Source organism: Hippopotamus amphibius, chromosome 15, assembly GCF_030028045.1.
Source record: "Hippopotamus amphibius kiboko isolate mHipAmp2 chromosome 15, mHipAmp2.hap2, whole genome shotgun sequence".
Taxonomy (NCBI): domain Eukaryota; kingdom Metazoa; phylum Chordata; class Mammalia; order Artiodactyla; family Hippopotamidae; genus Hippopotamus; species Hippopotamus amphibius.
The window spans coordinates 64,936,423-65,008,092 of NC_080200.1; the positions used below are offsets into that span (position 1 = coordinate 64,936,423).

Sequence of the window (71,670 nt, forward strand, 5' to 3'; positions counted from 1 at the left end):
GGGCCGGATGGGGCCCCTGAGCCCAGCCAGGACCACACAGGGAGGTGCAGACGTCTGCGGGAACGTTTAGAGACACCCAAACACCTGACGGCACAGCTTATGTCTGTCGGATCCCATAAGTAACCACCTGAGCGTTCCCTTTGTATATTTATATCCAGGATTTTGCTTTTTCACTTTCATGTTTCCACTAGTTCATTTTTATTGTATTTTACATGACTATTGATAAATGGCTCACCGGATATTAACAAATGAACAAGTCAGACCATTTGAGGGGCAAGTGTTCAGAGGGCACTGGAAAGGGTGGCATTCTCTTCAGAAGGGATGCCCGGGCCCCTGCAGGGGAGCCAGCGTGGTCCTACCACCCAGCCACAACTGTCCAGGGCTTCAAGGCGCAGGTGGAGCTCTAAGCTACCCTTATGCGGGGCTGTGTTGAAGCCAGCACCCCCAGTGCCCGGGCTGGCCAGTGTCCCTTAACAGAGGATGAGGAGGCAGATGGGGAATGACAGGTGACCAGCTTCCTCCCTGCTCCTCTCTGGACCACGTGCATTTGGGGTGAAGAACCCCAGGAAGCTCCCGATTCCGGGCACAGGACACTGCTCAGGCCAGCCCTGCAGCACTTGTACGACCTGCAAGTCTCAGCCCCGAACCACTTAAGAGGCGATATCTTTTCCTTTTTAAGTAAGTGGATCTGATTGTTAAAAAAGGAGGTAAGTAACAATTCAGGCAGCGCACACAGAGAGGGAAAACTGGGAAGGAAATAATGTAATGCCTGATGTTGGGGAAAGCCGTCCTGAGGACCCCACAGAGACATCCTGGGAGCAGAGACGGTGTTGAGGTTGTGTTTGAAAGATCAGCAGTGGTGCTCCATGCAGGGAGGGTTAGAGAATGGACTAAACACTGACCAGGAGGTGGTCTGGGTCCAGGAGAGACGAGGATGAGGGTGGGCCCCAGGGCGTGGTGTCCGGGAGAGGGGCAAGGGTTAGGGTGGGCCTGGGCATGGCGCCTGGGAGAGGGCAGGGATGAGGCAGGTAGGGTGGGCTCAGGCAAGGAGGGACGGGACAGAGCTAGTTCCTGAGAAGGTGCAGGTAGCAGATTCAGAGGCTGATGGATGCCCAACGAATAAGACAGGATGTTCAAGGAAGGCTGAGAGCAGTCCCCATCCACGGAAGCGGGTGAGGACGCAAGGGGGAGGGGGCCAGTGTGGCCAGGGCTTGTTGAGGTCAGGGGCCTGGGAGATGCTTGTGGGGTAATCCAGCCAGGGCACAAGTAGAGACAGGAAAATGCAGAGAAAATGATGTCAAGGAGGCCCCGGAGGTGAGGGCGTCCTGGAGGCCAAGCCCAAGAGAAGCAGGGCTGAGGCTGACCCAAGGTTTCACAGCACTGCAGGGATGCTGCCCAGAGGGGAGGCAGAGGGTGGAGAGAACCCTGATGGTTCCTGAGGAGGCGAGGAGCCTCCAGGGAAGGAGGAGATGGTGTGTGTGGGGGGGGCGGGGGGACCTGGAGGATTTGGAGGCTGGTGGGAGACAGAAGCAGGGGTCTGAGACAGAGCACAGGACCAGTGGAACACAGCAAAGGCCGGGCAGCGCAGGGCAAGTGCCGCAAGCACCCTGGGGCCCCACGCTTGCTTTCTGACCCGGGAAGCAAGGCCATGTCTCAGAGGGGAGGGAGGGGAGCAGGCAGGAGGGGTGTGAATTTGAGCTGAGTTGGGGGGTTGAGACCCTCTTCGCTGGGAACGGGGGAGGCAGCACCTGAGCCCTGAGGGCACGGTGAGCTGGGGCCCCTCTCACTCCACACCTGTTAAATGACCTTGGCCGAGTTCCTTAACCTCTGTGCCTCCCCTTATCATCTGGAAGTGGACGACACCTGTGCCCGGGATGGAGATGTCCAAAGCCACAGTGCTGACGGTGTCACGTGAACGTCAGCCTTAGCTGACTCCACAGTGTCCCTTATCCTACAAGCAGGGCCGAGGGACCGGCAGGGGCATGGATCTCCGGCGGGGGTCTTGCCAGAATGCAATTGAGGGACAATGGTGAGAGCCCCCCATGGAGCCATGAAAGCACAGTAAGGTAACCTCTTCTTGAGTCTATCTTAAACAGTGGGAATTAGCCCCAAGTGTGGGGTGTTTGGGGTTCTGTGTTTCATGGTAGCCACTATCCATTCTAATCAGCTTCCTGTGGTCATCTAAGTTGCCTGAAGATTGGCAGGAACTTTGCAAGTTCTAAAGCGTTAGGGTAAACATCACACCCTCCTCAAAGTTTCACCAAATCATCACAGAAAGAAAATACCCAATATTTCACAGTAACTTTAAATGGAGTATAAACTATAACAATATTGAAATATTATGTTGTAACCTGAAATATTTTAAGTCAACTCTACTTCAACAGAATAAAAAATAAATTTAAAAAATCATCACAGGGTGATTGAAACAAAAATGTGTACACGTCTGGATTACCAATGTCACGCGACCCCCCCGTGCGTACAGGCTTCTTGGGGCCCAGCTACCTCGAATGGGAAAAAGACAGGACACTTGACATCCTGCAGCAACTCAAAGAGGAAATCCTGGAGGGAGTTCCCTGGCAGTCCAGCAGTTAGGGCTCCAGGCTTTCACTGCTGAGGGCCCAGGTGCCATCCCTGCTCAGGGAACTAAGATCCCGCAAGCTACACATCTTGGCCAAAAAAAAAAAAAAAATGGAAATCCTGGAGATGCGGCCGTGAAGGGTTTATCAGGAAGCCTGGGGGTCAGGGCTGATGGGCCCTGAGACAGGTGAAGGTGCAGGTGGTCACACCAACTGAGGCAGAGCTGCAGCGGGCCCCTGCCGACAGCTGACGCCGGCTCGCCGTGTCCTGGGAGGACGCAGGGCCCCACTGGGACAGCACAGGCACTGCCTCCCCTCGCATTGTCCCTGAGGCCCTGCTTACACTTCAGGTGCCCGCAGTCTCCACACACCGCCCCCCACCCTGCCACCAGCTCCAGGCTCACAGCACAGCTCGCCTGTTCAGCCCGTCCCCCAAGCTCGCGCACAGAGAGCTCTGGGCAGAAACCTGGAGATGGCCAGCGGCGGCTCCCCTCCCACCACCCCACCCACCAGGCGGCTGTGCCAGCTCCACCTCCAGACTGACCCCATCGCAGCCTGTCCAGCGCCCCCAGGCAGCCGTCGTCTCTCACCTGGACCACTCCGACACCCTCCCGCAGCCCATCCTCCAGAGGTGGTCACAGTGGCATAGAGACCCTCCCACCTCCCCTCCGGGCTTCCAGGAGCTGCCCCCGCCCGCCGCCTGCTCCTGCACCCCGCCTCGGCCATCGGACCTCCTGCTGTGCTCCCCTGGACCACTCGGGTCCCGGCCCAAGGCCGCCCCCGGAGGTCCCGTCCAGAAAAACGCACCTACCACTCTTCACCTCCAGCCAGGGCATCCTGGCTTCTCCACTGAGGTCACGTAGCATCAGCGGCTCTCGGAGGCTTCCTGTGACCTCACTGGAACACGGGTTCCCAAGAGCAGGCCTGGCGTTTCCAGGCAGCACGGCTCAGAGCACCTGCGGAAGGAAGCCTTTTGTGGAAGGACAGGAAGGAGCGCAGGACCCACGACCCAGAAGCCCACAGCACGCCGCGCTCTCCTGATGGCGGTTCCAGAACGTCACCTCGCAGGGGCCATGCAGCCCGAGACAAGCAGCCCAGTCACTCACTGGTGTCAGAAGTGTTATCAGTTTCCTTATAAATGCTCATCATAAGCTACATTTTAAGCCACGTTATGATCTTGGTGGTTTAAAATGCGTATTTTGAAGGAATATAACGTTGACCTAAGAGAGATGTGGAAGGCACAGATGATTTGTCGGGAAGTTAAGTACATGCTGTCACATCAGCGTGTCAGAAGCCGCACACAAAGAGCATCATTTAAACGGCTCTGGTGCCTCCTGCCAGCCTAGCCTGTGACAGGTCTGATTCTCCTGCGCCCGCCTGCAACCTCACCAGGTTCTGAGATCACTGACCCGATGAGAACACCATCGTTCACCATCCTCACTCAGAACTAAGTCCAGAAGGGAAACTCCAGGCGACACCCCCCCATCCCAAAAGGAAAGACACGCTCAAACACAACCAGCACCTGGTTTCCAAAGTTTATTAAAAATCAAAGAATAGAAAAACTTTACATAAAAATATGTCAATTTTAGCTTCCACATTGTTGTCCACACACAAAAAAAATCGAAACATGATATCTTGTCGTCAGGCCTGCGGCGCTTGGCCACGGGGGGCCAGGCCAATTCATCGGTTCGCTGTGGCGGGCTGGAGCCTGGCGCCTGGGCGGAGACTGGGCGCCCAGAGACGCACCCCTGCACAGGCGCTCCCACCGGGCCAGCAGCGTTTCCTTAGAGGAGGGCTACCATCGATATTGCTAACGCGTAGAGATTAGTACAGGCCTACGTATCAGTTTTTATAAATATTTATCAACAGGTTCAACAATTTAAATACCTTTAAATATTTTTTATAACCTTCGATCATCAAGAACCGCAGACAAAGTGTGCTACTCGGCTCGGACACCGCCCAGGGAGCCTGCAGGCGCGGCCGGCAGCTCTCAACGCACAGGGGCCAGACCTGCTTCCCGGGGGCCGCAGGCACGGTGAGGCTTGTCACGCTCTGACCCCACTCGAGAATGCCCCGCTCCTGCACGTCGCTGGGGTCATGGCAGTAAACTTCCCGTCCTGACCTTCTCTGCTAGTGGACTTCAAAAACCATCCCACCTGTAGTGTCAGCAGGGCCAGGACCCCTGTTTTAAAAATGGGTGCCGGATGACCCAGGAGAGGCCCCTAACTCCCAGGACACCTGTGGTGCTCCGAAAACTCAGGGTGAGGCAGGATGGGTATCGTAGTGTTCAAAATGGGTAACAAAGACAGTGGTTGTCATGGCAGGAGACACTTGCATAGTATACCTGTATGCTTCTCCCGTCGGGTGCCGGCCGCCCTGGGCTCGACGCTGGGCTGTGCTCGCCTGCGATGTGTTACAGATCCCCCCCCGGCGCGCTGAGCAGCTCAAGTACTTCTCCTATATTTGCTCTTAACAGAACGAATGCATACTGCTACAGATTCCACAATGGAATCAACATAATTCCTTTCTCCACATTCCTAAAACTGGGTACCACTGTCCGTGACGATACGCCCCACACCCATCATGACAGGCTGTGTTACTAAAACTGAAGCGTTTCAAAGTTCACATTTGTTTAAGATTTTATAACGTGACAACCTTTTCTCCTCATAGAAAGTTATACTCTGGCACTTTAAATGCTGGGTCTGTTGTGTAGGTTAAAAGAACCAAACCCAAAACATTAAAACTCCGTGGTCAGAGCAAGACAACAGACAGGCCGGACGGCAGAGCCCGCGGGCAGCTGGTCAGGAGGCTTTGGAGCTGAACCCCTTCGGAAACCTGCTGGGGGTACTCAGCTCCTTCACCACGATCTGAGAGGCCTCACGTCTGACCCAAAAAAGGAAGATAAAAATAAACCCAGGCCCCTCGCCCACGGTGTCCGCCACGATGCTCAGACAGCCAGCCGACAGGATGAACCCAACTCAGAAAATGCAACTCGGGAAAGGATCTAAGCGTGTTTAAAAAATTCCCTCCTCCCTTAAATATAACTTATGTGAAAATATGAAATTAAATAAAAAATATCTGAGTTATTGCACAAATCATAAGTTTTCAATATTTACATAGAAAAACAGTTCTGAAATCGGAAACAAAAAGTGAAGGCAGTAAAACAATGACGACCTCCCAACGGATAACAGGGTTCGATCTCCGTTGCTCTGACAACGTGAAACGAAAGTACCCCACGCAAAGGACAGACGTGGTGCCGAGAAACGCCAAGGCCCCGTCCGTCCCCGCAGTTCCCGGTCCAGACCTGCTCCGGCACTGAAGGGAGAGTCCTGGGAAGGCAGGAGACAGCATCCACGTCTAGTAAGGCTTCACAGATGGGCACAAGGAGCTGTTCTTTACGATGGACGCGACCACCACACAAGGAACATGCAGAGTGAGCAGCGGCAGGCGGTGGGGCCCGGCTGACGTGCTGGATGCTGGTCTCAGGTCCGGGGGCGCCAAGGCCACCCCGCTTCAGTCTGGACGTGGGGCCGAGCGGCGCCACCGGCAGCATTATCTGCTGAGACTGACGGGCAGGCTGTCCCTCGTGTGCGTGTGTTTCTTCCTCCTCCAGCCGGTGCGGTTGTACTGGTGGTGCCCCCGGTTGCCCGCGGGAGGCCGCACGCCTCCGCTGCCCACCGCGCTGTAGCTGCCACCCTGGCCGTGGCTGTGGGAGCCCTTCAGGGACAGTTTCATGCCGCTGTGCTGCTGAGGAGACCCAGAGGGACACGGGGCTGGAGGGAGGCCTGGACAGACATCCCCACCCCCGCACAGAGGCCCGCCTCCCCGCCCCCGCCCCCCAACCCCGTGGGCTGGGGGCCTGAGTGAGCAGGAGCCACGACCCCACCAGGGGGCGCGCAGGGCACACGACACCAGACGTGGAGGAGCCGACAGCGCGCCACCCGCTGCCGTCCCCCAGGGACTCCTATCCGTCCACCCAGACACCGAGAACGGGCCCCTCCAGCGACTCGGGCAACGTTACAACTGGGGCCTGTTTCAAACCACCTCGAATCGCACGGCTAACGGGTCCCACGTGTCCACAGGAATAAGAGGGTGCCTCGCGTTTTCTCCCGATGATACTCGGGACACACACGAGTGGGGTCCACGTCAGTGGGTGCGTGCGGGGCGCCCCTCCCAGGCCGCCAAGCCCCAGGCAGAGCAGGTGGGGGGCAACACGGCTGGTCTCGGGAAGGTTTCGGAGCAAAACCAGCAGGAGGGGGTTGAGAAGGAAAGTCAAAATGCTATTAAGGAAGAGTGCTTTTGCGCTCTGCCATCATGATTTCATCCTGAGTATTCCTAACGGGTCAGCAGAGCGGCCCAGGTACGTGTCAGATACATCGAACGTCCAGGAAGGAACGTCCTACTCCTGAAATCTACATAAAAACGATAAGCAGGACTCAGTGACATAGGTCCAAAGACCCAACCCTCAGGGACCAACACTTACTGGGTGATGGGATCAGAGAAGCGACAGAGCGCTGGCTGGAGCCGACGCGGACCAGCGCCGCCCGCCTGGGCACACGGCCTTCGGACCCGGCACCCCGACCCCCACCGACGCAGCCGTGGTTCTCCCCAACATCCCGGCGCCTTAGCAACAACCTGTTTTCCTGACACCGGGTTTCTAACACACGGGATCTGGACTCAGAAGAGCCACAGGGCAATGGACAAGTGTATTCACAGGGCCCCGGGGCTAGGAAGCCAGTCACACGCAGACCCTGCCCAGCGCGCCCTCGGCAAAGAACGGGGAGGGGGTGAACCGGTAGGAAGACCACACTGCGGCCGGGTGTTACCATTCCTGGTCTCATCGTCTGCTTCTTAAAAACCAAAGTTCTTAGCGTGCAAAGTAATCTAACAGAGAAATGGGAAATCAAAATAATCTTCACTTCAAACTTAATTTTTATGCTAACAAATTTAAAAAATGCATGATGCATTAAACTATACGAAATTTTAAAATAATTTCTTAACGTGTGAAGTTTTGTTTGTTACAAAGGAAAGCACACGTGAAGCTGAATGATCAGAGAACCAATGCCCTTTAAAGAAAAAAAGAAAAAAAGAAAAAAAAATAATCTTTGTGGAATTCCCTCTTTGGTGGAGAAAGTTTTAAGCGCTGGCCTATCACAAACCTGCCTGGTGGGAACCCAGGGCCTGGGCGGACAGGACCCGTACCTTGTGATACAGGTGAGGGCTGGAGAGCAGGTTGGGGGACGCAGACGGGATGGCTGGGGAAGACACGTGGTGGACGGCTTTCAGTGCTGGAGCTCCTTCGATGACAGCTTGTCTACAGGGCACGGGGGCCACCCCTAGCGTTGGTGGAGGTATAGTAAACCTGGTCTGGGAGAGAATGGCCAGAGACATCCATAAGGCACCAACGCTACACAGGTTAACCGTTCCGTTCTCACCATGGGTGCTGACAAGGGCGCCACTTGCAAACAGGCTCCTTAGTTTGTGCGCGACTGTGACCTCACAACATTGTTTTGAATCGGACATATTTTATATTCTGAAAGCTGTGACCACGTGAAGTATGTCCAGTCACCCCAGTCGTAAGCTCTGCATAGTCGCTGAAGACCAAACAATTCAGAAAAATGACAGTCATGAAAACATCTGTCCCTCAGGTCTCCGGAAAGAGCCCTGGCAAGGCAGGATGAGAGGCGCGAGACTGGCCCGAGCGGAGGCCTGCAGACGGCAGGCCCACCCTCCCCTCCCCGCTCCCTCCAGTCCCCGACTCCGCTGGTTCCCATCAGCGGCCCATGGGGCAGAGGTGCTGGCGGGAGCCCCTCTCCTCACCTTCGAGAACCTCACTGCTCTCGTCTTAGAATCTTATGTGTTTGCCCCAAAGACCCCTGGAGAGTGAGCGTGGCCTCAGGGGCAGTGGCTGCAGCGGGAGCTGGGGCCTCAGGAACGTGGTCTAGGGCTGCGGCGCACACGCCCCTTCCTCACACGTCCTCCCGCTGCCAGGGCCGGAGCGCAGCCACGGCCTCTCCTCAGTGGGGACGCCGCGCCACCCAGGGGCACGGGGCACGGGGAAGAGCCCACTCCGGGGGTCTCTGAAAGCTTCGTGCCCCCAGCTCTCAGTCCCCACTGCATCCCAAGGGGGCTCAGGAGGTGTCTGGAAATAAAATGGGAAAGTGGGCTTTGAGACCTGTCTTTACCCTTGGATGACCTTAGCTTTCGCCCCACGCACTGTCAGCGCGGGTGACGGGTGGGAGCAGGCGCAGCATGTGGTCCTGACCACACCCCCGACGTGCCCGGCGTCCCGGAGGAACAGCACAGGCAGCATCGGCACGCGGCTCTTGAGGGAGCTGAGCCCGAGGGAAGGTTAAAGCCAAGTTCGTCTGTGGCAGAGTTTACTTTCTTGCAGTGCAGGCAACTGCCTCCGCGTTTCATGCTTACGCAGCAATTACAGGTTTCTGGGGAGCTGTGCTGAGGGCCACCAGCACCCCGCGCCCCGGGCCTGCGGCTCTCAGGTCCCCGCGGCCGGAGTGTGTCCTGAGGACGCCCCGCCAGACGGAGAACCGAGGCAGAGAAACACGGTGACACGTTCCCACGTGTCTGCGCGGCTTTACACCGCAGACCACAGCCCACACCGCAGGGCTGGCTCTACTTTAGAAGTAAATGAATGTGATGGGCTTTATATACATGTAATTGAGGTATATTTGGGAAGTAGATACAAATTTAAAATTTGTACAAATATTTTAAATTACCTTCATAACAGGAAAAAATAAAATGAAATTACCTTTTAGACTCTAATTTTGTCTAAATGTTTAAAAAGAGAACATATTCGAACAGAAAGAACCCTATAAATACTGCCTAACAAATAATGTGGAGGAGTCAAAGTTTATATCAAAACTTAGTAAGAGTGTTAAACACTGACAATCTGCGGGGAAAACAAGGACAAGGTCCGTCTCTGCCCAGGGGCAGCATCAAAGCCCCTCTCTCGGCACGACCCCAGGACAACGGTCTCACGCTGGGTGTCGACATAATTTGCAGAAAGACAATGTGAACCTTGTCAAAAGCCACCTCAGGATGGAAGATGCCTTAGAGGACTGGGGCGGGGAGGGTGGGGGGGACTCGAGGCGGGGGCGTCAAGGAAGGGAGGGAATACGGGGATATGTGTATAAAAACAATGATTGAACCTGGTGTACCCCCCCAAAAAATAAAAAATTAAAAAATTAAAAAAAAAAAAAAGCCACCTCAGGACCCAGGACCCAGGAGTCCCCTCAGTGCAGCACAGGACATGGTGGACGTCCACAGCACAGACGTCCACAGAGCGACAGGAATCACATCCTGTCAACCCAGAGATGAGGATTTCCTACAAGATGGAAATACACCTTCCAAAGATTTTTAAAGTCCTTTCTCTAACTCTAGCGCATCAGCTGGTCCTACGGTGCGCGCAGCCTCTGGAACCTGTCCCAGGACCGTCACCGGGCCGCGTACCTGGGCGTTACTTGTCATGACCAACGTTCTGGACGTGGCGGACTGAGGTTTGCCACTTGGTATGGGCAGGGCGGCCGGCAGGCTGGCCAGCAGAGGGGTTGGCACCTGGAGGCTGAACTGGTACACGCTGGGTGTCGTGCAGGGCGGCGTGTCCGAATCCTGGGGGGACAAGAGGAGGGCTGCACCCGAGGCCCGCGCCCCTCAGAGCAACAGGAGCGGCCACGGGCGTGCCCCCGGGGGCCCTGGGACGCAGCAGCCCCAACCTGCCAGGCTCAGGGGTCAGCAAAACTGAAATGCAGACGAGACACCCAAACTGCAAGGTCTTATCTCCGAGTAAGTTTGCAAAACAGCTCCACGGCAGCCCCACTGTGCAGGCACCACTGCTCCCCAGGGGCCAGGGACCCATCACCTGAGGCTCGTGCCGCAGTGGGGACGGTCGGGCGCCCACTCAGGGTGGCCTCACGCATACAGAGCAAGTGATACAACGAGGGGGGCAGAGCTTAAACTCACTGCTGCGGGTGTTTTACACACACGCGCGCACCCCCAGCAGACACACTCACGATGTCGCTTCCGGAAAGCGAGGACACGGAGGAGGCGGACGAGCCGGAGGACAGGAGCTGGGGGCTGGGCAGGGACAGGGTCAGGCGCGGGCCGTAGGGCGACTCGGGCTCCCGGCGCGCAGGCTGCTCCCCCTCACACGCGCCCATCCGCTCGGTGATCTTGACCCTGTTGTCTGCGAAGGGAAGACCGGGCCGTCACGCACCTCCACGCAAGGGCCCCACCACGCCTTAAGTGCTCTCCTGAGCCTGGCGAACTGGATTTCTAATTTACTTAATTACAATTAATTTACTTTTTTAAATTACATTTCAGTTATTGGAAAGCATTTAAATGTGTTTGGAACAAAACTGTGAATTGCACAAACCCTGATCACAACGTGGTCTAGGTATAAACACACACTGGATCTCGAGGACACAGTACCAAAAAAAAATCTCAATAACTTCGTATATTGACTCTCTGTTCAAATGTTAATATTTTGAATACTAAGTTGAATAAAATGTATTATTAAAATTAATTTCACCTGCTTCTTTCCACACTTGTAATGCAGTTACTAGAAACCTGAGAACTGCATGTGTGACATGCCCTGTATTTCTACCGGACAGCACCAGCCTGACCCGTACAGTTTTAAATGAAACTCTTGGAGAAAACAAGGTACCTTCTTAGTTTGAGCAGTTTACCACTAAGGGACAAAGGGACACTCCTGCATCAACGTGGCAGGACGTGCTGGTCTCTCACCAGGGTCTGGCGCCGGGGGGGCCCTGCCGCCCCACTTCTCCTTGATCCACGTCCGGTAGTCGATCACCTCCTGAGTCACCTTGATGATCCTGCCTAAGGTGCTGCAGGAGGACACGGGGTCAGCGCAGCACACGGGGACCGTGGAGCCAACAATCCTTCCCAGTAGCTACTTCATATTTTAACATACAGCTTTGCTAAGTGAAAGGTGGGGGAAAAGCTAAAATAATTTTATGAAATCTGTATGACGTCTGATGTTTGAACCCAAACATACTTTGAAATCACAGTATAGAAAAAGTGGGTGCATTTACGCAGAAGTCCTCAAACCTACATCTACCTATGAATACAAAAGACCACTGCAGTCCAGCGCCAAGTACGGAAGCCCACCCTCCCCAGCGCCAGTGATCACATGGGTCTGACGTTCCGTTTTCCACTGCCCGGGTGAGACACCGAGCACCCAGCACAGGCCCAAAGCTCTGCCTGAAGACAATGAGTGGATGGAGGCCACCAGCCCTGTGCCACCACCACTGGCGCCAGGCCTCAGAGACCACTTCCTCCATCGCCTACTGAGGATGGAGGTCACAGTCCTGTCTCAGTGGGCACTTGAGACGACATCTCATTCTCCCTTTCAACTTCCTCTCATCTCCCTCCCTACATGCCCAGCCCCCCACTTCCACCACAGCAGCATAACCTGAGGTCAGAAAGAAATACTTCTCATCACCAAGAAAAGCATACACCACAAAGAGAGCACTCAAAACGGGGAATGAGGGAAAACATGCAGGAAGGGGGCCAGGGGTCGGCTTCCCTCAGGGCCGAACACCCACATTTTGAAGGCGGCCCGAGAAAAAGCATCACATTTCACAGCTTTGAAAGCCAGATATGACCTCCCCAACACGAATACCCTGAGAACATATTAATTAAATCCCTAAATAAAAAGTGTTCAACCCCTGAGCATGGTGACCATCCCCAATTTCTGAAAGGCCTTCCTTCACCAGTATTTCCAAGTTCTCCTAAAACAGGGCAGTACATCTACCAACACACCCCAAGGAAGCAAACGACAGACGCCAGGGCACCAGCACGGCAGAGGCTGCAGCAGCCGGCACACAGTTACCTTTCGGAGTCCCTGTTGGGATAGGACCTGGCGAGCGGCGACACGGCGTGGCTGAGCACGATGTAGGCGTAGTCGAACACCTGCTTCACCTGCATGGCCCCGTAGGAGCTCCGGCCCACGTCGTTCCCTGAAACAGAGGGGCCGCCGTGAGGGCCGCTACCCAGCCACGAGATCCTCTCCCATGAGCCTCTCCCACACGGGCCCCCAGCCCTGCCACGCTCCGGAGCCGCCAGCACAGCCGATGGGGCGCTGGCAAGCACACCGCCCCTCCGCGTGGGCAGCTCACGGCCATCAGACCAGGATCCACCTCCGTGAGAAGAGATGTCGTTCACAGAGATGGAGGGACAGCGCGCAGGATGGGTGGGCGCCACCAGATGGCAGAAACCTCAGTGGGGCCAAAACACAACCTGAGCAGACTGCCACGCTGACCAGAGGGACAGGCCAGCCCGAGGCCCGCGTGTGGCAGCACCGGGGCACCTGCAGGAGCAAACCCTCAAGAGGGTGCCAGGCTGAGCTCCGGGCTGTTGAGAACTGCGTGGACAGCACATAAAACGCAGCCTCCACTGAAGCCGCCAAGTCACCAGCTCCACAGGCAAGAGCTGACGTTTGCTAAGAACAGCGGAGTTTCTGATTTTCATTTACATGTACCTTGTTCTTCACAAGTCAGGTAGGATTTTTTTTAGGAGACATATTCTTAAGTACTGGAATTTTCTCTTCTCCAAGTTTAATAACATAACCCAGTGACTGTGTGGGTTTTCATTTTTCAATTACATTTTGGCAAATACTGAAGACAAAGGGAATTGCCTGCCATGTAACTGACCCAACACAGACAAACCAGCGATGGAACCCTGTCCTGCTGGGCTGAGGGATAAGCACTGCTGAGAAAGCCCTGCAGGGACCACGGTATTTACAGACCACAGAGGAGAGTCTCTCAAATGATTTTTAAGAAATAAGTTCCATACCCCAGACGCCACAAAACAAGTAAAAAAATTCAAAAATTTGAGGACACTGAGAAACATATACAGGAGCAAAACAATAAAAAACACCAAACAGACAAAAAACACCAGACAAAAGTACATCATGTCAACAAAGAAAGGTCTCCCTTACCCACAGAGGACCTTACGAAGTCAGTGAGGACAGTCCAGCAGACAGACAGACAAACACATGAGCTCACACAAAACGAAACACAAAGGGAAGTGTACCTGGAGCTGACCATCTCCACCACCTTTTCTGTCACCTGTCCGTCACTGATTTTATCACCAACAGTAAGAACAGTGTGTCACCTAATAAATGCTTGATAAACATTTGTGGAATTGATAAATAATCGTGTTTAATCTCACTTATCATTAAAGAACTGTAAAATAAGTGAAAATGTATACTGCACGGTCTTATCAGATTGGCAAAGATTTAAAAGATTGTCACCAAAGGTGTGGGTGTAAGAGCACCTTAACCTGCTCCGGGCTCTTCAAGGAGGCAGTCCTTACAACGAACATTCTCTATGCATATAGGAAAGGGGCCTGGGGTATGCTAAGTAAAATGACAAGCTGCAAATCCTTTTGTATTATGCGATGCCATCCAATTAAGGAAGGAGGCAGTAATCAATGTTTATATCCACACGCGGAAAACTGGAGGAAAACACATCAAAAGGGAGGGGATTACAAAATATTGCACTTTTCTATGTGACAAACTTCTGGAAAACGGATGATTTATGATGGGTACATAATATTTTACTATTCAGAAAAAATAAATTTTTTTCTTAATTCTCACTTTCTACGTTTTTCTGATTACAGAAAGTAAACAAAGTTGCACCTTTACAATTAGAAACATTAACAAGGAATTAGGAACGGGCCACCATTAACTGGGTTAGTACAGTAGGACCCTGCACCTGATCACATGACTGCCCTTGGCCGGGGGTGGGGGGGCGCTGTGGTGGACATACCCGCCCCCTCCCGGCTGGCCAGCCAGCGCGCCATGCCTCCAGGCATGGCGAGTGCAAAGAGAGGGTTCTTACCAGGCAGCAGGGGGTCCTCAATGCACAGCATCGACGGTCGATACCCGCTGGTCATGGCTTTCATGATCTCCTCTTTGGCGATATAGGCACCTCCTTCTTTGATTCTAATACCAGTTTTCAAGTAATTAAAATTTCTTCCGTAGAGTTCAAAAAATTCTACGAGAAGCATTCCAAGGTTTTCATCAGCTCTCCGGGCATCAATTCTTGGATGCAGCTGTAAAAGCAAGGCATCCACAGTTTGTGTGGATTCCCATCACTCTCCGCAGACACCTGCCTGCGGTGGCGGCAGCCAGCCAGCCAAGGACGCACAGCCGGCGGCCCTCGCTCGCTCACCAGTGCCGTGAGGACGCTCCCAGACGCAGCCAGGAGGTACCAACAGAGCCTGGATAGCTTTTGTCCATCAAGAGTGTTCAAAAAAAATAAAACCTTCTCATCTGAATTTTTGAATCATACTTTAATTCTTTGAAAGTTGTAACCCATGTAGCCACTTCCTACATACATATCTGATGAACCTCAAATTCCCAAATACTGATAAAGAAGGGCACCATATTCTGCACAACTTAGACTCACCTAAATGGGAGGTAATTTTACACATTCTAATCTCAATTCCACTGTTCTGAAATACGACCAACAGGGGGCAGTGTGAGACTGAAGAGTATCACCGTGTGAGGTGAAACGACGACTGTTAACTGTGCGTAGTCACCAGCACTGCATCCTAGTACTCACAGCAAGCTCACACCCCTGCCCGGTATACGGATGAGCCTCAGCCCCACACCACGCTTTCTTCAAGTAGGTGACGGGTTTATTCTGAAGCTAAGCCCGTCTGCTGACCCCTCCCAGGTGTCACTCATCTAAGAGGCTCACAAATCTGAGCAACAGGGACCTGCACTGCCCGCTGTGACGGCCGCGAGCCGCAGGTATTTATATTTAAATGAATCACAACAAATTAATTAGATATTCAGTTTGCTGGTCTCGCTAGCCACACTGGCAGCGCCCCACGGGCACGCGTGGCCACGCTGCTGGACCGAACAGACGGCACTGCCCGCGCACAGCAAGTCACACTGGACAGTGACCATCGAGAAAAGGACGGTCGAGTCCACGTCAAAGTCCAAGTCCTGGCGGAAGCACGATGACTGAAAATGTTTATAACACAGGGTTCCGCGGGGAAATATGGTTTATAAAGCCTGCAGGTGTTTTCTGGGTTCAGAAGACCTTACAAAGGCACAATGTAGCATCCTTACTCTTGTCCTACCTTCTCCCTTATTTTCCTGGCCTTAGTCAAAATCAACCACCTGAGAGCCTACCCAGGGCAAGGCTGGGCCTTCTGACCTCAATGAGCTGTGAAAGGAACGCAGATGCTACAACAGTCACAGCTTTGGGGCAGGGAGGGCACAGCGCCAAGGGATGTGGAGGTGACGGGGCAACCCTGCCCGGCCGGCAGCCTCCGTGCGATCACTTAGCCGGGAGCCGGGCACCACGAACGGGAGCAGGAGTCACATCGCAAGGCTACTGAAATAGTTCAAATCAGGAAAACAGGAGGTAATACATTAAGGACACAAGGTTGTGCTCAGTTCAAAATAATGTCCAAAAACTCAGGAAGGACGGCTATAAGGAAGCATCTGGGAGGTGAAAGGGGAAGACAAGGCAGTGTGATTAGAACAGTAAGAAAACAGGTGTGGAATTCCACTTTCACTGTTCTTCCAGCACCTCTGCAAAGACGTGCTAAGGAAACAAACGTGCTGAAAGACGCTGTGACCAGCCGCTCTACTGACCATCAGCAGTATGAATGATACTGAGAAAATGACCAAATTCTGGACATAAAACCCTAAGCACAACCACAAAAACAAAACTGATGATAAACCTGGAGGAACAGGTGTGCAGCCAATACACAGGCAGCGAGTCCTCCATTCAAGCAACTGAAAACGGGATCACTGACGTTTCAATTAACGTAGAGACTGTATGCTTAAAAAGTGGTGTAAGTATCGTCTATCAATGCAGCACAGCATTGAATACTTAGGCACGTTTTCTCTTGACAGATTTTTCCATGGTACTCAACAAAATAAGGGCAATAGATAATTAAAGACAAAATACTAATTTTTCATCACTCAGAAAAAAGCTCTCTTTAGTATTTTTTTACCTAACTTTTTTCTAAGACAAATTTTTCAGTATAAATCACAGTCAAGAACCAAGAAAGGTAGTTTTTCACTGTCTTTCAAGGCATGAAATTTTTCTAAGCGTAAAGAGTGTTTCCTTAAGGTTAGATCAATATACCCTTGACTGCTAGAATGAGATAAGCCCTCAAACAATTAAAACAGATACAAAGCTAAGCTATAAAGGAGCAAAGGAGAAAAGTACTGATCAAAACAGAGTTTATGAAGATTAGAAGTCAATTTCTTCTACAGCAAAACAAGGGACAGCAAGGAGCTGGAACCCATGAAGCAACAACTGGTCAGGACATCAAAGAATTAGTCCCACATAAGCCTCAAGGTCAAGGGTTCTGGAGAGAAAGCACACTCACCTGTAGAAAGCTAATGGCCATTAAAATCAGGCTGTATGAGCTAATTCCACCTGTAAAAACTTCATTCAGGTCCCTCTGCAGGAGGAACTGTTTCAATACTAAAATCAAGTAAGGCAGCAATGAATATTTCTGTAGATTTCAAAAGAAAAACATCATGTGGTTAGTCACTAGAGCTCTGAAGACCTCACACAGCAACGTCCACATGGCAGACCATCCTCTAGCCCCTCAGAAGGCCTGAGGCCAGTCATCCTGACACTGCAGGGGCCTGAGAATGAGTGACACGAGGAGCTTGTTAGGGCCCGGTTGGGGAGTCCCACAGTTCAGCAGGGATGAGCGGGGGGGCCTGCATGGAGATCCCAGGCCCAGAGGGGCTGGGGAGAGAATAAGCGCTTCCTCCTAGTGTCTCCCCACTGGCTCGTGCGAGGGCAGGGGTGCAGCAGTGGGCAAAGGAAGGTCCTAGAACCAGTGTGCAAATGCCCACAAATCAGAGGCACCCGTGAGAGGAGCAAGGGGGCAGCAGGAGGCCAGCAGAATGCAACATCGCCAAATGCAGGACGAGGGGTGAGGGCAGAAGGGCTGAGAAGGGGGTGGAGGGACGTGGAAGCTGCTGCTGTTTTTCCTGCCCTGCTGGGGTGGAAACGATGCTTCAGACAAGCCTGATGGTGCAGAGGGAAGGGGAGCACTGGAGGCGCAAGGTCCTGAGACTGTGGACAGAGGCAGGGTCCAGGTGACTGCAACAGGAGGGAAGGACTCTCCCTTTACCCGGACCACACACCTGGTCAGAGTCCAAAATCCCTCAGCTCAATCCCTCAAAGTCCCATTCTTAGGCACTGAGACCATCCAAAGTAAGCAAATCTATACTCCACTACGATATAAGCAACTTGCAATCAACTAAACTTGCAAATCAGGCACACTGAGCTACAGGGATGGTCATTCTGTAATAGCTAGAAAGAATGCTTGTACACAGTTCTCTAAAATGATGCTCGAGCGTATGAAATGGTTAGCCAAGGAAGACAAATCTGCAGAACAGCCATGTAATTGCAACGTATCTCTAGAAATAATCTTGTAGGATAAATTCAACCGTTACAGCCCTTCTCATTAAAGATTATCATCAGTCTAAAGGTTTTACCATTTATAAGAGAACTGATGCCCAACACAACAAGCCCATTTTTACTGTGCTAACTGCTGCCAACAGCACCTTCATGTAATTCTTGATGAACTCCGCCGCCCGGACCCCAGTCTCCATGTTAAAGCTGATGTCGACTTTAACTTCCGTCTCCTGGTCCGTGAGCTTTATTATTGGTACCTGCAAAGATTTAATTTAGAACACTGTGCTTTAATAGGCAACATTTTCCACAGTTCGGGCATCAAAATGTTTCAAGTTGTACAGAGGGTTTTTCTCCTTATTCACCAAAGGGGCTTAGAGATCATGAACCCCAGACTATAAAGATGAAAGAAATGGGACTTTCCCAGCGTTCACCCCGTGAGCCCCCAAGGCCACCCCCTCGTCCAACAATAGCTAGCACTCACCTCTGCCTGGCCCTGCCGGCCTGGCCCAGCGCCTCGCTGGGGACTGAGCACCGAGCACCCACTCTCTGCAGGACCTGTGCTCCACAAGCCTGCCTACCACGGGGGCAAGCCGGCTAGGCCCTGTCCCACCACAAGTGTCTAGGCATGGGAGGAGCTTTTGGTCCCCAAATCACGTTTGCTAGAATTCCTGAAAACATTTAAAGTAACTTCAAAGCCATATTTTAAATTATATTTTGTATTGATGTTGTTTTTCCAAACCACTCTACAGTAGGTATTCATTCTGTAAGACAATTTAACTTAAAAAAAAATTTTTCCCTGAAAGTCAGAATAAAAGGCTATTTTAGAAATACTCTCATCAATAAAAATTATCACCAAAAGGCACTCAAAACCAGCACTCACAAACGCTGCCCAAGCAACCATTAAGATCACACTTGCCCCACACAAAACTGTGGTCTTCCAGCAGGAAAGGCAGCCTCTACAGAATGAAAGCGACACTGCCTTCACCAATACAATGCGGGTCTAATGAAAGGTTGTCTGGAAGCCAACAGAGGAACACGCTTTTCAGCACGCACCTGCTCTGGGCTCTAAAGTGTACACTTGGGGGCGAACTGCCCAGGACACGTGTGAGACAGACAGGCCAGCAGGCGGTGACAGTGACCCCTGGAGATCACCTCCACCACCAGGTAGGGTGAGGTCCAAGAAGGCAGAGAAAACAAAACGCTTTCCCAAAGAACTGATCAAAACTGTTTCAGAAGGAGCCCACGGCTGAAGGGCCCAGGCCTCCTGGACGTGGGAAATGCCTCGGGAGCGAGGCGCTCCCCGTACCCCTGGGCACAGCTATGAAGCCTTCTCTGCACTCAAGGATTCTTTCTCCAAATCACTCCTGGCGCCCTCCTGCCACACAGACACACACACACACACACACACACTTTCTCACATGTTGAACCCCCAGATCCTGAAAATCAGTAGTAACACTGCAATACTTATTTTCTGGTGGTGGTTCAACACCAGGTTGTTAAACACGGCTCTCACGCTGGGCTCAGAGCCCGTGATGAGATGACGGTGAGGCTGCCCAGCAGAGAGGGCTGCCTGGCAAGAGCCGACACGCGTGGAAAAGAGCAGGTGGACACTGCTCCTCGGACACTGCCACAACGGACCCCCAGCAGCAGAGAAGGTGTGTGACAGCAATGAGGTCACCTGACCACACAGCTCCTGCAGCACCTACTCAGCATATGGTCTGCCCTCCAGAAAGTTCTGAAACCCAGGACAATCAGGCTGAGGCCCCTTAGCTGCTCTATATCTAAACAAGGATACCTGGTCAGAGACCACCAGCCATCCACTGTGTGCTCTCGAGGGGCCAACACGATGGAACAAACGGTAGAGCCACGAAAAGGGCAGAGCTGAGAATCTGATAACCAGCACACAACAGGCAGGTAAGCAGAGCTCCAGAGCTGCCAGGAAGCTTGGACTTGGATAAATCATGACACACACATCAAAAGTGGCCTCCTCTTCCATCTTCTCCTCAGAGAAGCGCAGTTTTCATATATGTACAGTTTTGGAACAATGAAAGGAATAAGCAAGTTTCTCTTTCTGAAGTATAACATGGCAAATGGGCACCTTTTTCCATGTAATAAATGCCATAGTTTAATCACTCAGCTACATTCTCCAGGAGAGCAGCCTCTGAACGTTGTCTCATTTCGGATATTAATATCCTTCCCTTGCATGGCCTCACCAGAGATGACCCATTCATATATTTTTTTGGGGGGGGGGGGGGTATCGTTGCTTTAAAATGTTGTGTTAGTTTCTGCTGCACAGTGAGGTGAATCAACCATACATATACATATATCCCCTCCCTCTTGGACCTCCCACCCACCTCGCTCACCACAGAGCACTGAGCTGAGCTCCCTGCGGTATACAGCAGGTTCCCACTGGCTATCTGTTTCACACATGGTAGTGAATATATGTCAATCCCAACCTCTCAATCCATCCCAGCCCCCTCCCCCCACCCCGTGTCCACATGTCCATTTGCTACGTCTGCATCTTTATTCCTGCCCTGCAAACAGATGCATCTGTACTATTTTTCCAGAATCCACATATATGTGTTAATATACAATATTTTTCTCTCACTTCACTCTGTATGACAGACTCGAGGTCCAACCACGTCTCTACAAATGATTCAATTTAGTCCCTTTTTATGGCTGAGTAATATTCCATTGTATATATGTACCACCCCTTCTTTATCCATTCCTCTGTCGATGGACTTTCAGGCGGCTTCCATGTCCTGGCTATTGTAAATAGTGCTGTGGACACTGGGGTGCCTGTGTCCTCCTGAACTGCGGTTTTCTCAGGGTACGTGCCCAGGAGTGGGGCTGCTGGGTCATATGGCACCTCTATTTTTAGTTTTTTATTTTAGAGCAGGAACAGTTTGGTGCTCTCGCAACTTGTACATCAGTTGGTCTCTAAACACATTCTCAGCTAGAAATCCTAACTACAAGAAAATATGAGCACGTCTACACTACAAGCAGAGAAGTCTTCACACACGTAGCGAGTAACCACCCTGCAGCGCTCAGCTAATCCCCCGGGGACGCAGGCTGCCTGCCGTGCGCAAGCCTCCCGTGAACGCGAACGCGGGCACCTACCGTTGCCTTGTCGAGGACCTTGATGGAGCCCGGCTCGGCCACGTTGTGCTTCCGCAGGGCCTGCTCCAGCAGCTGCAGAGGAGGGCGCTCCCATTTTCCAAAGACCACTAAGTCGATGTCACTGACGGAAGAAAAGCAGGTGTGGACCCCCGCCTGCCTCCCCACACAGTGACACCCGCGTCCGGGGCGACCGGCACCACGGAGCAGGCCTGCAGCTCCTCGAGGGCTGGACATAATCCCATCAAGCCTCCCCTCTCAGGGAGAGAAAATGCAGCTCATGACCACTCCCAACAGGTGGAAAGCAAACGCGGACCAAGTCTCCCGCATCACACTGCGAGGTAACTGAGGTCCTCACATCTGTGCTGCCCCGGGCTTCTGGACACCTCGAATCTGTCCAGTCCCCACTGGCCCTGCCAAGAGCAACCCAAATCCTGAGACTGTGGCCTCTTTAGTCTCCAAGTGTTAACAGTGGCTTAGCCAGAATATAAGCTGTTAATAAAATGACGCACATAAAACTAGATATTGAAGAGTCCTTGATGAGGATACACTGGATAATGGCTTTAGAATGCAAACCTGTTTGACATTTTTCTATCAAATAAAAACCCTTACAAAATACTGTTTAAATAGCATTCTGCTTGAATCTTCATTAAAACGTACGATCAATTTTTCAAAAACATGTCCACTACTCTCAGACGGGTCTCCACTGCACTTGTCCCCAAGGCTCTCACTCATCCTCCCTGTGTTCCCAGGAGCCGGCGTCTCTGCCCCCCCATCACATCGGGGCAGGAGGAAGACGTAAAGCAATCAATTATCGTTACAGTAAACTGGATTCTTATTTCCTACAATTCTGCTTCCGTGCTCCATCCTATTTCTTGCCTTACATTTGAATACAAGGAACCTACTTCTAGCCTTTAATGCGCAGACAGACACCCCCACCCCAGCTCTGTAAAGGGAAGCACTCCTCCGTGTGGCGGTGGGTGGTCCTCACCTGGTGGGAAGATAGAGCCCTGTGCTGAAGCTGCCAAATATCTGCACCTGCAACAGAGAAGGAGTGTCTCAGACACACGGCGACGCAGGCAGCCATCCCTCCGCCATGTCTCACGCGGACTGCGGGTAGGGGCCCCACACCAACCAAACCAACACCTCTCAATCCTTAAGTTAAAAACCTGCCCCAAGAAGGAATTTTTGAAAACTCAGAATTAAAGGACGTAAGAATTCCTGGCCTCGCCCACAGTCCCGCAAAGCCGGGGACTGTTCAGAGCAGGTTTCAAGCCTGTAGGAGGCACAGGGCAGGGCTTTGTCCCAGGACACCACAGCGCAAAGCCAAAAACGCTGTGTCACTGTAAACAGGAGCGGAGCCCAGGACCGGCCAGAGGGCCGTCTCCCACGGCCCACGTCCACTCCAAGTGCCCGTGGACCGCATCTCAACCAACACGCGTTCACCCAGTGGAAAAGTGGTGCGTGAACAAATCCTTCCAAGTTTCACAAAATGGAACACACGCTATGATGTGTCATGCGGGGAAGAGGTAAAACTTCTAATCTTAAGATAAATTTAAAATAAGAAAAATAATCATGCTCTTCCAAAAAAGAGTTCCCTTAGGCTGATGGGGCCTCGCCCTTGCTGGTGTGAGAACCACCCAGGGGGGCGGGTTGAGCACAGATCCCGCTGGGCCAGGGTCTCTCATTCAGCAGGGGTGGGGGGCCTGTGTCTCTAACACACTCCCAGGTGAGGGCAGCTGCCCACGCCAGGACCACACCTGGAGACGCACCGCCTCGGCCAGGTCTGCACAGACCCACAGACACAGGCGGCCACAGGGTGCGGACATAAACGCGCAGTGACACGGAAGTACAGAGAGTATACCCACATCAGCCGTCGGCCAAAGATCTTTCACCACAGTTTCGATCCTTTTCACCACCTCTCTTCTCATGGCTGCTTCTTCAGGACAAGGGGACATGAAGTTATAAAAGTCAATTATTTCCTCATGAAGTCTAGCGGACAAAAGAGAAACACACTAGCGTTACAATCGAACTTAACCACACTGCTCGTCCTGTTATTAGATCAGCGTGACACTAAAACATATTTCTGGCCACTGAAAACCCAGCTTCCGGTTTCCTCTGACAGCACAGGACGCGATAAGCACTGTGGTGGCTGGAATGCTTCGGCAAGGTTTAGCATCCCAGGGCGACACGAGCCAATTCTGCTGATATGAATATCAAAACTTTTGAATGGCACTTAAAGGCTTGTCCAAAAGAAACACTTCAGGGACTTTGCGTAAAGAACCTGAGAGACCTCCACCCATGAAAGGTGGAGGGTGGTCCCAACGGAGGCAGCGGAGGGAAACCCAGGAACCGCGGTTTTCACCGCAGCCGGGCTGTGCTCGGGGGCCACGAGCACCCTCACTGAAGGGTCTGAGACACGCCAGACCAGGAAAAGACGTGTGTCCTTGGGAGCCTGGCGGCCCCAAGTCTCAGCAGTCAGCTCTGCCCAGCCCACCGGCTGACAACGCGCCGGACCCAGGGCCCAGGACCACGTCTCTTGGGCAGAAGGCCCACTCAACTCAGCACTGAGCGGCCCCCGCTCTGAGACTCCCACACGGAGGCCGGCACCGAGGCGCGGGGGGCACGCGTCAGCTCCGCTCTCTCTCCCACTCCGTCTTTGCTAACAAAGATCTAAGAAGCAATGGTTTCAGGAGAGAGGAGCGGGCTCGAAAGCTGCCTCTCACCCCTGCCCCAAAAGTCACTTCTCTGCCCGTCCCCTGGGGGCAGCAACAGAGAGTCAAGTTTCAGCCAAGGATCTGGTCCGCCGACTCCTTTTGCAGGAAGGAAGCACAGGTCGCCCTCAGTTACCTGTAGAGATTTAAAGGCGGGAAAGCAAATAACCCAATCCTAGGAACTGTATCAAGTCAAATCTACCTGCTTCTATTCTAAATTTGATTATTAGTAAGGAAAAGAGAAGACAAAATGAAATTCGTTCAATAAGACTATCCTGTTAGCTCAACAGCTAGCAAGACGGCGCACCCGACGGCAGGCAATACTTAACGGGACCTTCCAGCGCCACACCTCAATGTGAGGACAGGACACCTAACATCTTCCACCGACCCTTGTTAAGACCAGCGTCGACTCTCTCACCTGCAGGATCGCCTCCCCCACCGCCACTCACCGGCAGCGAAGACCTGAACAGTTTAAAAGCTACTCGAAGCCACTGAAAGCACACACAGGACACGAGTAGGAAATAAATCCTCAACGCCCTTGTTCAGTGCATCTGCGATGTCGGTGAGGCCATCACTGACTGGGGCCCTAACTTCAAGTTTATCATGTTTAACTTTAAAAAAATCACACAAAACTTCACCCCAAGCATGCTGCTGATTCAGCCATGAGTCCAGTTTTTAGTAAATCCAAAAGGGTAGTAAGTCATGCAACATTAAAATGCAGTAATTTTTCAAAAATATCTACCAAACTGCAAGATTTAGGGGGTAAAGTTTCTATCATCTCAACTATTACCAGGCGCCAACTATATCCTAAGCCTTTAAGCACGTCTCTTCCAGCAGCTCAGCAGGTATGTCACATCTGAGGTGTGACCCACAGTTCCCAGTGCTCGGCAATGTCGTCAGCAGGACCAGGTACGTCAGGTGAGGGACCACACCAGGGACCTTCCCGTTAGCAAGGACATCAGTCACCGTCACTGGGCAAGTGTTAGGAGGCAGCCGCGGGCACCTCAGGAGGACAGCAGGCACCCCTGGACCAGCCGTCCCCTCACTGAGAAGTCAGTCCATCAGAGCACTGAGAGCACACGCTCTCCTGCAGCTCAGCGCGGTCCTGATAACAACCGAAGTGTAGGGACATCAAATAAGGATACGGGCCCGGAGTAACTTAGCAACTGGCCCAAAGACATGGAAGAAGAACAGCAAAGCTGGCGTGGCAAAATCCTATCCACACCCCGCAAATGTAACACATTAAAGCGTCTAGGAAAGAGGCCATTCCGATTTGCCAAAATGTCACTGCCAGTCTGCGCCTGCAGAGGGGAAAGAAGTGTCACATGTGAAAGAGCAACGTGAAAAGTCACCCCTCGGCCTCCCAGGAGCCCTGCCCCCAGCACCCAGGATGCACAGACACCACCCGGCATGACAGTGTCGGTGTTATCAGATGCCTCTTGACTTGCCTGTCACAGAAGAGGGCGCCCAGCGCTCCTCCCCTCCAGATTTCAGGAGAGAGAAATAACGAGAGAGGAAGTGGTGCCAAGCAGACCACACGCCTCCTGATCTCAGTGTCCTGTTCCAACCAGGAAGATACACTAATGATACGCCTATCTGAAATATGTATTAAACTGCATCAAAAAATGAGCCACTGATGTAACAAATATTTGGAAAAGTGTTTTTGCTTTGCCTTCTGGGACCAGAAGGGACTCTGCTGGCAGCCTGGCTGGACAAGAAGGCTCTGGCCCAGCCCCGTGCAGGCTCTTCCTCCAGGCAAGCAGGGACCATCGAGGCACCGCGTGACCACTGGGGCTGCCCGAGGGCTGTGTGGCTCTGGAATGTGACGCACTGTCAGTGCAGGAAGACATGAGAAGGTCTAACAGCCATCATGACACCCGGGCAGATTCAAAAAGCCCTGCAGCTGCCTCCTCCAGCTCAGGCTCTTGGTGGAAGGAAGCCTGAGAGGAGAGAGGGAGCCCCGAGGGCTGGGAGAGGGGTGGGGACAGGCAGTGCAGTCGTGGATCTGAGCAGTCCAACGGAACCTGCAGGCGGGAGAAGCAGCGCCCACCCTCCACCCGGCGTGGTGACAAGGCTGCAGCGGCTCAGCCGGGAGAAGGTGACCTCCAGGAGGAAAGGGCGCCTGCTCACGGCCTGATCTCGGCACCACAGCAGCGCCTGCTCGTGGCGAGCATTCCATCAATATGTGTGGAATGAATCAAGTTTGGATAAAACGTACACTTTACTTATGACCTTGTCACTTAACCTCTACCTTCCCTACACAATGTCATCAAATATTAGCATCCAAGAAATATTTTACTCCTGTACTGGATAACTTGATTTGTTAGCAGAAATCACTTAAATGGCCAACTATCCTTTTAAAAAAACATAAACAGTGCTAAATAAAACAGCTGGAATTGTTTTCTTCAATGCCACATTACAAGTAGTTTGATCACTTTAAGAAATGACCTAGGGGCTTCCCTGGTGGCACAGTGGTTAAGAATCCACCTGCCAAAGCAGGGGACATGGGTTCGAGCCCTGGGCCGGGAAGATCCCACATGCCGCGGAGAGACTAAGCCCGTGTGCCACAACTACTGAGCCTGCGCTCCAGAGTCTGCAAGCCACAACTACTGAGCCCATGTGCCACAACTACCAAAGCCCGTGTGCCTAGAGCCCGTGCTCTGCAACAAGAGAAGCCACCGCACTGAGAAGCCCATGCACCATGACAAAGAGTAGCCCCACTCACCGCAACTAGAGAATGCCCGTGCGCAGCCAATAAATAAATAAATACATAAATAAATATTTAAAAAAAGAAAAAGAAACAACCTATGATGGTTAGGACAACACGCTTTCACACTGAGCGCTAGACCACGTGCATAGCCACCAGTTCCAATACTGAACACACACACGCATTCAGCTCTCCAAAGTGCTTCGCAGAATTATGTCCATGAAAAGGTTTGACGTTTTCTACTTGAAAACGAAAACGATAACTCTTCTCACATATCAAAACCTGAAAGGAATCTCACAGCTGACAAGACGTCTACATAAAAACCACACTCAAGTCTCCTCATCGGCACGCAATTTAGTCATCACCTCTCCTAGAGCTCATGTCACCCCACTAGCATTCAGTCTCCAAATCTTCCGAGGAAATTTCTATGCTGTGACCAGCATAGGAAATCTCCTCTATCAAGGATCAAAGAGGTGGTATCTCAAAACCGGCAGGAACGATGATTACCTGGAGGGCCCCGGCCCCTCAAGAGGCCAAGGACCACCCGCTCCTGCAGCGGCAGGTGTAAGCAGGCCCCGGTGGAAGCCTCTGGGGACCTTCTCAGAGGGTCTCCTAAAGGGAGAGCTCCCACAGCCCTTTCACCTTCCCCAGTCCCAGCGCCCTGGCCTGCAGCCGGGCTCCAGAGCCGTGATCCCTGCGCAAATGAGAAAGGCAGCAGGTGCGGAGGGGGCAGGTGAGCTGGTCCCCTGGGGTCAGGGCACCATCACTCTGTTACTCTTGCTCTTTGCAGCCTAACCTAACCCTGACACAACAGCCGAAAAACAACGAAGTTAGGTTTCTGTCTCATTCTACATCTGGAGACATAATACAGACGCAGAGTTAAATTATTAAATAAAAAACATCAAACAGAAAGGGGGAAAAGCAAGGGGAACCATCAGCTATCCTGAACATGAAAGAGGCCTTTCCAGACTCCAACACAAAAATGACAATCACAACACAGAGACTGAGAAAGTCAAGTAATGACAAAGAAATTCTATCAGAAAACAGGTGGGGTGTGAACAAATGAAAAAGCAAATGTCAAGTGCACATGGCAGAAATGGGAAGAAGTTATTCAGAAAGACCAGGCCTCTCTCGCACTGGACCTCACACTCCGGGACCAGCTGACAACCTGTCTCAAGGCTAAAGAAAGGCATCCCTCCCTGAGCCCGGAACTGCACTCCCGGACACCTGGGCTCTGGAACCCCCCCCCCCACCCCACACACACACGCACACGCTTGCTGCAGGGCTGCGGGTCAGGACAGGGCGCCGACTGCCCAGAGAGCGAGGAGAGTGTGAGCAGGGACGAGGGAAGGCTCTGTGACACACAGATAACGGACAGACACGGCCCCGCTTCCGTGTGCACACAGCCCTGCATGCACGGAACTCAGGAGAAGCTCTAACAGGCCACGTGCCAAGGCCACCAGGCTTCCTCCTGCAACTGACACAGGAGCCGGGGAGACTGACCACCTCCTACTCTACACTTGGGTGCTGCCCGAACTTCCTAAAAAAACAAGAATGTATTCATCGCGTGTATAAATTTAAAAGTGAAAATGAGAAAAATGATACATTTTAGAGGCCGAACAACTGAGGAAGTACACAAAGCTCCCCGCAGGAAAGCTTGTTACACCTACTACGTTCAACATTTGGAAACAATGAAACATTAAACACAACACAAAAAAAGTCAACGGGTACTTCTAGGTGACAAGATTACTTGTGATTTTCACATTCTTTTTGCTTGTGTTCCTTTTCTGATTTTAACAGTGAATACTGATTGCTTAATTTAAAAAAAAAGGAATATCAAGTCAGTCAGGCTTCCAAAGCCCTGATGCCACTTCTCATCCTGTACCTAAACAACCAGCGAGCTTGCCGAGTCCCTCAGCATCCCTGCTTCCAGCAGCTCTGCCAGGCCCTAAGATCTTCCAGAGTCAGGCCACACAGGCCGGCGGTGCTGCTGCAGGGAGGCGGGAGGGGACCAGCCGTGCCCCAGCACACATGCCTGTGGTGACGGGACGTTCTGGACGTGGCTACGGGCACCGGAGACGCGGCTGGTGTGACTGAGGACCTCGGGCTGCGGCTTTACTTCAATCTGAACAGCCACGTGGGGCTGGGGCCGGGGCCACAGTTCTGCCCGTGCTCCCTCTGCTCCACCCCAGACAGGACAGCCAGGCAACACCACAGGCAGCAGAGGCGGGCGGGCACCCCTCCCGGGACCCTCACTCCTTCCATCCTGGGAGACACCACAGTCCAGGAGACGAGGGGTGCTTTCCCCAGAGGGCAGACGCCTCACTTGGGGGCCTGGGGAGAAGGCACCCCTCCCCCCCACACCTTCCAACAGGAGACAAGGGATAAAAACACACCTTGGTCCTGGGGCTCTCAGAGGTTCTCGAAAATAAACATTTTAGAATCTCAGGGCTAAATGTGGACAAATAAGAGCCATGTCTGTCAAAACTAAGCATTATAGTTCTTGATATAATTTAAACACACTCACTGTCACAGTGACAAAACTGATTTAATAGCTCAACATGATGTTGGTAACAATGGTGCCTGATTACAGTGCTTTCCAAAGGAACTGATGTAATCGTGGAACTGAGCAAAGACTATTCTTTCATCATCACGAAAATGTACTCTTTTTTCCTGAACATTCCATCATGTCTAAAATTGAGATGCATCTTTCAATCAATGGCTGAGCATCAAGTCAATTCAAAGCTACATATTTTTCTTTCTCCATGGTACGCCTCATCATGGTGCATCTCCTTAGGTCAGCCGAGCTATAGGAAGTCATCTGCGTGAAGTTTATACTGTCGACCCACAAAAGAGACAACTTCCAACGCATTGAGCTTTTACAAGGAGTAGCACCTCAAATCCCAATCAATATGTGAGTTAGAAGCTGACCAGAAGGCATCTGGAGGGGCCTCAAGGGGGACAGAAAGGACCTGCTGGGATGCGAGGCCTGTGCAGCCACTCTGCAGCCATGAGGCCGGGAACCAGCTCCAGGAGCCTCTGCACAACGCAGAGCTCACCCTAAACCGAGGACCCGCGTGTCCGCGCCCCCTTGGGGCCTAAAGGGATAAGGCCCGCGAGAAGCAGAGCTCTGGACAGCTTTGTGTGGCGGGGATATAGTCTTTTAAGTCGTGTCATCCGTTGGGACACGGTGGGAAAGGTCTGCTGTCTGCGTATGAAAGGAACCCTGCAGCTAGCAGAGGTGGGAAGGCGCGGTACACCTGATGTGGTGTCTCTGCGCAGTGGGTTCCCAGACACTCCAGCCGCAGCTACTGGCTCACGCAGACCACGTGCAGCTCTGAGAGTCAATGAGGAAGAACCTCAAATTGAGAAAACACAATGGAGCAAGCCCTGAAGGGATTCGCTTCCTGGCTCTTTTAAGAGAGTTGAAAATGGGGAGACCAGAGTTCTCAGTGAATTTTAGTTTTCATCATGAAACTACTGGAGAAAAAAACTTCTGAAACATTACTAACAAGTGCACTTTTAATCTAAATATTAGAAAAAAGTTCACTGGAAAATGAGAAAAGATATTTCTCATTTACAAAAGCTCTCTTATAAGAGTCCAAACCCCCTCAAAAGGTAATGACTGACTTTTTCATTTTTAGTACATCTCCCAAATTAATGTTTGCTTTTGGTACCAAATTATCAAGATCAGCAATGTTTCAGTATCTATCTTAGTATCTGGTATATGGCTGCTGTAAATATTTATGAAATCCAACTCAATGAGCTTTTTTAAAAAGCGAAAGACGGATTATTAAGTTAGAGAACCAAACTATCTAATTTTATAGCTGATAAAGCTATTCATGAAAACAGATGACCCATTTCAGGAGGATGAGTTTCACTTTTAGAAGCTGAGCTGGCAGGGTTGCATGGTTCCCGACTTTGTCTAAATCTGAACCAAAGCCAGGGAGGGCTGGAGGGTTCTGAAGGGGGCGCCCAGGAGAAGCAGCCCCACCCCCACCCCTTCACCCCGTTTCCCCGCCTCCCCAACTGGGAGCCCCAGCGCCCAGCCCCAGACAAGGCTGCTCCTTCTCCCATCCCCAGCCCAGCACAATCTGCAAGTTGCTCAATGGTGACATCTTTGTACTTAAACAAGGAGGACAGGCAGATGCACTACAGCAGGTAAGAGACACAATGACACAGGGAGCAAAAGCGAGGACAATGAAAGGTACTCAACGTAAAACAGTGTGGACAGAAAAAGGGCAAAGGGAACAGGCCAAGCGGTTACTGATGCACGTCTGCAAGGGGAAGCACTGAGGGCTGCCTGTTCCCCTAGATCCGAAATCCCCGTGGCTTTTTCTAAGGAAAGCCATGGTCAGAGGCCAGATTTCATTCTTCGCTTCAAGGGAGAAGAAACCAGATGAATGAACACAACCTCCCCCGATGTGGTTACAAGACATGTCAGCACCTGATCCCATAAATGAGAGCTGTGCTCTCCAGTATTAAGCACCACTTTCCCAACCCACTGTCCCCATGTCCCTGTCCCCAGGGCCCCGCCCCACTGCTGACCATGAGTCACTCTTCCCTTTCACACCCCCCCATGAACCTGGTCAATTCCAAATGCTTGTGGAACTCAGGAGTTTGGATGGCAGTGTAAAACGCAACAGAAAACCCTAGAAACTCTCTTCAACTGTTAATTTATTCTTCTCTCCCTTTCCCTCTCCTTCCAACTCTTCTTAATACCCTCAAAAGCCTTACAAAGCCAGTGGTTTCTCAGAAATTGGAGCTTCCTCCCCTCAGCTCCACAATGTTCACTGTCTGTACTTTTGCCAAAAGCAGTGGCTTGGAGTTAACCACTGGAACGTCACCGTAGGTCTCCAGCCCGCCTGGATGCACTTACAGAGCGGCGGCGGAGTCCGGCCAGGCCGCGTGAGCAGCTGCCTCTCCCCCGGCTGCAAAGAGGGCTGCTGGGCCGCGAGCAGTGAGACACAGCGAGTGACTGCATCACTTCTATTTTGGGGGTGGACGATCCTTTTTAAAACACCCGTCTCCTGACACAGTTGATGGGCTAATTATAAATCATGTTTATTTATTTCTAATTGTGCTACAGGCCCATTAATATCTACACCACTGTTTACAGTCTTGAATCAGACCTTCAAAGGTTAACTGTTTTTAATCGAAGCTCAAATATGTAAGGAAACTGACTGAAACTTTAAAGTAGAAAGCTTGTGTGTTTCCAGAGTGTTCCTTCCTGTTGCTAAGCCAGGAGTCCCATCAGCCTGCCTTCGGGGCCTGCACCTCCGCCCCTGCACTCCTGCAGCACCCCACCTGTGCACAGGTCTTTCTTTAGAGCAGCTTTGGAGGAAGCTGCAGGGGCTCTACAATGTCAGCGGAAGAGGGAGGCCCTGGGAGAAGCTGCTGCAGAGGGAGGGTCCTGAGAGCTGAGTGACACACAGGAGGAGGCGGTGGGAGCTGGGCTGGGGGCACTGCTGCTCAGGGCCAGGCCAAGGCTAGCCCAGGGAAGAAAGGGCTCAGACCAACAAAAGAGCCAGGACAGAGGTCTCCGCAGCTTAGGAATCTTCCATGCAGTAACCCTGATCCACGTAAGCTCCCCTCTCGGCAAAAGCAAGCTCTCTCTCCCCTTCCCTCCGAGACCCCTCCTGAGGTCAGTCACGCGGAACCCAGGTGCAGGCAGATGTCCAAGGGCCTAAGCTGAAGGCAAGCGGAGGTGCCGCTGTGCGTGTCGGGGAAGCGATGCTCCCCCACCCTGGCAGAGCAAACCCCAGCACACTGCCAGTGCCCATAGACCTGGGGCCACGGAGGCGCGACAACCACGGTCTGCTCTGCCCTTCAGAAAAGAAAGAGTGCGCTCAGGTACCAGAAACTCATAGTTTAAGCAGCCACGGCAAAGACACTTAATTTAATGCATTTCTTCTGAACCCACTGCTACAGAAGCCAGGACATGCTGATAGGGTTTCCACAGAGAAAACTCTGGGGAGGCACCTGGGAGCTTTCCACAGACCAGGAGGAGGCCAACCCCAGCATTTCACAAACTGAGCGAGCAGACACGTCAGTGGTTAGAACTGCTCAGAACCACGGCTCTAACCCCAACCATTCTGTGTTATGAACTGCCACAGGCTCCACCTAGCAGGAAGCACCCCACTCAGCTGGCAAGTCCTCAGCCCATCACGGGGCAAAAATGACCAGCGGGCCTCCGTCTCCTAACGCTGGTGTCCCTTTAAGGAAACCACAGTGCACTCCAGGCCCCCGCAGTCTGGAGGAGCTCACAGCCGGGAGGGCTGCTGGGGCGGGGGGAGCGTCACCAGCCAAGAAGCACTGGCTCGGGCCACCCGCCACCCAGCCACGCCCGGCAGCCACAGCACAGACCCCTGCAGGCCACGGTGCTCAGAGGGAGGCACACAGCCTCGCTCACGAGCTCAAGGAGCTGGATCATATTCGAGATAAAAACAGCTATATCCTCTGTCATGTTTCCAGAGACTCTTACACTCGTGAAGGTGAGCTGGACAATCTTTTGGGCAGCAGTATGTACTGGAGTCTGAAAAGATAACCAACCTGGGATATTACCAGCATTTTCATTAGAGTCTCCCAGATAGCCTTTGAGGCAAGTATTATTCAATATTTTCTCCATCTTGCAGATAAGAAAACTATTTATTCATTAGACAGATGGTAAATGGCCCAAGATCCCATGACCAGGACTCAAACCCAGAGCTGTGCAGCTCTCGATCTTGACATCCAGCCACAGGGCTGGGAAGCCACGCTCAGGAAGTGGCCCAACATATAGAAACGTGCAGAAATATGCACTATGGGCCTTTTATAAAAAGAGAAAAGTTGTAAATATCTTTCCCTAGTTATTTAGAAAATAACATACATCAATACCATTTTTAAAAATTGTTTAAAAGAGCTTTTCAAGACAGGAGGAACCGCTTATCTAGAGTTAAATTTAAACAAACATACAAAATGACACATTTATGACATATTTAAAGCAGCATTAAAAGAGAGAAATATGCTCTGTTAAGAACAGGAAAGTGTTAACACGAAAATTATGGGTAGTTTTTTTTCTGTATTTTCCAACTTTCTTCAATAAGTACATTATTGCTTTTATAATCATAGCCAAGAAAAAGTCGTCATTTCAGCTTTACTGACACTGACTTTACTCCAAAGATCAAAGGGCAGACATCACTGTCCTTAAGTCTTCTTTAAGACCGGCTGCCTTCAGCCTTTACATTAAGGCCAAACCCGTGTGGGCTTTCCCTCCTGGCTCAGCCTTTGCCGCATCCTGGGGCCAGGCAACTACCCCTGCAACTCTGCACAGATCCGAGGTCCAGCAAGGCTAAGGGCCTTCAGCCCTGAAGTTCTGGTTCTAGTGCCACCCCAAGTCACTGGTTTAGCACACACCCTTCCCCAAAAGACAGGGCCCCTGAAAAAGCTACCCTACAGGGCTTCCTAGGTGGCGCAGTGGTTAAGAATCCGCCTGCCAATGCAGAGGTCACGGGTTCGATACCAGCTTCAGGAAGATCCCACATGCCGCGGAGCAACTAAGCCCATGTGCCAAAAAAAAAAAAAAAAAAAAAAAAAAGCTACCCTACAATCCCAGGAAAACTTCAGCAGATGTGGATGACTGAACCCAGACAAGACTGTGAGGAAGGGGGTATTCTGTCAAGCACCCCAACCCTCTCTGGCCACACCACACCAGGGACAGCTAACAGGCCTCCCCACTGTCCCAGCTCCCATCAACGGCACTGCTGTCAGAGGCCTGCTGAGTAGGATTCTGAGGCCGTATTCAGCCTGGAAACTGTTACAGTCACCAGTGATGCTATCACATCAGTATCCTTATTATGATGATAAGTAGTTGACAGGTACCACCTGCCTGCTATGTCCAGTCCTGTGCGACACACTTTACGAGCGTGATCCTGAGAACCACCACCACCTCCTGTTTTACAGATGCTCAGAGACTGGACAACCAGCCTGAGCCTCATGTCTGGCATGAAACTTCCTAGCCTGAGCCTCTACAGAGGGTCTCTGCTCACACTGCTTCCTGGAGCCTCCACACCCCATCGAGTGCCCCTCCAATCTGCCTCCTGCAGACCCCAGGACCTCAGCTCCACCTCCACCAGCACTAGCAGCAACAGTGACCGCCCAGCAGTGATGCCAGATATGCGCAGCCTCTCCCCAGAGACACTGTCCTGGTAGGACAAGTCGTCCCAATGACCCTTAGGGCAGAAAAGCCAGTGTGTGCGTGTCTGTGTGTGTGTGTGTCTGTGTGTGTGTGTAGCGCACCTGACAGGGGACATGTCAATCACCTTCCACGTCACCAAGAGAGACAAAGCACTCAGTAAGCCTGTGCTCAGCTCCGTGCGGCCTGCAGATGTGCCCACAGTGGGCACGTGTCACCTCCAGGTACTAGCGTGCGTGGCCGCATGCAGGTCTCCCCATACGCCCGTGCATCAGCATATCCAAGCGTCTGTTGTAATTAAAGCTACTTAACTTCACTGTATCCAATATTTACATAAATATCAAAGTTTGATTCACAGCATAAGAATAAAAACATAACTTAATTATCAAATGTTTACTTTTCGAATGGCGGTGAAGTAAAGGGATGTGGAATGCATCCCTCTCCACAGATGCACTGGGAATGTACCAAAAGACGCAATAAATCCCACAGAGAACCAACTGAACACCAGCACATGACCTCAGACACCAGAAGGGACCACAAGGAGCCCGACATAACCGGTAGGGAGGCATCTACGACGGCTCAAAGAGGGTGAAGCTGCTGAGCTGTGGCAGACAGGAGGGAGTGAGAAACACACGGAGGGTCTGCAGCGCAGCTCAGCGTTCCCTGACTGAGACGTCGACTCACAGCTGAACAGAGGGTCCGGGAGAGGGAGCGTGGGAACCGGGGAGCTGGTTCAGGGTGAGAAAAATTGTTGCCAGTAAGGTGACGGACTGAGAGGACAGGAGGGAAGAGGGCCGCGGCGAGGAGTGCCTGCCCCTGAGAGCTGCCCGGCTATGATGGCGGCTGGAGGCTGTGGGCTCACGGGCAGGGGGGAGGAGCCACGGGCATAGCCTCTCTCTCTCATTCGGCACCTCTGCAACAGGCAGTGGAGAGACACCCTGCGGGCCACCTAAGGTGCTCAGGGATAACAAGCACCCTCAGGCACTTGGGCGGGGCTAGAGTAAAACCCCTTGGAACGCTGGCAGCAGGGAGGCTGCCAAGAACAAAGAAGCCCAGAGAGAGGCCCAACTCTGAGACATTCTGTTTACACCTGAGCCACTGGCGTCCCTCTGCAACAAGCACTCCAAGCCCAATTGAAACGACAGAGCGCCAATGCTCACCAACTCCCAGGGGAAGGAGCCACTATTGTACCCTCTCCCTCCCCACACACCGATGCTTACAGACGAACAATAAAGGAAGCTCTGCTGCTCACAGAATAATACAAAAAACCCAAGGCGAGTAGAAGGACACTTACAGCTGAGACTCTAAGGAAACAGAAATATTAGTATCAATTCTATTGAACTGGTCCATTCTGGGATCAGTTCCAGTTTTTTTTTTTTTTATTAATTACGATCTTAGTCTTAAGGGATCTACAAGTTTTATAACATTTTGTAAATTCTATTTCTTATTCTATTTTTATTTTTAGCCTTTTCATATACTTCTATTTCTAGCAAAGTTTTTGGTACTACAGACTATATATCTCTCCTACTTTCATCTCTATCCTTTATACATTTCTATTCCCTTCTTTTTATTTACATATTTCCAGGCACACTACGATCTTCTGTTCTTCTGTCTTCCATCCATTTTTAGTTTATTTTAGCTTAACACATAAGCAACACTATCAATCTGCTCAGACTCCTTGCTCTATTCTCCAGATGACACACCACCTTGGTATTTAATATTAGGTTTTTGTCTTTATCTTAGTTCTTAGTACAACTGTCTTATTTCATTCTGAGAATCTCCATTCTGTCTGGCGGTACTCTAGCTCTTTTTTATATTTGATCCTAGCTTTCAATATCTCCCTGGATTTGTGTTTGTAACTGTAAGGTGTTATTTGGTTGTTTGTTTTTGCTTTTGTTTCTGTTTTGTTCTGTTTTGGTTTTCAATTTCTGTTGGGTTTCTCTTTGAATATCTGATAGCATACTGGGGTTCTTCTGTCAGGTCTTCCCAGAGCATAATGTCCTAATGGATTCAGTAACTATGTGTCTTATACATGTATGTGTTTCCTAGACCTAGTATTTGTTTAACCCAACACTCGGACATTAGTCTGGGGCTTGAACAGTCTTCCATAAACCCCTTTATCACTAGGACAAGCAACCCCAGAAGTTTGGACAACCATGAGGAAACAAAGAAACACCATGCAGGCAAAGGAGCAGGAAAAAAACCCACAAGGCCAAATAAATGAAGAGGAAATAGGAAAAATGCTTGAAAAAGAATTCAGAGTAATGATAGTAAAAATGATACAAAATCGCAATAACAAAATAGAGAAAGTACAAGAAACAGTTCATAAGAACTCAGAACTAAAGAAGAAACAAACAGCAATGGATAACAAAATAACTGAAATTAAAAATACTACAGATAGTATAACCAGCAGAATGACTGAGGCAGAAGGACGAATAAGTGAGTTGGAAGATAGAATGGGGGAAGTAACTGCCACAGAGCAGGAAAAAGAAAAAAGAATAAAAAGAATGGAAGACAGTCTCAGAGACCTCAGTGATAACATTAAACGTACCAACATTCGAATCATAGGCATCCCAGAAGAAGAAGAAAAAAAAGAAAGGGTCTGAGAAAATATTTGAAGAGGTTATAGTGGAAAACTTCCCCAACATGGGAAAGGAAATAATTCACCAAGTCCAAGAAGCACAGAGAGTCCCATACAGAATAAACCCAAGGAGAAATACTCCAAGGCACACATTAATCAAACTAACGACAATTAAACACAAAGAAAAAATATTAAAAGCAGCAACAGAAAAGCAACAAATAGCATATAAGGGAAAACCCATAAGGATAACAGCTGACCTTTCTGCAGAAACTCTGCAGGCCAGAAGGGAATGGCAGGATACACTGAAAGTCCTGAAAGAGAGAAACCTACAGCCAAGAATACTCTACCCAGCAAGAATGTCATTCAGATTTGATGGAGAAATCAAAAGTTTTCCAGACAAGCAAAAGTTAAGAGAATTCAGCACCACCAAACAAGCCTTACAACAAGTGCTAAAGGAACTTCTCTAAGTAGGAAACACAAGAAAAGGAAAACACCTACAAATACAAACCCAAAACAATTAAGACAGTGGTAATTGGAACACACATGTCAATAATCACCTTAAATGTAAATGGATTAAATGCTCCAACCAAAAGACACAGACTGGCTGAATGGATACAAAAACAAGACCCTTCTATATGCTGCCTACAAGAAACCCACTTCAGACCAAGGGATACATATAGACTGAAAGTAAAGGGATGGAAAAAGATATTCCATGCAAATGGAAGTCAAAAGAAAGCTGGAGTAGCAATACTCATATCAGACAAATTAGACTTTAAAGTAAAGACTATTACAAGAGACAAGGAAGGACACTACATAATGATCAAGGGATCCATCCAAGAAGAACATATCACAATAGTAAATATCTATGCACCCAACATAGGAGCTCCTCAATACATAAAGCAAATGCTAACAGCCATAAAAGGGGAAATCGACAGTAACAAAATAATAGTGGGAGACTTGAACACCCCACTTACATCAATGGACAGATCATCCAAACAGAAAATAAATAAAGACACACAAGCTTTAAATGACACATTAGACCATCTCGACTTAACTGATATTTAGAGGACATTCCATCCAAAAACAACAGAATACACTTTCTTCTCAAGTGCACATGGAACATTTTCCAGGATAGATCACATCTTGGGTCACAAATCAAACCTCGGCAAATTCAAGAAAACTGAAATCATATCAAGCATCTTCTCAGACCACAACACCATGAGACTAGATATCAATTACTTGAAAAAAACTGTAAGAAATACAAACACATGGAGGCTAAACAACACGCTATTAAACAACCAAGAAATCACTGAAGAAATCAAAGAGGAAATCAAAAAATATCTAGAAACAAATGACAATGAAGACACAACAACCCAAAACCTATGGGACGCAGTAAAAGCAGTTCTAAGAGGGAAGTTTACAGCAGTACAGTCCTACCTTAAGAAACAAGAAAAATATCAGATAAACAACCTAAACTTACACCTAAAACACTGAAAGAAGAACAAAGAAACCCCAAAGGGAGCAGAAGGAAAGAAATCATAAAGATCAGAGCAGAAATAAATGAAAAAGAAAGGAAGGAAGCAATAGCAAAAATTAATAAAACTAAAAGCTGGTTCTTTGAAAAGATAAACAAAATTGATAAACCATTAGCCAGACTCATCAAGAAAAAAAGGGAGAAGATGCAAATCAACAGAATTAGAAATGAAAAAGGAGAAGTAACAATGGACACCACAGAAATACAAAAGATCATGAGAGACTACTACAAGCAACTATATGCCAATAAATTGGATAACCTGGAAGAAATGGATACATTCTTAGAAAAATACAATCTTCCAAGACTGAACCAGGAAGAAATAGAAACTATGAACAGACCAATCACAAGTACAGAAATTGAGGCAGTGATTAAAAATCTCCCAACACACAAAAGCCCAGGACCAGATGGATTCACAGGCGAATTCTAGCAAACATTTAAAGAAGAGCTAACACCTATCCTTCTCAAACTCTTCCAAAATATTGCAGAAGGCGGAACACTCCCAAACGCATTCTACAAGGCCACCATCACCCTGATACCAAAACCAGTCAAAGATGTCACAAAAAAAGAAAACTACAGGTCAATATCACTGATGAATATAGATGCAAAAATCCTCAACAAAATACTAGTTAACAGAATCCAACAGCACATTAAAAAAATCATACACCATGATCAAGTGGGGTTTATCCCTGGGATGCAAGGATTCTTCAATATACACAAATCAATCAACGTGATAGATCATATCAACAAATTGAAGGATAAAAACCATATGATCATCTCAATAGATGCAGAAAAAGCTTCTGACAAAATTCAACATCCATTTATGATAAAAGCTCTCCAGAAAATGGGCATAGAAGGAAATTACCTCAAATAATCAAAGCCATATATGAGAAACCAAAAGCCAACATCGTTCTCAATGGGGAAAAACAGAAAGAATTCCCTCTTAGAACAGGAACAAGACAAGGGTGTCCACTCTCACCATTATTATTCAACATAGTTTTGGAAGTTTCAGCCACAGCAATCAGAGAAGAAAATGAAATAAAAGGAATCTAAATTGGAAAAGAAGAAGTAAAATTGTCACTCTTTGCAGATGACATGATATTATACATAGAAAACCCTAAAGAGGCTACCAGAAAACTGCTAGCACTAACTGATAAATTTAGTAAAGTAGCAGGATACAAAATTAATGCACAGAAATCTCTTGCATTCCTATACACTAACAACAGAAGAGCAGAAACAGAAATTAAGGAAACTCTCCCACTTACCATTTCAATAAAAAGAATAAAATGCCTAGGAATAAACCTGCCTAAGGAGGCAAAAGATCTGTATGCAGAAAACTTTAAGACACTGATGAAAGAAATCAAAAATGACACAAACAGATAGAGGGACATACCATGTTCCTGGATTGGAAGAATCAACATCGTGAAAATGACTGTACTACCCAAAGCAATTTACAGATTCAATGCAATCCCGATCAAACTACCAATGGCATTTTTCACAGAACTACAGCAAGAAATCTTACAATTTGTATGGAAATGCAAAAGACCCCGAATAGCCAAAGCCATCTTCAGAAGGAAAAATGGAGTTGGTGGAATCAGGCTTCCTGACTTCAAACTATACTACAAGGCCATAGTGATCAAGACAGTATGGTACTGGCACAAAAACAGAAAGGAAGATCAATGGAATAGAATAGAGAACTCAGAGGTAAGCCCAAACACATATGGGCACCTTATCTTTGACAAAGGAGGCACAAATATACAATGGAAAAAAGACAGCCTCTTCAATAAGTGGTGCTGGGAAAATTGGACAGCTACATGTAAAAGAATGAAATGAGAACACTTCCTAACACCATACACAAAAATAAACTCAAAATGCATTGAAGACCTACATGTAAGGCCAGACACTATAAAACTCCTGGAGGAAAACATAGGCAGAACACTCTATGACATCCATCAAAGCAACATCCTTTTTGACCCACCTCCTAGAATCATGGAAATAAAATCAAGAATAAACAAATGGGACCTCATGAAACTTAAAAGCTTTTGCACAGCAAAAGAAACCATAAACAAGACAAGAAGGCAGCCCTCAGAATGGGAAAATATAGTTGCCAACGAAACAACGGACAAAGGATTAACCTCCAAAATATACAAGCAGCTCATGAAGCTTAATACCAAAAAAGCAAATAACCCAATTCACAAATGGGCAGAAGACCTAAATAGACATTTCTCCAAAGAAGACATACAGATGGCCAACAAACACATGAAAAGATGCTCAACATCACTGATCATTAGAGAAATGCAAGTCAAAGCCACAATGAGGTATCACCTCACACTGATCAGAATGGTCAACATCACAAAATCTGGAAACAACAAATGTTGGAGAGTGTATGGAGAAAAGGGAACTCTCCTGCACTGTTGGTGGGAATGTAAGCTGGTACAGCCACTATGGAAAACAGTTTGGAGGTTTCTCAAAAAACTACAAATAGAACTACCATATGATCCAGTAATCCCACTGCTGGGCATATACCCAAAGAAAACCATAATCCCAAAAGAAACATGTACCATGATGTTTATTGCAGAACTATTTACAATAGCCAGAACATGGAAGCAACCTAAATGCCCATCAACAAATGAATGGATAAAGAAGATGTGGCATATATATACAATGGAATATTACTCAGCTATAAAAAGGAATGAGATGGAGCTATATGTAATGAGGTGGACAGACCTAGAGTCTGTCATACAGAGTGAAGTAAGTCAGAAAGAGAGAGACAAATATTGTATGCTAACTCATATATACGGAATCTAAAAATGGTACTGATGAACTCAGTGACAAGACAAGAATAAGGATGCAGATGCAGAGAATGGACTGGAGATCTCGAGGTCTGGAGGGTCTGGGGGGTGAAGGGGAAGCTGAGACAAAGTGAGAGAGTAGCATAGACATATATATACTACCAAGTGTAAAATAGATAGTCAGTGGGAAGTTGCTGTATAACAAAGGGAGTTCAGCTCGATGATGGATGATGCCTTGGAGGACTGGGACGGGAAGGGTAGGGGGGAGTCGAGGGAGGGAGGGGATACGGGAATATGTGTATAAACACAGATGATTGACCTTGGTGTACTTCAGAAACTGGTACAGGAGTGTAAAGCAATTATATTCCAATAAAAGAAAATAAAAATAAAAAAACAAATGTTTACTTCCCATTCAATCAGCAGGAATGTCTCCATCCAGTGTAAAGGAGGAAGTAAATCATTTGTACCAATTCGGCTTGGCAGGAACTAGACGTGCCTGCTTCTCCAAGTCTCAGGAGGGGGGCTCCAGGGTCCTGGCTCAAGGCGGCAGGAAGAGCACAGGTCAACCTCCCAAGGCCCCACCATGATGACCAGAAAAAAATTTTAAGCAAAAGACAACACAACAGCGCTGGAAAACTAGCAAAAACAGAAAGGCGGGGAGGGAGGGAGGGCAAAGCACAGAACTTAATGGATCCAAAGGTTTAAGTCAATACTGAAGCAGAGGAAGCAGATGCGAGTCATCGCTCCACGGTTATTTACTGCCAACCCACAGCAGAGCGGGTGCAGCTCTGACCAGGCTATGGAGTAAGCAAGGCGAAAATCAATACGTCCCTCGTGCTCGCTGGGCTGGGCTGGGGGCGCGGAGAAGGGAGCAAAGTAAATAACCCAAATCCACCCAGCACACTACGCAGAGATTCCAAATGGTGGCCACGGCTACTTTACATCAGGTGGCCAGGACAGCCTCCCAAAGAGCTGGTATTGGAGCCAAGATGAAGGGCAAGAGGCAGTCAGATGTGCACAGCTCAAGGGACGAACGTGGAGGGAATGAGAGGAAGTGGGCACGGCCTAGAGCATGGGGGAGCCCGAGTCTGACGCGCCAGCAGTAAGCGTCATCTGTCCCCCTGGGCTGACTTCAGACCAGATGACCAGCAGGCTTCTGAGGACCCCGCGTCCATGGGAGGACTGGGCCAGACAAGCTGGGCCCGAAGGGGCTGAACTAATTCAGGGAACAGACTCCAGGCCCGCAACAAGGTGGCCCACAGACTCACCCTTACACTCGACTCCCCACGCTGGTGGGTCCCAGAAGGGTGAGCCAAAGACACAGCAGCCTCTCAAACCTGCAACCTGGCCTGAGAGGGACAGCTCTAGGGGAGGCGGGAGGGCTCAGGGCACCCTCCGGCCACATCGGCAGAGACGGCAACCCCTGAACACGACGCGGCAAATGAAGAGGAGAGAGAGCCCCAGAACTTCACGAGGACAAGGACCCCAGGGTGGGAGGAGACAGCAGCTGGGATCAGGAAAACCCACTCCCGCGCCTCGTGCTACAGAAGCCGCGGTGAGAACGTGGTCATACACACAGGGTGAGAAGAGAGCGGGGAGCCTCAGGAGAGGACGAGGAAGCCGCTACGCCAACATCTGAGAAGGGCCTGTTTAAGGAAGATGGACAGAGAGGGAAAAGAAAGTGAGTCAAGTCGTCCACGTGGAGAAGGTGGAAGCCTCCCACCAACAGGAGATTGAAACCAGACCCCTATCGAAGGCCCAACCGGGGACCAGCCCCTAACGTCAAGGCAGAGCCCGGTCTGCAGGTGCAAGGGCAGCTGCGGTCCACGAAGGGCTGAGGTGGGGCTGATGCGGCGACCAAGGCTGCAGAAAGGACGAGGTGAGGATGAGAGGAAGGCTTGGCCGGGCGGGCATCCAGAAGAAACCACCTCCCTGAAGCGAGACTGCTCTTGCTGCAGATCTCTGACAACATTCACAGCCAGAGACGTCGGGGAGCACGCCGAGGTCGTGAAGCATGGATCCTGTCCTCCTGGCACATGGCGCCCATGAGCTCTCTTGTACAAACGTGACTCTAGACACACAGCACAGACAGAGCACAGGGGGGCTGCGTGGACCCGTCGAGCAGGCTGAGGGCTGCTGGCCGGGCAGAGTGGAGCGAGGGGCCGAGCGCAGAGCCCACCCCACGCGGGAGCCGGGCAGCACAGCCTCGCGGGCCCTGCCGAAGACGCCTACCAGAACGTGGAAAGGTGCCAGCGTCCCAGTGAGAGCCTGATGCCCAGCGTGACGTCTATGCAAGGACAGAACCCAGACTAACCGACTGCACACTGTGGAGTCTGGGACCAAGGAAGGGTGGCAGGATCTGCTACAAAACGCTGTGGGACCCCCAGCGGCTCTGGGCCTCCATCTCCTTACGTGAAACACGAGGGTGCTGGTGGTACCTGCCACGTGGCATTGTCACGAGGATTTAGTGAATCCAGACAAAGTATTCAGAATTGGGCCTGGTGCTCAGTAAGAGCTCAATAAATGGCAGTGATTATAATTACAGAATACAAATGCCTAACTCACGGTGACAGACACACAACATAATGCAAATCAGGAGCCCGGAGGATGTATAAAGGGCTGTCTCAGTCTGTAATGGAACACCAGAGACTGGGCACCTTAAACAACACACATTTATGTCTCACAGTTCTGGAAGCCGGAAGTCCAAGATCCAGGTTCCAACATGGCCGGGTGACGGGCAGGGCCCTCTTCCTGGCTTGTGGACTTCTCAACGTGTCCTCATGGTGGAGAGAGAACAAGTGAACTCTCTGGTCTTTTCTCATAAGGGCACTAATCCCATGAGGAGGCCCTACCCATGACCGCCTCTAAACCTATCACCTCCCAAGGCCCCACCTTCTAACACTGTCACATTGGGGATGGGGCTTCAACATGTGATGTGGGTGGAGACAACGCCACCCACAGCAAGGAGAACATCGCTACCCTGCCCGGCAGCAAGCAAACTGAAGTGACGTCATTAAAACCTCTACTCTAACTTCCCCTTGCACTTAGCCACATAAGGTTTTTATCATTTTTTCTACGTTCTCAGCCTCAGCAACAACTCTTAGAAATTACTACTATTTAAAGTTGAACATTGCTTTCGCTTTCAAGCAAAATTAATAATTTAGTAAGTTGTATTTAAGGAGAACGTAAATTGTAATAGACATATTTCTGTCGATCGATGCACGTACCCATCCACAGAAGGCTTAGAGAGATGTCTACAATGGCAGTCACCTAATGGGCCCATGGTTGTTTCTGGGGGTAGGGTTGAGAGATTTTTAAGCTTCCTACTTTTTACCAGAAAATACACACAAATCTGTCTTACAAAAAACAACACCATTATTTAAAACTCAGCGTAAAGCATTCTCAGAATCAGTCTCTAATTTTAAAGCAATGAGCGAACAGAACCGTAGAGGCACGGTGCCAGGCACAGCCGTGCTGGCACCGGCTCGTAAAGGAGCCACTGGAGAGCTGCAGGTGGCAGACCAGAGCCTGCTGCTGGCTCTGCGGGAAGCGACTCCGACTCCTCCTGGGTCCACCCGCAGGCCCGCGAGGTGCACAGGGATGGGGCAGGGCTTCACCATGTCCTCCGCAACCCCTGACCTAGAGAATGGAACTCAACGTAAGCAAGTGTTTCCTTCCATTGCTCTGCGGGTCCCGAGATTAAAACGAGGCGCTGTGGAATCAGATTGCCTGGGCTCCATTGCCGGCTCTCCTCCTAGGGCCGTGGGAGCCTCACACCCCCTCTCCCACACCACGCCCCCCTCTCCCACACCCCCCTCTCCCACACCCCCCTCTCCCACACCACGCCCCCTCCCACACCACGCCCCCCTCTCCCACACCACGCCCCCCTCTCCCACACCACGCCCCCTCTCCCACACCACGCCCCTCTCCCACACCACGCCCCCTCTCCCACGCCACGCCCCCTCTCCCACGCCACGCCCCCCTCTCCCACGCCACGCCCCCCTCTCCCACACTGTAAGGAGACAAGAGCTTCTCCCTCTCCTGGGAGGGGCGAGGGCTCAGCAGGGCCAGTGACGGTTATTACCATGACAAGTACAGAGAACCACTCTCTTGATGGGAGCGAAGGGGAAAGCTGAAGCATCCAGCTGCTATGGAAGGCTCCAGAAGCAAGCCACCTTCACCAGCCCAGCCTTCTACTTACTTCCTATGGGCTTACTCTCAAGCCGCACGATCCCAAGAGACCCTTTTTCACTCCTACCAATTTTGCAAGCTTCCCTTCATTCCAGGCCTTAACCTGTGACAATTCCCCCCAGTCCCCATTCTTTGGAATTTGGTCTCAGTTCTACATTCTTATTTCTATCCATCATCTTGTACTTAGGTTTGTACCTCTGTCTCTTGTGAGTCAGTCTTGGAGAGAGACACCAACTTTTTAGACAGATTCCTCACCCACTTTTTTCCAGGAGATAACTTAATTATAATACTTCAGAATTTCTTTGCATTTCACAAGCCTTGCAAAGTATCCTCTTTTCTATTTCAGTCATTTCAGAGTTAAACTTCAATTTTTTAATCTGTTTGTTTAAAATGAGAAAAGATGCCAATAATCAAAGTATTCTTTACTGCATGGCGCTAAGGCTCCCACCTCTGCCAGTTCACCAAGTTCCTGCTTCTGGCCCTTCATCCGAGCGCACCAACCCCCTTCCTGGGAGGCAAGATGAAGCACGGGGGTTCTCCTGTCAAGCAGGCCTGCGCTGATGCTCCGTTCTATTATTTTCTAACTGTACCTTGGGCAAGATGCTTCATCGGCCAAGACAACCTGCCTCTTTTTAAAACGAGTTACTGTGCAGAGGAACTGGGAGAAAGCAGGACCTACGGTGAGGGCAGCGCCTGACACCAAGGAAGGAGGCAGTCGGCAAACACGCGCCAGTCCTGCTTCTCCGTCTTTCAATGGTCTTTCAGAAAAACACAAGTCATCAAAAGCTTCATTTTTCATAAATTGCGACTTCTAAGAATGATCCAGATGGTAGGAGTCCTGCTGCCTCCACCACAACTTCCCCCCAGGCAGTTTTGGAATGTCTGGGGGAAGCAGGGACTCCTTGTACTACAGCAGCAGGATGGGCTTCTGGTCCCTGGGGCCTCCCCCAGTGCTCCCCCACCCTACCTCCCACATCTCTGTCATTGCTCATCTGACCCTCAACGTCCTTTCAAGAGGCCCTAGGCCCCTCTGCCCCAGTCTGCTCTCTCTCTAGGAAAGCAGAAAAGCAAATGGCCCTCAACAGACACACTGAAAACCAGATCTGCAGAGCAAGCTGCTAGCTTCCATCCCAGCATCTTGGGAAGTCTCCTTCATTTAAGACTGTTTGCAGCTCCCCAGCGTCAAAGCCAGACTGACACTTCCATGTACAGCACCTTTGGCCAGATCAAATCAGCCTAAGCTTTGCTTTTCTGTCTACAAAACAAGAGAAATATTACCTCTTTCACGGGCCTGCTCTGAGTACGCAGAGAGCGCAGAGCCGACCCCACGCTGGAGCCCCTGTGCTGCTGCTGCTGCCCAAGGAGACTGCCCGGCAGGAAGAGGCTGGATGACGGCACCAGCGGGTGTGCAGAGGTGCAAAGAACCACCACCTGCCTGCTGGACCATACACCCTGAGCCGCAGGGTGGTTCCATGGCGTCCTCTGCTAGGAGCCCATTTTATGCTTCACGTGTTACTGAAACAGCAGCCCTCTGAAAAGGATTTACACTAGAAAACTCAGAAGCACAATTTCTGGAGCTTTCCAATGGTAACTTGCTGAGCAGCACAGCTTTTCCCGTTGTTTGTGGATTTATTCACGCAGCGGCTACTGAATCAAGCCCTGTGTTTCCACGACAGAATCTAAAGCTGCTGCAGTTTGGTGCTGTCCAAACATAAGACCGTTTACATTTTAACTAAAATGGAATACAATTAAAACCCAGTTCCTCAGTCCCATCACTCACATTTCCAGTGCTCAGTGGCCACATGTGGCCAGTGGGTAGTATACTGGGCAGCACAGAACTAGAGCCCCCCAACCCTTGCAGAAGGTTCCACAGGTGGTGCCACTCTAGTTCTGACCCTCCCAGGCCCTCAGCTCTGTTTCCTGCACTATATACAAAATATGCGCTAAAAGCTGCAAAGAGCTCAAAGAAACAATGTAACATCCACTCCTTCCACTCTAAACAGAACAAGACCAAAATCCCAAACAATTCTAAACAAGTTAGGCAAGGCAACATACGCTCACCTCATAAATACATCAGGAAGACCCTGCAAGCTCTGGGAAGACAAGATTCTTACTTAAAACCTAGAAGACACATGACTCAGGCATTGTTTAAATTTTCTTTTGTTTTTTTTTTTTGTTTGTTTGTTTTTATTTTAAATTTTTAAAAATAGAAAAGTTTGTCTTGGCTCAAAGGGAGAAAGTATTTCCATGGCATTAGGTGGGTCTATCTCCAGCTGTGCCCGCTGCCTGGCCTGAAGACACCAACTGTAGCCTTCAGCAGTCTCTCCAAGAGAAAAGTTTTGACCTGAGAGGGAAAGCTGTCTGCATCCAGTTGGCAAGAAGAACCACCTAATTTTTGGTTTCGATTTCTTTAAAGAGAGGAGAAAAGGAAAGGAGAGGCCTTCCTAATTCCCCCACGTGACCACTCACACAGGGAGCCCATGTCTCCTTTCTCTAAAACGCACACCCTATGACAGCGATGGGGCAGGCCCCCTCCACGGGCGCGACGCTGAGGCTCAGAAGTCAGCACCCTTGATGAAGCCAGCCAAGTCCAGACCCAGGAACCAGGCTACCTGAGATGCAGGCTAACCCTGTAAGCTCAAGGCCTCACACATGCTTCCCGATGGAGCTAAAGGGTTCAAATGAAAAAGTGACATGCAAATAGTTCGATTTTTCATTTCCCTTTAATTCCTGCATTCCAGCCGTTCCTTCAGATTCCCAGGATTCCAGAAACGTTATCATCTGAAATCTCTTTCAAACATGAAAAGATATAAACTACCTACATCCACATGTTATCACTTAGGAAATGAACTCTGATCTCAAACCACAGAGAGCTTAAACAGTTGTGCAGAGCAGCTGATTTGGGAATTAAAAAGAGCACAAACCCATAATAAAAAGGCATAGTGCTGATAATCGAAACCACTCCCCACCAAGGGGAAACTCAGAGCCCTCCAGCGAGTCTGCCTGTCAGTGGTCAGTGCAAAGAAGGAAAAGCCGCACCAGGGCGGGGCCCAGCCTCCACCCGCCCCCACTCCCGCACAACCAACACAGGGAGCACAGGCCTCCGAAGCCCAGGCCACGTGCGAACAGGTCACAGGACACTCACCAGGTACCAAGGTTTCTGACTTTTCATGTTAGGTATTAAGTTTCTAGTAAGAAAAAGAGACCATGTAAAACTAAATGGAGATGCCTTTCTAACAGACAATAGAATTTTTGTTGAATGTTTTCTGTTTTTACATTTTGTGTTGCAAGGCTTAAAACTGATTTAACCACACTCTTCAGGAAGGCAGGCAGATACACTGTAAGGGATTTTACTTTATTCTGCATTTAAATAACTTCAGAGTTGGCAATCAAGTCTTTAGAAATTCTAAGACAAACAGCAGAACTTATTTTTAGCATTTGGTTTATTTAAACCCTGCAGACTGGCCACACCTCCCTTGCTCCTCTAAGCTGCCAGATTCTTCCTTCCTTTCTTTCATTCATTCACTCACTCACCAGACACGTACTCAGCAGTGGCTAGGGCATGCTTGGCACTGGGAACTGCAGGCTAAGACACAGTCCATCTTCCCCCGAAGGGACATGGGAGGGCAGGGGTCAGTTTTTAAGAGCAGCAGTAACTCCAACAGGAAGGGACAGAGCTCTGAGGCAGTGGTTCTGGGACGACACCACTCCCATTAACCTGGGCTGCAGGACGGGGGGTGTGGGATCTTCTGCAAAGCCAGGACGGACGTCAGTGCAGCCTTAGCATTCAGACTCCAGAGGCAACCCGGGCGAGTCACCGACCAGCCTCCCCCCAACAGGAATGGCACCTTCTCTAAGCTGGCCAATGCTGGACACCTCACACATGGGACTTTTCAATCACTGCAATTTTCATATGTTCATTCACGTGGCTTTCACATGAACTCTTCTCAGATGACATATTTTAAGAGCAGTCCACACGAGAGAGGCACAGAAAGGCACTCATGGCTACGATCACTCTGGCTGCCGCTGAGTTCAGCGGGGACAACCAAGCCAGAGGACAGACAATCTGCAAGAGTCACCGTCACGGGCTGGAGTCCAGTCGAAGGAGAGAAGCGTTGGAAACGAAAACACAACCCATGTTCCCACAGCAGAAGAGTCTACCTACGAGAGAACAGCTGCACGTGCAGCAAGCAGCCCCCAGAAGATTCCAGACCCTGATGCCCAGAACCTGCAGCTGTGATGAAATCACCATCACTCTGTGAGCATACTGAATTATTATGGGTCCTTAACACAGACTGTCACCTGTGTGGACCTGACCCAACTCCACGAGTCCTCACAGCAGAAGGCTTCCTCCAGCTGGCAGAGACATCCAGAGATGCAAAGCCCTGTGGCCAGTTTGTACATGGAAGGGCCTCGAGCCACAAGATGCAGGTGGCTTAAAGGAGCAGAGAGAGGCCCCAGCCGGCAGCCAGCAAGTGATCAGGGACCTCAGTCCTACAACCACAGGGAACGGGATCATGCCAGTCACAGGAGTGAGTGCGCAGGAGGAGCCCTGAGCTCCGGCAGAGAGTGTAGCCGGCAGCCCCGGGATTTCAGCTGGACGCGTGCCCCAGCAGAGAAGCCAGCCCCCAGCCCCAAGCTCCAACCCACAGGCCCTGAGAGACACCCACGGGCACTGCTGTAAAGCCACTGTGCCTGTGGACATTTGTTACACAGAAGCAGCAAACCAGTGTGGCACAGAAATCTCAGCATAAGACGTTTCATTCATAGTGCAAATCCCAAGCCATCGGGGAGATGCACCACGACCACCTCGCTGGGAGGCTCCTTCTCACTGGAGCAGACATCCGGGGCACCTGTCCCGATTTCCAAGACCACCCATGGTCCTTTCTCAGGTGCCACACCCACTCAGCAACCTCCTGAAAGGAGAAATCCCTGACATGTGACCAGAGTCTTCTAGACGGGCCTCTTACAACGACTTTCCAGGACTCTAGTGAGGGTGATTCGGTCATCTGTCCCCTGAGAGCCTATGTTCTGGTTATATCATCAAAATCAAGTTTCTGAATTTGAACATTACAGGTGTTTGTTTACTACAACCCTCTTTTACTCCACAACCAAAAACCCGAATCTTAAACCATAATGACCTGACCACAGCGCACACAGCTACATTTTCGAAGGACAACTATTATCTCTCCCTCCATTTACATGAATCCACTTAAAACGGGGACCAAAATTTCATATTAAATAGTGACCAAAAGAAGGTCTGACGACTTTACTTTGAAAAACAAACCTTAAATTATGAAAAACTTTTTACTTTAAAATACTTAAAAATACTTTCAGAAGCATTAAGTCACAACCACATGTCACATCTAATGGGCAGCAATGGTGCTGCCTTGGCACTGCTTTTCCATCTGGAGCTCAGCAGCAGGACATCCACAGCAGGAGCAGCCAGGAGGCCAGTTCTTACATCATTTGAGGGCCCACTTTTCAAAGGACCCTTAGCCAGCCTGTCTACTATCCTAACCCTCCACTTCCAGAGCTCTGTCCTGCCCCTTCCTGCTCCTCCTCCTCCTCGGCAGCCCCTTCTCTTAGGGTCAGTTGTGCTACCTGTGCCCGTCCTCATTTACCAGTGCCCAGGCGTCACTTTCCCTGACCCTGTCACAGCCAGCATCTTGTGCTAGATTTTCAATTTCACTTTGCAGAGACTGGCCCTGCTGCAAGGGGCAGGAACGAGGATGCAACTATCACACAGGTAGGAGTGTCTGAGTGGGAGGCAATTTCACGAACTGTCTGTGCAGCAGCAAACCCATGCCCAGCACATCACCCCCGGGGCCTCCGAGAACCAACACTCGGAAAACAAGGCCCACGTGTGCCACCACCTCGCAGTAACCACCCTCATGCATCCCGGGACGTTTACAGGAAGAGACCAGAATAAGACAAAGGCAACGAGAGTGGGGACAGCCATGGTCCATGGTGCTAGACCTTCACCTGTGCCCTCCCACTGCTCCCCGAAGGACGCGCCAGGGGAGACCATTCACTGGACTGCGGGTGGTGCCACATCAGGCTGGAGCCACAGAGGAAGAGGAGGGATCCTGAATCTTCTCCAGGCGCTGACTCGGAGAAAGGAGAGAAGAGAACACGCGTGGAGGCAGGAAGAACCCAGGCTGGGGCCTGCGGGGTATGGCTGGCCACTCCTCTGAGCGACATCTGTGTTTCTCACAAACTTCACACTGACTTTTCTTTGGGGGGACAGAAGACATTAAAAAAGTGAAATGCCATCAAGGGACCTGCAGGGAGGGTGCTGCGTGTGACTCTGCACAGTGCGGGCAGGCCCAAGAGCACAAACTCCTCCCAACCCAAGCCTAGGCAGGGCCCGGACTGCAGGCACCCTCCAGGGAGCTGGGTTCTCTCTCATTCCAGGATGTCCTTCCTGGGGGTCTACAGGGCACCAGAGTATCTGAGGGTCACACTCCCACTCTCACTTACACAGGACTTTTCTTTGCCTTTAAACTGAGGTTTCTGAAGCTGTTGAGACTGATCGGGGCAAAGGAACAAAGAACTGCTGGTTCAGGAGGCCGGGGCCGGCGAGAGTGGCAGCGGCCAGAGGCCAGGACACATGCACAGGCACGGTGAGCCTGTCCACGCACCCTCCCGCATCTCTAGGTCAGAAGCCCAGGTAGAGAGCACACCTCACACCGCCCATACTGTTCCCAAAAGACTGAGAGTTCAACCAAAAAGATGCACTGAGAACTAGAGCCAACAGCAGCTCCAAAACAAGAACTTGGCCTTCTCCACTCTGAAGGTTCTAGTGCTAATTCCTGTCTGCTCTCACCTGCTTTTTCTTCGTCCTACTTGAGGATGAAAAGAGGCTGGCCATCGCAAAAGGTGGCCACCAGGCAAAGTTCCCAAAGGGCAGAAACCTCCCCAAGAAAGAAGGGATGGTGCCAGCTGCTACACAGGCTACAGGCAAAGGCTCAACTGGGTTCAGCTGATGCTACTCTAACTCCCAGCCACCAGCAGCTGCTAACCTTTCTTGAGGATTGCAGTCACTGTCTTTCCAGAAATGCTGTGCTGAGACTAGATGGGCTGAGCAACTTATCAACAAGATTCTTTTCTGCTGGCTGGCTAGGGCTCTCTTACCTCAGTTCTTACCCTTTCTAAGCCACAGGTGAGAGACTTTCTGGTGGCCTTCCTCATTGCTCTGGATATGCTGGTGGCCAAGAGCAAGTTCCAGACACAGCTATTTCTCGGTACCAAAAGGTTAGTTCCCAGAAGCCCAGCGGGCCCTGCGCAAACGGCTGATCATCAGAGATGCCTCCCTCCTCCCACCACAGGCAAACTCACCAGCTCCACTGCTACTCTGGTCCACTATTCCTCCTCTCTGCCATTCGAAACTGGCAGTCCGCTAGGATTCAGAGCAGTGAACCAAGCACAGGGCACTCGCCCTCCGGGCACATGGCAGGCAACCCTACCGGGCTCCTCCTCTAGGCAGGGATGGCAGAGCGTGGACAGACCTGGGGCCACCCACAGAGGCAGGCAAAGAAGGGCAGCCAACAAAGTCTGCCTATTGAGGTGGGCTGAAACGCAGCACTCCTGGCCACTTCGGAGCCCACGCTTCAGCCCTATACCACGTGAAGTCAACTTCTAACAGGCTGGCAGGGGTGGAGACCCTGACAGAGAGGGAGCACAGACCCCAAACAGGGCCCAGAGTGGCGGCACCTAGGAGACAGGCCAGGTGTCAGGCTTTGCCTCTAACCTGCAGGGTGCGAGGGAGGTGCCCAAGGGGTGGGACCTGACCAAACATGCTGGCAGAGGAAAGCACCCCACGGGCAACACTGGGAAAGGTCCGGGGGGTGGGGGGGGGGGGCGGGAAGATTACACGATGACCACCTCGGGCTCCAGGAGCAAGCTCACTAGAGATGACGACAGTCCACGGGAAGGGGAGGAGCACAGGTAGACAGAGACTGGACAGGCAGTGCTCATGGGCCCTAGGCAGGGGCACCCCCAGATTCAGGTTTCCCAGTCAAAATCCCAAGGCTGTATCTCCCATGTCAACCCCTCCCCCAGATCCCAGCTCAGCACCTGGCAGGTAGTAGGCTCATTTACTAAGAAAAGTGACAGCAACCTACGTACTGAGGCTTAGTAGAAACCACAGGTGAGGAAACAGCTTCCAGAGCCTCAACAGTTTGCCAAGGGCATCACACTGGCATTGCTACCAGCTCATGAGAAAAAAAAGTGGGACTCCAGAGAGCCTGGGCCCCAAAATGCTCTGCAAGTGAAGACCACATGTCCTCCTGTTTTCCTAGTGCTAAGACACAGTCAATTTCAGTTAGGAGACAGGCTGGAAACCTACAGGCCCCTCCAAAGAGCTCTTACATTTAATGCCATACATCAAGAAACTGTGCCCCAACACCTCTTCTCAGAAAGTCCAAGTAAGAACCAGGAGGACAGAGGGAACAGGAGGCTGGACTCCTACCTGGAGCCAAAGTGCATGCTCAAGGCTTCAGGGAATATAAGAAAGTAACGGATTCCAACCCACAGCAGGTGAAACAAGTTGCAGAATGCACAGATATTACTGTGTATCACACACCCTTTATAAAGTAGTATCAACTTAAGTGTTTTACGACATACTTCAAAAGAGATTAAACAGATCTATGGGGGGGGGGGAAGTTACTTTAAGAAATGATCCCAATGTCTAGCAATTGTGGGATTTACAAGACTCTAATGTTTTACAACCCTAACACCCTGGAAATTCCTTAGGTGCCCTTTAAGTAAGCACGAGATTACACAAAGAAAATCTATGACTTAAGTCCTGAAATAATGACATAAACCCTCCATACAGATAGCTGGTTTCCAGGTGCTCAGAAAAGCACAGGAAGGCAAAAGGGCTGTGCAAGCAGCACTCACGCTGAGCAGCCTCACCTGGGACTGCTCCAACACACACACACACCCACACACACCCACACACACACACACACCACACACACACACACCCCCCACACACACACACACACCACACACACACCCACACACACACCACACACACACACCCACCCCCCCCACACACACACCCCCACACCCACACCCCCCCCCCCACACACACACACCTTTCTCACCAGTTCCTGCGCCTGTAATTGCACTAACCCTAAAAGGAACTTCGAATCCCCATTAGGCTGATGTGGAAATACTTAAATTAGAGATGACACCCGCCAGAGAATAAATATTTGCTATCAACGTTTTTACTTTCTTTGAATGCTACTAACTTGCTTAAAAAAAAAAAAACAAAAACCTGCAGATGACGCCACTTGTCAATTTCGGCACAAAATTAAACCGTAACAGGCAAGCCCTCTCCCGAAAGAGTCATTTCTAAATTTGCTGTTGGTTAGATTGGGTCGCTACCAAAAATCTAGTCCTCTTCTAAAAATGGATTTTCTCTGAGGGAAAAAGTTAACATGTAACCAATACTTACCTTCAACTTGATTCAAGTTCCCGACAATAGTTAAATCCTCTGCAATGTAACATAAAACTCCACACCTCATCTGCAGCCCACTCTGACACGAGATCCCTAACTGTGGGGCAGGAGGGAATTCACAGAGAAAGGGCGCGACCTCCTCTCCAGTTGCGCCCCGGAGGAAAGGAAAACCTCTGTGCGAGTCATGAATTCAGCGGCCCCTTTCCTGTACCGTTAGCTCTGGAATCCGGACATTTCGCTCCTTTACAAAAGGAGTCTGAGATGGGAACAATAAATTAAAGCCCTTCTAGCAGAGTCGGACCTTGGCCTCCAACATGCACCCTCAAATCAGAAGGGAGCCCGACAGGGGCGGCCGAGCCCCCGCGCGCTGCCCGGAGAGCCTCGCGGCGGGATGGCACGGCCCCGGGCCGGGGCGGGCCGGGGTCCCCACTCGGGGTGGGGGAGGGGGGAGGCGCCGGCCCCCCGCTCCCCGGCCCCCGCGCCGCGCCGCGCGCACTCACCCCTGGATGCCCGGGCTGTACGCGCGGCTCTTCCACGGCGTGCCGGGCCGCGGCGCCTGGGGCCCGGGGCCGCCCCCTCCGCTCAGCGCGGCCGCGCGGCTGCCGGACAGCAGGTAGTTGAGGCCGTACGTGCTGGCCTTGTTCTCGCGTTTCCGGCGGCCCGGGTGGAACTGGTGGAGCTGCGGCGGGGAGCCGGCGGGCGCGGGGCCGCGCGGTCCCGGGTGCCCGTTGGCCGCTCCGGGGGCGCTCGGAGGCCCGTCGGCGAAGTGGCAGAAGGCGCCGCCGCGGCCGCCGCCCGCCCGGCCGAGCGAGGCGCCGCTGGAGGACGACGAGGAGCAGCCGGGGCTCTCGGTGCCCGACTCGGCGTTGGACGAGGACGAGGACGACGAGGACGACGACAGCGACGGCGACTTGTGCAGGCGCCGGGCGCCCTCGGCCGCGGGCCCGAGCGCCGTCAGCAGCGCGGGGGGCAGCGCGCCGGGCCCGGGCGCGGGCGGCGGGGGGGACGCGGAGGGCAGCGCGGGCCCCGCCAGGCTGCCGCCGCCCAGCCCGGCCGCCCCCGCCGCGGCCGCGGGGTCCAGCGCGGGCGAGTTGAGGCAGAAGTAGGACGCGAAGCCCGAACCGCCGCGGCCCACGCCCTGCGAGGTCTCCCAGATCTGCATCCACAGGGCATTGGCCGGCCCTTTCTGCTCGGGCTGGATCCAGGCCACGCGCGGATCCATCCACGCGCCGCCCCGCGGGCCCGGGCGCCCGCCCGCCCCGCCGCGGCCCCGCCCCCGCCGCGCCCCGAGCCCCGGCCGCGCCGCGCACGGGCGCACGGACGGACGCACAGACAGACGGACACACGGACGGGCGGACGGGCCTGCGGCTCGGGCCGGCGCGCGGCGGCTCCCGTCGGGGTCCCGGCTCGCGGCGGCCGCGCGGGCTGCTCTGGCCGGCCGGGCTGCCCTCACGCGGCGCGGGGTGGGCGCGGGGGCGGCGGCGGCGGTGGCGTTCCACACCCGCCGGCGGGAGAGGCCATCGGAGGGGGCGGCCGGCTGGGCGGGCGGGCCGAGGGGGCGGACGCAGGCGCCGCGCGGCCCGGGACCCGCGGGAGGGCCGCCGCCGAGCGCCGGGCCCTGGCTCACGCTGGCGCCGCTCGCTCCGCGCTCCTGCGGCGGCGGCGAAGAGACACGCTCGGCGGCGACGGGGCGCGGGGGAAGGAGGGGGCGCCGCCGCCTCCGCTCCAATGAGGGGCGGGGAGGAAGCGCGGCCGCCCTCGCCGGGGCCGCGAGGCCAGTGCGCACGCGCGGCCGATTTCAAACCCTCACGCGACAGCGCCGCCTTGGCGACCGCGCCTGCGCACCGGGGGCGCTCCTCGACGAGGGCGCGGGGCACCGCGTCGGAAGGCTACGCGACAGGGCGGGGCTGGAGGCGGGCGGCGGCGGCGGCGACTTCGCGGGCCTTTCTAGGCCAGGCGGGGCTGCGGCGGGGCCGGCAGAAGCCGGCCCCGCCTCCCGCCGCCGCCGCCGCCGCGCGCAGGCCGAGGCGTGGAGACATGCGCGCTGGCCCCCGGGGCGCTGGGCCGCGCTGCGCGTGCGCGGGGGCAGCTTCGCGGGGCCCCCGCCGGCCCTGCGTGGGGAGCTGGCCGAACCCGCCGCGGCCCCTCGTGTGGGCGCCCGTCCGCGTGCTAGCCGGCGTCCTCTGGGAGGCGCGGGCCCCGGAGCCGCTGCCAGGAACCGGGCCCCGGGGTGGGGTGAGGGGGGGCCTTGGCGGAGCGCTTGTCTGCCGGTCTCCCCACAGGCTGTCTTGTTTTCTTTTTAAAAAATGATTTTCTACGCAGCGAGATGATGTTAAAACCTTCCAGCGTAGGCCGCCGGTGCGGTTCCCCGAGACGGCTTTGGCAGCGCTGCCCATCAGAGAACCAGCCCGCGCGCCTGGGTCGTCGGGCCGCGTGGCCTTGGCTCTCCAAGCTGGCACGGGGGTCCGCAGGGCTCGCTGGGGAATTCATGGCCCCGCTGTCTGCTCGCTGAGTTCCCCGAGTCCAGGGGATGCTCTCAGCCGGGTCTGACAGTAGTGTTGTTGGGAACGCAAAGCTGACCGCGCATTCTGTGACGTCCAAAGCAGACTGGTTTGTGCCGGACTGCCTGCCGGACCCCGGGCGGGCCCCACCCGTCCTGGCCCGAGCCCGGGCAATGCGTTCCCCGGGCCAGGCAGCTTCACGGAACCGAGCCGGGGCCCTGGGGCTGTCTGCCTCCCTCCCGCAGCGCCTGGGTGCCGTTCTTGTTAGACGTGTGGGAACAAGGCGTATTTCAGATGGTGTCTTCGTCGTCTGCATCACAGATGACTAGACATTACTAAGTGCTTGACACTTCAAACCTCGTACCAACATGAAAAGTCCGTGTATTGCATACTAAGGTATTTTGCCAGATGATGTAACTTGATAGAAGTAGCTGTTTTGGTTCAGACGTTTTTCAGTACCTGTATATTGTACATGTGGAAAGTATGAGCAGGGATTAGAACATGTCCCCTTAAACGAACGACAGATAATGACACGCGAACAAGCCAGTCGTTATCTGGAACTCCTTGCTTCCAGTGACTCAGGCCAAAATCCTTGGAGTCATCCCAGCCTCCTCTCTCTGTGGCCAATACACCCTCTTGGCTTCACCTGCAGAAACAGCCAAAATCCTACAGCCACCGCTCAGTCCACTCTACCCGCCACCTACACCAATATTTTTAGCCTATTTTAAACTGTGCCTTCTAGCTGGTTTCCCCCATTCCGTTCTTGCCCCCTTTGGCATTGTCTCCTTACAGCCCCTTGAGTGATTCTTTAGAAAAAGAAAGTGTTGGGGTTTTTTTGAAAAAATAAGATCGTGCCACTTTTCTGCTCAAAGTCCTCTGGTGGCTTTCTCACTCAACCTTACTGTGACCTGCCAGTCTATACATTGTCTGATCCCGCAACCTAGCCTGCTCAAGTCACAAGCCAGCGGGCACACTCCTACCTCAGGACCTTTACACGTACTGTTACATCTGCCAGGGATGCTCTTCCCCCAGGTGTCCCTCCCCACTGTCAGGTCTTAGGAATTCCAGGTGGCTCTGCTTAAACTACAACCCTAACCCTCAAAACTCCCTACTACCCTTCCCTGCTTTATTATTCTTAGCATTTATCTCCATTAGTTTCCTAGGGCCATGTAACAAAATACCACAAGCCAGATGGCTTAAAACAGCAGAAATTTATTCTCTCACAATCCGGAAGGCTAAAAATCTGAAATCAGGGTGTTGCCAGGGCCATGCTTTCTTTGAGGGCACTAAGGGAAAATCTTACTCTTAACTTCCGGTGTTGCCAGCAAGTCTTGGTGTTCCTTGGCTTGTTAGTACATCACTCCAATCTCTGCCTCCCTCATTGCATGGGGTTTTTCCTGTGTGTTTGTCTCTTCTCTTCTTATAAAAATACCATTTACATTGGATTAGGACTCACGCGATTGACCTCATCTTAACTTGACTACATCTGCAAAGACCCTATTTCCAAATAAAGTAACATTCTACCAATACCCAGGGTTAGGACTTGAACATATCTTTTGCGGGACACAATTCAACCCAGTATAGCATCTAATATAAATTTTATTTACTTTATCATCTGTGTCCCCTCACCCCATTGGAATGTAAGCTCCACAGGAGAAGAATTTTTATCTGTCCTTTTCCCTGCCGGGGGCCAGCTCAAAGACTGTGTCCAGCAGGTGACAGGTCCTCAGTGAACACTGGTGGGATGACCAATGGTCACCTAACCGATGCAATGGGAATGAAAGCAGGCAGGCAGCTTGCCCAACTTCCAGGATCTATTATACACCTTGTCACTGTTTACTTGTTTTCAACATTTTAAGCCTTCCCCTCGCCCCCCCACCCCCACCCCCACCCCCATGACCTCCCACTCTGTCTTTGCTGTCTACCTCTGGCTAATCCCTTTTGGTCTGATTCATCAGCCAGTGGTCAACTTCTTGTATTCATATTCGGATTTTGTTACTTATTCATTCAATCATAAATCTTTTTTTTAGAAGCACTATATCTCTTTATGTAAATCAAGAAACAATACTGAGGGCAGAATGCAGTCCCTGAGACTCTGAGCAGGGGAGGGCTTTCTCTTTGCTTATCAATTTTCACAGATAAGCTCAACATTTACCCTTTTGGACCAAAACCCACTCTTCTCTCTCTCTCTCCTAATTTTAGAGGAGAGGTAATATTCGAGATTACATACGGTTTTAGTGTTCTCATGAACAAATGGTTTCCAAAGTCTGTTTCATGGACTACCTATGCCAGAATCAGACATGCTGGTTAAAATGCGGGTATCTGGGGCTCATCCAATCTACTGGAACTTTCTAGAAGTGAGGCCCAGGAATCAGTATTTTAAGTAAATTTCCTGGACAATTCTTAAGCACAGTAAAGTTTAAAAATCTCTGCCTAATCCAAGGTTCCCACACTCAGTTGCTCACATGAACTGAATAGGTGATATAAGTAACTGACAAAAATCAGGGTGTCTGTGTATGTGTGTGTATTAATCAGTTACTGCTGAGCAACAAACCACCCCCAAACTCAGTGGCTTTCAAAAAGTGTTTAGTATTGCTCTCAAGTCTGTGGATCAGCTGAGTGGTTCTCCTGATCTGGATCAGACACAGGTGAAATTGGCTTAAGGTCACTTACATGCTGCAATAAGCTAGAGGGTACACTGAAGGCTGGCTGGTCTAGAGTGGCCACACACATGGCTGGCAGTTGGCAGGCTGGCCATCAGGGTACCAGGGTTGAGTAGCCCATGTGTCTCTCATTACCCCTCAGGCTGACCCCAGCTCATTCTCAGGGTGGCTGAATAGCATTTCAAGAAAGCAAGCAGGCAGGCATGAGGCCAGACTGGCATGCCTTCACTTCCTCCCAATTCTATGAGCCAAAGCAGGTGACCAGGCCTTGGCAAAAATTTAAGGGGTGGGAAAATAGCCTTCACTCCTTGATAGAAAGCCTGGAGTCACATTGCAAGGGTCACGGGATGCTGGGAAGGGAATAATTAGGGCCCTAGTGTGACATGAATAAGGAGTGATGGAAATGAGGGTCCTGGAGAACACCTGCCTGCCATAAAGGGCCACAGCTGCTGCTCTCCAGCCAGCAGGAATGCACAACCGACCCAAGGTGCCAGAGAGGGCCTTTCTCATGGGAAACTGGAAATGCAGACGTGAGGCTGAACTCTCCTGTTTTGAAATGTCAACCTGTAGGCAGGTGCTGCCGTTTGCCCACTTATGTCCTTTGGCCCTGCTGCCCCCTTCTGTTTTAACGGGCAGAGCCCCCTTTCTGCCCAGGTGTCAGCATGGCCAGGTACACAGGAAGGGCCCACCTTCCTTGGACCAGAGGCTGAATCATGACACATCTACGTCACTCCTGGTCGTCTCATTCTCCCTGCCAGCGCCCACGTAAGCACGGCACATAACTCTGTCCCAGAGGGCAGGACCTGTGGGAAGGACTGCCGGATATTCCTGGGAAAGCCTTCCAGGTGAATGTAAAAGAGAGAACCAAGAGGAAACTCCCCTCTTCACCACTGGGCAAAGTTATATCTGCATAGGATGCCTGGCACTGCTGCAGCCACCTTGAGGCCAGAGAAGAGAGGGGACCAACGCTCTGCGGGCCGAGCGGAATGAGGAAAGAAGATGCCTTTGGTTGCCTCACTGAGCAGCAGAATCAGCCATGGCACAGCCTCCCCCTGCAGAGCCCTTGGCATCTGAGGTGTCGACCACCCTTACTAGTTGAGGCTTTTTCTGGACGGGTCACACCGTGCTGCAGAAATCACCTTGATGCAGCAAGTAATTCAGAAAATGCTACCATACAGCAAGAGCCAGACTAGAATGGTCAGTGGGTTACATGTAGCCTGTGGGTAACCTCTGGTCACTGAGAAGCAAATAATATGATGAGAAAAAAAAGAGGAGACACAGCGGCCTCCCTGCGCTGTGCCCTGGTGATTCTGTGTTCATGAACAGAGGTTTCCTTCAAAGAGCTTTGCTCCTGCAAAGGGGGGTGCAGGGCTTTGTGAGAGTTTCAAGCACTGGGGCCACTCGTTAAAGGAAATCTAGAATACATATAATATGTATAACTGAATCACTGTGCTGTACAGTGGAATTTAACCCAATATTGTAAGTCAACTATACTTCAATAATTTTTTTTTAAACAGGAAATCTTGGGTCTGAGCATTTCTGTATAATAAATGATCTTCCTCTTATCATTAATTATGGAAATTTTCAGATTTACACAACAGTAGAGAATCTATGTAATGAACCCCATATACTCATTACCCAGATTCAATAACTGTCAACTCGTGGTCAATTGTGTTCACTAATATCCTTACCCACTTTCTCCCCTTCCAAATACGTTGAAGCAAATCCCAGCTAATGTATCATTCCATCCGTAATATTTCAGTATGTATTTCTAAGTTATAAGCACACTTGCTTTAAAACATAACTGTGATATTATCACATCGGGTATTAATAATAATGTCCTACTGGATATTATCAGACACCTGATCCATAATATACTAAATATCTTTGATTATCTTATACAAATTTTAACTGGTTGTTTTTTCTCAAAAAGGTCTATATATTGCAATGGTTGATTTGTATCTTCCCAGGTTTTTAATCTATGCTTTCTCCCTCATCTTTTCCTCTTTCCTTTTGCAGGGGGTGGAGGGGGGGCAACCTGTTGTTGAAGAATAGGGTTCCTTTGTCCCATGGTCTGGATTTTGCAGTTATATCTCCCTGTGGTGTCACTTAACACGTTGCCTGTCATCTCTGTTTTCTGTAAATTGATCTGATGGGTCTAGAGTCTTGATCATGTTCAGGTTCGGTCTTTTCGGCAAGTGTGACAACCGTGGACGTGGATCTGTGTGCCTCAGTTGCCTTTAATGAACATCGCCTGAGACCCTCGATCCATTGTTCCACCAGGGCAGGGTCACCACGTTTTTACAGCACGGCCCTCCCAAGACGCTCCTTCCCACCTGAGAGGCAGAAAATGCCATGCAGATCATCTGGGCTAAATCCTCACAATCCCAGATGAGGATTCCGAGGCTTTCCTGAAACCCACACTTCTACTATTCTGGCCCAATGGGATTGACTGGAGCGGGGGGCTCAGCAGAGCAAGTCCCGTCAGTTAGACCCCATAAAAAGTAACTTCAGCATGTCATGCAAATATGACCTAATGGAAAACGGAAGGAGTATTCCCGTGGAAGGAATGCACAACAGAATTCGGGAAATGGTCTGTAGGGAATCTATAAACAGGGAGCCCCATAATCATGCTTCCAACTCTCTCTTGCCCAAAGATGGACACCCTGGACCCTGGTGGACACACATGGTCCTTCACCATGAGCTCTGATGGGGACAGGGAGATTTTCAAAAGGCTCCACCTAAAAAAAACCAAGATAACCATGTGATGACATGGATATGTTAGGTAGCTTGGCTGTAGCAATCATCTCACTGTGTGTAGGTATATGCAATCTCCACATTGTACACCTTAAATATGCACAATTTTTCTTAAAAGTAAAATAAATAGAGAAATAAGGTCGAATTTTTAAAACTTTATACATAAGCTCAAGCATATTGAAAAAAATCATGGTTTTGAGAAAACAGAAAATATGTATTTCAAAATGTGTCAAAATTAACACATTAAATAAACATAGAATTGACAATATTAGGAGTCTGTGAACACAAAAAGATGGTACACCTCAGTTTTCTGCAAAATCAGCTTATATGGAAAGTCTAAGTTCCTCACAATGCGAGATAAATGAAGTGTATTCCATGCATGTTTTTCTCCACCATTTAAAATGTCTCTATGATAAATAATAAAAAATAAATTAGTGGTAAATATTTGGAGCCAATTTTTTTTTAAAGGCTCCACCTGGACAAGGAAGAAAACACCTTTGTTTTCCCCAGAGTGACCTTCCACCTGACCCGCTCCTCTCCTTGCCTTGTTCTCAAAGGAGGGCCCCTGGAAATAAAATCCCCCATGTGGTTTCTCCATCCGTGTTTTAGTGTATTCATTAAGAACAGTTTCATCTAAATGGAAAAAGATACAGTACGTATAGAATACTACTGAAGTATAAAAAAGAATGAAATAATGCCATTTGCAGCAACATGAATGGACCTAGAGATCATGGTACTAAGTCAGAAAGAGAAAGACAAATACCATATGTTATCACTTATATGTGGAATCTACAATATGACACAAATTAACTTATCTGTGAAATGGAAACAGACTCATAGACATAGAAAACAGACTGGTGGTTGCCAAGGGGGAGAGGGGGTGAGGGAGGGACCGGGTGGGAGTTTGGAGTCAGCAGATGCAAACTGTTACATACAGGACGGATAAACAACAAGGTCCTCCTGTAGAGCACAGGGAACTCTATTCAATATCCTGTGATAAACTGTAATGGAAAAGAATATGAAAAAGAATGTGTATGTATATATATGTGTGTGTGTGTATACGTGTGTGTGTGTGTGTGTGTGTGTGTGTGTGTACAGCAAAATGACTCTGTTATACATATATATGTGCATAACGGAGTCACTTTGCTATAAAGCAGAAATTAACACAACATTGTATTAATAAATCAACTATACTTCAATAAAATAAAATTTAAAAAAAATTTTAAAGAATAGTTTCATCTAAAGCAGCAGAAAACTTCACTGACTGTGGCTGTATTTGCTTCCTGGGTCTGCTTGTAACAAATTACCACAAATGTGAAGGTTTAAAACAAGAGCAATTCACACCCTCATAGTTGCCAGAGGCCGGAAGCCCAACATCCAGGTGTGGGCAGGGCGGGCTCCCTCCAAGGGCTCCAGGGGAGGGCCCTCCCTGCCCCCTCCGGCTCCTGGGGCTCCTGGTGCCCCTAGGCTTGTGGCCACACTGTTTCCATCTGTGCCTCTCCCTCTCCACGTAGCCCTCTCCCCGTGAGTCTCCCCATGCCCTCTCCTCCTCTTACAAGGACACCAGTCACTGGATTTAGGGCCCACCCTAAATTCAGCACAATTTCGTCTCAAGATCCTTAACTAATTGCTTCTGCAAAGACCCTATTTTCAAATGAGGTGACAGTCTGAGAATCCAGGTGGACATTAATTTGGGGGGGAGGGGCGGGGAGCTACTATTCAATCCACTGCAGGAGCTTACACAAAAGCAAAGTTCTTTTTCTCCCATAGCTAGGAGTCAGGAGATAAAGGGCCCCTGGTGTGGTGGTTCAGCATCGCAGGATGTCTGAGCTGACCCGCCCGCGGCTCCCCTGGCCTTTGCTCCAGGGCCGCCTAGCCCCACACTTCAAGTCCACAGTCAAGGACGCAGGGAGGAGGTATGGGGTGGCGTCTGCTGCTTGTGGACCGTTTTTATCAGAAAAGCAGAAATTTCTAAAAAGAAACTCGATTTCCCCTTATATTTCGTTGACTAGAACCAGTTATAAGGCCACCCCCTAACTGCAAGAAAGGCTAGGATATTGAGACACAGAAGGATCAAGAAAGGCCTAGACCAGTCATGAGACATGGCTTGCGCTGAGCGTGTGGCCATGTTGACAGAGACCGGGCTCCGTACACACAGAAGAAGCAGGTGGTGGGTACTGTATAACCCAGTGTCTGCCACCCCGATCTCTTCTGAATTTGGTCCCCTGAGAGCCTGTTTTGATGAAATCCAGGTTCAGGTCAACAGTGACCAGGGTGACCCCACCAAGATAACGAGCCCTCTGATCTCTTGTCAAGATCAGCAGGTGGTCCCTTCTCCCACCTAACTCTAGGGCAGGGCTTCTCAAGTGGGGCCGATTTTGTCTCCCAGGGGACATTTGGCAATGTCCGCAGACACTTGTGATCATCAGGACTGAGGGGTAGCCGCTGAGCCTCTGCTGTGTGTAGGGCGCAAAAATGACCAACACAGTCTCTGAACCACGTGCTCCGGGGGGAGCAAACACAGTGATGTGCATGGCGTGCAGGTTGTTGGGGGGATACAGGAAAAGGGAGCCTGGAGGAGGTGTTGCCAGGTGATCCTACAGGATGCAGAGAAGTAAGCCATCAGAGGGAGGTGGAGGCGGGCAGACTAAGCGTGTATGTCTGAAACAGCCCTGAGGACGGACACACCCGCGCTTCCTGCTTCCAGGCCCAGGGAGTGGCCTCAGAAAACCAACATGAGGCTGGAACTGTAGACCAAGGCCAGGCCTGGGAAGACCATATTCCATGCTACAGCACTTTAGAGGCTATCAGAGTCCCCATGAAAAGATTTGCACTGAGGAGTGACAGGGTCTGAGTTGTTTTAAGAGGCTCACTCTGCCTTAGGACATGGCATTGTGACTCACAGGTTGAAGGTAGGGATAGAGGTTGGGGGGGACACGGCCTGTGCAGAGAAGTAGAAAGTCAGTAATGGGTGCAGTATTAGGTGTGCAAAGGAATGTTTAGGAGAAGATAAACTAGTCAGGGTCAGTAGCTGTAGCCACTGTAAGAAACACTCTCAGATGTCAGTGGCAGGATGTAGTGAGTTTCTTTCTCATTCACATCCCTGTCCAGCTGGGCCTGATGGGGCCTGGGTGTGGGGAGAGAGGGGACTTCACAGGGTCCTTCAGGGATGCAGGCTGTCTTGTCCAGGAGTCCTGTGTTTCCCTGGGGCCTGGCAGGCTCCGTTGGTTCTCTGCTGGCAGGAGAGGGAAGGAGGAGGATGGAGGGTCCTGCAGGAGGTTTGGGGCCAGGCCTGGGGGGTCGGACACATCTTCAGCCCACATTCCAGTGGCCAGAACTCAGGCCCGTGGCCCCACCTAATCAGAGGAGGTCAAAAGAGTGTAGTCAAGCCGAGAGCCCAGGACAAAAAGGAAACGGGTCTGGCAAACACACAGCCCTGACTCCGCCACAGAATGTTTTGGAGGTAAAATCATCGGGCCCCGTAATTGATTCCACGTGGAGGAAGGGACGAGGGAGGAGCCGGAGAGCTTCCAGGTTTCCAGCGAGAAGCCTGAGGACGGACCCACAGACAAAGAACACGGGAACCACCGCCCTAGCAAACCTGACCGGGGGCTGTTCTAAAAGCGCCGCAGAACGCTTCTCAGTCACCGCCTGCGTCACTGTGTGCCATGCCTCCCATTATAGGAGAAATAGAGATATAAATAGATATAAATCTACAATGTGAAAGACAACCTGAACGTGAAACAGCAAAATTCTCCTTCTTCAGGATCTCATGCTTACCTAGAAGAGGCACCTTGGCTTCATGGTTTCTCCAGTTCCCTGGAGAAGCCTTTACAACCAGAAGCACTTACTGAATGTTTACATTACATACCAGAGTCTCAGACACTTCCTGCAGCTGAAGTCGCCCGGGGCTCTCTCCCCGTCCGACAGAGGTCATTGCCAGCCAGGTCCAAACCTTATTGCCACAGCCCGAGGCCTTCATAAGCTACAGCTCTGTGCAAGGAAGCACTTCTAGGTAAATAAACCCAGACTGTCTGATGGAGTTCGCCGAAACGTCATTCTGCTTTCAGACTGTAACAGGGCGTACAGCCCGTTGTCAAACCCAGGTCTGTTTCTTTGGTTAAGAACAAGGGCTGCAGAGCCAGCTCACTTTGGAAATGCTCTGCCGTTTCCTGACTGTGAGGCCTGGGGCAAGCCGATTGACCTCGGTGGCCCCAGTTTCCTCTTCTGCAGAATGCGGACAATCCTTGTAACTTACCCGTAGGATTGTGTGACGATTAAAAGAATCAGTACAAGTCAAGTCCTTGTGACCGGCACGGAGACATGTGTGTTCATGATGTTATTCGTCGGAGATTCTTAAAGAAGCTTGAATTTTTTTTGCATCCTTAGCTGCCTAGTTATCTCCTCCTCTAATTCAGGGGACGATGCGGCCGAGGACCCTGCTCCCTGCTTTCGGCTCTTGGTCAGGCTCCGACTTCCCTGGCGACGGAAAGGAATAGTTCCCTGCTCTGCAGCTCTGATGAACTCATTCATGTTTCTATTTCTCTAACTGATCTTCACTCCCGGACAAACCCTCTGGGTGTGTGCTTTGTTCTATCGTGCAAACCAGGACTTGGGTGGGGGGGCTGGAAGCGTCTCTATTTCTAATAATTGCTAAACCATCACCTGAGTCCAGATCGTCTGTATATGACGTTTAATAACCAGAGACGAGGGGCCTCAAGACCCGCATGTGTGTGTCCTTCCTCGCAGGCCAGGGCAAGAGTACTCTGAGCTGAGCAGTGGAGACGGAGCCTGCATCCCCAGCAAGTCACCCCGCCCCACGTGCTCTGTGAAAGAGAACCGGGCGGAGGGAGAATCCAGGCAGGGAGCCCGTCTGGGGCCATCGCCATTCCACGGAAGAGATATGGGCACTGGTCCCAGGATGGTGGGGGTTGAGGGGGACCGGGGGTAGATCCGGCACAGAGTTTGAAGGTAGAAGTATTAGGATTGACTGAGGAGTAGTGCAGAGGGAAGCGTAGAGGCCACCTGGGTGGGTGGCCTGAGAACTCGAGAGACTTCCTTTCCCCGATGGAGACCCAGGGGCAGCTGGAAGCATCCCTCTTGGAAACGTTAGGTTTGAGACATCTCTGCCTAACATCCTGGGGAGATACCCAGGAGGCAGTTGGCCACATAAGTGCCACGTTTGGAAGAGCAGCTGGTCTGGAGAGGCAGGTCTGGGAGGGCATGCAGCCCGGGCTGGTGAGCTCACCCGGTGGGTGTGGGTGTGAAGGGCAGCTGAGAGGGATGGGACCAGCCTGATGGCTGGGGGCAGGGGGGCTTGTCACTGCCTGTGCAAATTCACCGCATGGCATTTTAAACCTGTTTAAATTTCTGAGTAGGTTTAAGACGCATGTTGTCACTTTTCAAGGCCCTATTCAATAAAATATTTGAGTAATTACTACACTCGGGAAACTGGCCTAAGTCCACCGAGGCCTAAAAATAGTGAGTTTACAGACCTGTGGGTTCTTTTCTCATGACAGTGAGGCCTCGCAGGCCCAGCCAAGCAGCCCTGGAGGTGGAGGCAGAGCTGGACGTGGAGACTTGCTGGCAGAGACGTTTCTAGTGAATTCCGAGCCGCCAGAAGGACAGATGCAGGCGGTGTCTGGGCTGTGCTGTCCACCAACCGCTATTTGTTGAGAAAAAGTTCTCATCTTAATATCACTTCCCTTCTGAACTTGAGCCATGACAGGACAATGGCTAGAGCACCCCCCCCCCGCCCCGCCCCATCACGAAGAGCGGCCACGGCAGAAACAAAATGGTAGGTGGGAGAAACACAGAATGGTCACTGTCTCTAAAGCACAGAGTGCCCCCCACCCCCCCAACATGAGTGAGAAATCAAGGGACTCCGTTTCTGAAGTTTCAAACCAGGACGTGATGCTACAGCGCTTCCTTAACAGACCACCAGTTGTGAAAAAGGCGTGTTCCACCACAGCAAAGAGATCATGACAAGTACCGAGGTTTAAAAAATATATAGGACAGGATGCTATTCACTGCCATTGTCCGTCTATTTATTTTCTTGAGTTGGAGGCGTGTTTAACTTTAAGCCATGAGGCGCTTTAGCACAGCCAAGAGAACGTGGTTGTTCCATGGAAGGTGCTGAGAGCCTGACCACTGCTCTGGACTTAGGAGTGCATTTCAAGAGTCCGGCATTTGAAGGAGGTGGTGGGGGCGGGGGGGGTGGGGTGGTGGTGTCAGCAAATGCCCCCACTCGCAGGGCTGGAAGGAGGGGGCTCCAGCCTGGGCGGCTCTCCCACTGCATCTGCCTGTCCTGGCGCAGACACTCTGAAGGAGGGCGTGCCCTAAGGTAGACACAGCCGAGCAGCAGGGGGACTCACAGTAGCCTTCCTAGAGGGAAGCACGTGGGCATCGCCTTGGGAAGAGCATGCTGGCCCAACACACGCTTTGTTTGGCCTACACTAGCTATTTAACAGTTTAAAATATAAATCTCGGGAATTCCCCGGCGGTCCAGTGGTTAGGACTTGGTGCTCTCACGGCTGGGGTCCCGCCCCGGGGTCGATCCCAGGTCGGGGAACTAGGATCCGGCAAGCCGCACGGTTCGGACAAAAAATAAATAAAATAGAATAAAACAAAATAAAATAAAATAAATTATTTTATTAGTCAGCCTTGCTTGTTTATGCTGCAGTAACAATCCCCCCCCCCACCCCCAACTCAGTGGCTTCTAGGAATAACACGGCACACTTCTGCAGCACCTCCCCTGGCACTATTCCATATCATGCCTTCTTCATTCAGGGCCGGAGAAGCAGCCCCTCTCAGTCACACTTCGAGGGAAAAGGGAGACATAGCCAAGCCATATCATGGCTCTCAGAATTCTGCTGGGATGTGGAGATGTCATGTCAGCTCGCATCTCGCTGGCTGAAGCCATGTGGAGGGAGAGGATGGGATGGATCGTCCTCCGACAGAGGATAATTGGGAAGAATCAATATCATCTCCCGCAACACCTCTGGAGAAAGGATGCCTCCTTGCACGTGCCACGTCTCACCAGTGGCCCACCCCGCTCCCTGACGATGCTTCTGTGGTCCAAGCTGGCTCTGGAGTTCGCAGGCTCTGGGCTAATAAATGGAGGGCGATTTGCGGCCTCAGTCTGGCTAAGTTCACAAACAGCCATCAACAAGTCCATTTATTTTTTTTTTAAGATTTTTTTTTTTCGATGTGGACCATTTTTAAAGTATTCATTGAATTTGTTACAACATTGTTTCTGTTTTGTGTTTTGGTCTTTTGGCCACGAGGCATGTGGGATCTTAGCTCCCTGACCAGGGGTTGAACCTGTACCCTCTGCACTGGAAAGCAAAGTCCCAACCACTGGACCACCAGGGAAGTCCTGACAAGTCTGTTTCTTTTTATCTTAAATATGTATAAGACTAGTGGATGTTCTGAACTCAAGATGTCTGGAAACAAGAAAACAAACAGTACAAAACTGTCAAAGCTTTGCTTTGTCTTTGTGGCTGTGTCTTTCTCAGTTCTTCTGCACATAAATGCATCCACTTGTGCATTCACTTTGCAATGACTGAACAAACCTACATGGAGTCTTTTTGCCCCCAGATAATGGGTGCAGGATGGACAGCAAGGAACACTGCAGGGACAGTCCTCCCACCAGAAAATCAGAATGAGGACTCAGGGTCAGACACCTACCTACTTTGGTCCGGGGGAAGGTCCCACCCCCATGAGCAAAAGGCAAATGCTCGGAAGCAGGTGCTAAAGGTTCTCTGTAGAAAATCTCAGTGTTACCAACCATGTGTGCAGCGGATGGGCCGTGAGCCGTCTCAGAGTGAGGTGACTTTGGTGACGTCCCCTTCTGCTGCCCCGGCTGGGGACAGGCAGAGCTGTGCCACCCTTTGGCACAGCTCAGCAGGGTGTCCCGTACACAGTTGTCCACTGAATAAAAGGGCCGACATTCAAGATCCTCCCAACTGGACCTCAATCTCCAGACCAGCCTTCCCTCCAACCACCCCCCTACTTGCTGGAGCCCAGGGTCTCAGAGTTCTTTGCTCACAACCCCTAAGCCAAGCAAGCCGCAGGCTTTCTTGTCCTGACCTGCGTTCCGGGTGCATCAATTTTCTGGAAGTTTCTCTCAACCTAGTCTTTGCCTCCCCTAGTGCAACCCAGACCTCCCAGACCCAGGTCCAGCCAAAACTTTTGGAAGGCTTTCCTGGCCACATGAACCTAAAGTGAAGGAAATAGGAAGTGGAGATTTAAGTCATTCTGAGCATGACTGCAGTGATTTTGAAAAGGAGTGATGGGCTTCTCCTGCTGCCTGGAATTTGGTAACTCTTGGATCCCTTGATTTTGCAGTCTTTTACTCCGTGTCCCAGGTGGACCTTAGGCTTCATCACAGCAGGAGTCTTGCCTCCTGAGAATTGAGTCCTGCACTGGCCCAGCCCCTTGACTGGCC

At 51.0% G+C, this 71,670-nt stretch overlaps 1 protein-coding gene across 6 annotated transcripts; it reads right to left on the reverse strand.

Annotated features, from left to right (window-relative positions):
• Window positions 1-4,097: 4,097 nt before the first annotated feature.
• On the reverse strand, window positions 4,098-56,551 carry TENT4A (terminal nucleotidyltransferase 4A). 6 transcript variants are annotated; one of them, XM_057708513.1, is made up of 14 exons: window positions 55,801-56,551; window positions 23,011-23,134; window positions 22,134-22,180; window positions 21,146-21,266; window positions 18,175-18,282; window positions 16,977-17,105; window positions 14,459-14,672; window positions 12,448-12,574; window positions 11,340-11,440; window positions 10,607-10,779; window positions 10,047-10,205; window positions 7,779-7,943; window positions 7,403-7,460; window positions 6,182-6,320 (listed from the first exon to the last, which is right to left on the reverse strand). In XM_057708513.1, exons 1-13 carry the CDS (start codon window positions 56,520-56,522, stop codon window positions 7,428-7,430), a joined length of 2,223 nt encoding a protein of 740 aa, XP_057564496.1. In that variant the 5' UTR covers window positions 56,523-56,551; the 3' UTR covers window positions 6,182-6,320; window positions 7,403-7,427. The 6 variants fall into 6 exon arrangements, 4 of the variants coding, with proteins under 4 accessions (XP_057564493.1, XP_057564496.1, XP_057564494.1 ...); XM_057708511.1 differs by having other exon boundaries at window positions 6,186-6,323; XR_009049146.1 differs by having other exon boundaries at window positions 6,194-6,323; window positions 6,621-7,460.
• Between the last annotated feature and the right edge of the window lie 15,119 nt (window positions 56,552-71,670).

Coding starts and splice junctions, on each gene's coding strand:
- TENT4A (XM_057708510.1), bottom strand. CDS start 56,522: ATGGATCCGCGCGTGGCCTGGATCCAGCCCGAGCAGAAAGGGCCGGCC. Junction 23,135..55,800: donor TACAGCCCGGGCATCCAGGG/GTGAGTGCGCGC, acceptor TTTGTCCGCTAG/ACTTCATGAGGAAATAATTG. Junction 7,944..10,046: donor TCATGACAAGTAACGCCCAG/GTACGCGGCCCG, acceptor ATTCTCTCCCAG/ACCAGGTTTACTATACCTCC.